At 37.4% G+C, this 70,856-nt stretch overlaps 9 protein-coding genes across 10 annotated transcripts in view; 7 read left to right on the top strand and 2 right to left on the bottom strand.

Moving 5' to 3' along the window:
- The window catches only part of LOC103952406 (phospholipase A1-Igamma1, chloroplastic-like), a 1,856-nt gene extending 878 nt beyond the window's left edge, over positions 1–978 (top strand). Inside the window, 2 exon segments of the mRNA XM_009363998.3 lie at positions 1–50; positions 53–978. The exon segment at positions 1–50 is cut by the window's left edge and continues 878 nt beyond it. Coding sequence (XP_009362273.2) covers positions 1–50; positions 53–840 — 838 coding nt within the window. The 3' untranslated portion in view covers positions 841–978.
- Positions 979–5,435: 4,457 nt separating this feature from the next.
- LOC103952405 (LOB domain-containing protein 36-like) lies at positions 5,436–6,230 on the bottom strand. The gene has a single exon (XM_009363997.3). It carries the CDS (start codon positions 6,225–6,227, stop codon positions 5,436–5,438), a length of 792 nt encoding a protein of 263 aa, XP_009362272.2. The 5' UTR covers positions 6,228–6,230.
- A 10,102-nt stretch (positions 6,231–16,332) lies between these two features.
- On the top strand, positions 16,333–19,881 carry LOC103952404 (BAG family molecular chaperone regulator 2). The gene is given in 5 exon segments (XM_009363996.3): positions 16,333–16,452; positions 16,454–16,562; positions 17,095–17,351; positions 18,727–18,873; positions 19,409–19,881. Coding segments are annotated over 5 exon segments (798 nt in total). The 3' UTR covers positions 19,574–19,881.
- An 843-nt stretch (positions 19,882–20,724) lies between these two features.
- LOC103952403 (pentatricopeptide repeat-containing protein At4g21065) lies at positions 20,725–22,846 on the top strand. The gene has a single exon (XM_009363994.3). It carries the CDS (start codon positions 20,819–20,821, stop codon positions 22,718–22,720), a length of 1,902 nt encoding a protein of 633 aa, XP_009362269.2. The 5' UTR covers positions 20,725–20,818; the 3' UTR covers positions 22,721–22,846.
- Positions 22,847–23,731: 885 nt separating this feature from the next.
- LOC103952402 (protein BREAST CANCER SUSCEPTIBILITY 1 homolog) lies at positions 23,732–29,205 on the top strand. 2 transcript variants are annotated; one of them, XM_018648729.2, is made up of 15 exons: positions 23,732–23,888; positions 24,257–24,310; positions 24,420–24,490; positions 24,596–24,709; positions 24,900–24,935; positions 25,138–25,610; positions 25,841–25,954; positions 26,070–27,098; positions 27,190–27,290; positions 27,438–27,624; positions 27,708–27,805; positions 27,899–28,025; positions 28,150–28,315; positions 28,448–28,566; positions 28,697–29,205. In XM_018648729.2, exons 1-15 carry the CDS (start codon positions 23,830–23,832, stop codon positions 29,051–29,053), a joined length of 3,105 nt encoding a protein of 1,034 aa, XP_018504245.2. In that variant the 5' UTR covers positions 23,732–23,829; the 3' UTR covers positions 29,054–29,205. The 2 variants fall into 2 exon arrangements, with proteins under 2 accessions (XP_018504245.2, XP_048438513.1); XM_048582556.1 differs by lacking the exon at positions 24,900–24,935.
- A 168-nt stretch (positions 29,206–29,373) lies between these two features.
- Positions 29,374–31,015, bottom strand: LOC103952449. Its single transcript, XM_009364033.3, is given in 4 exon segments — positions 29,374–30,095; positions 30,098–30,182; positions 30,184–30,467; positions 30,736–31,015. Coding segments are annotated over 4 exon segments (921 nt in total). The 5' UTR covers positions 30,830–31,015; the 3' UTR covers positions 29,374–29,637.
- A 2,193-nt stretch (positions 31,016–33,208) lies between these two features.
- LOC103952448 (putative F-box/LRR-repeat protein 23) lies at positions 33,209–34,398 on the top strand. The gene is made up of 3 exons (XM_048582622.1): positions 33,209–33,501; positions 33,609–33,652; positions 33,806–34,398. The coding sequence occupies exons 1-3, from the start codon at positions 33,209–33,211 to the stop codon at positions 34,396–34,398; spliced, it is 930 nt and encodes a 309-aa protein (XP_048438579.1).
- An 801-nt stretch (positions 34,399–35,199) lies between these two features.
- On the top strand, positions 35,200–36,885 carry LOC103952401 (F-box protein SKIP19). The gene is made up of 2 exons (XM_009363992.3): positions 35,200–35,698; positions 35,937–36,885. Exons 1-2 carry the CDS (start codon positions 35,313–35,315, stop codon positions 36,691–36,693), a joined length of 1,143 nt encoding a protein of 380 aa, XP_009362267.2. The 5' UTR covers positions 35,200–35,312; the 3' UTR covers positions 36,694–36,885.
- A 30,427-nt stretch (positions 36,886–67,312) lies between these two features.
- On the top strand, positions 67,313–69,485 carry LOC103952400 (F-box protein SKIP19-like). Its single transcript, XM_009363991.2, has 2 exons — positions 67,313–67,659; positions 68,692–69,485. Exons 1-2 carry the CDS (start codon positions 67,334–67,336, stop codon positions 69,338–69,340), a joined length of 975 nt encoding a protein of 324 aa, XP_009362266.2. The 5' UTR covers positions 67,313–67,333; the 3' UTR covers positions 69,341–69,485.
- Positions 69,486–70,856: the final 1,371 nt, after the last annotated feature.

The following is a 70,856-nucleotide window of genomic DNA, read 5'->3' as shown; positions in this document are numbered from 1 at the left end:
ATTGGAGCCAATTGGGAGTGGAGATGCCAAAGTGGAACATGGTTTCCATGGATTTACACTGCCAAGAGTGACACCACAAGGTACAACAGGTCTAGTGCATCAGAGCAAGTCATGAAAGAAGTGGCTAGGCTCGTGGAGTTGTACCAAGCAAGAGGTGAAGAAGTGAGCCTTACAATCACAGGGCATAGCTTGGGAGGTGCATTGGCTTTGCTCAATGCCTATGAAGCTGCCGAAAAACTCCCTGGCCTTCCGATAAGCGTAATTTCCTTTGGCGCCCCTAGGGTGGGAAACATTGCCTTCAAGGAAGAGCTACACCAAATGGGAGTCAAGACATTGAGGGTTGTGGTTAAACAAGACATGGTTCCGAAAATGCCAGGCCTTGTTTTGAATGAGAGTCTTCAGAAATTTGATGATATTACGGGACCATTGGATTGGGTTTACACACATGTTGGAGCTGAATTGAAGCTCGAAGTTGGTTCTTCGCCTTATCTCAAGCGTGGCGGGTTCAATCTGCCCGGGTTTCATAGCCTCGAGACATACCTCCATCTTGTGGATGGGTTTTTTAGTACAGAAACTACTTTTAGATCAAATGCTAGGAGGGATATTGCCTTGGTGAACAAGGGATGCGACATGTTGGTGGATGATCTTAAAATCCCGCAGTGTTGGTATCAATTGCCACACAAGGGGCTAGTAAGAAACGCTCATGGGAGATGGGTTAAACCAAAACGAGACCCCGAAGACATACCTTCACCTACAAGAGAAGCACAAGCTCATGCTCTTCAAGTAGAGATGATGCAACCATCATCAGATGATACACTTAAATCTTTATGTAGTGCTTAATTAACATGTAAATTTTGACAGTTGATTAAGAACTTGAATGTTTGGCCTACTTGTTTGCCTTGTTTTTCCGCCCAAATGCACAGGATTTCTCGGCCATATAGCACTAACTAATCATTTTCAATTTTTAGTTTTCAAAACAATGAACAAGACTAAAACAAAGTGGTTGTAAAAGAACCGGTAAGTGTTGCAGTGTCATATTATAAAGAATAACGTCATTGGAAATACTGATCATTTTATAACTAGACAATGTTTTGTTAGTTTAACATACACGCTTGACTCATTGTCTAACAACTTAAATTTTTGAAACCTTGTGTTTATCTCTAAGAGCATAATGACATGTTCACATAGGTCTCACATATATATTTTTATATACAGCTCATCATCTAATAGTTTTTAGACATTTCAGCCCACTCCAAACAACTCCCACATATTTAATTTCTCTAATTTTATAAACAAAACTCATATTATAAATCATGTTAATTACGTGTTTCAATAATAATAATGATTCAATTCAGATGTTATTGGCTGACTTTGATAAGATAAACAAAATAACATATCCCACGCCTTTAAGAATGTATGGTTCCGCCGTTTTTGTTGTCTAACAAAATCATAATTATTAGACAGTCTTGACGTGCTTATATCCCCATGAAATAATAAATAGCTAGTTGCATATGTGGTGTGATTTTTTTTTTTTTTTTTTTTTTTTGTGTGTGTGTGTGTGTGGCAGCCATGGTTGGGGCAAACTGGGAAACTGGGCGTACATGCATGGTGCTTGATAAAGATCGGTATCAAATCAATTTGTGTCAACCTTCCAATGAGTATATTTGTATGTAGGCAATATATTTGTTGGCTTCGAAAGTGTAGAATTTTTTGTTAAGAGTGAGAGATACAGGATTCAATTGGATTCTCCGTAGATTTGTATTCAAATAATATTGATGACATGCCATAACTTGAACGATTAGTAAAGTAGTCAAGATGTAGTTGATGTAGTTAACTGAGGTAAATGAACTGTTTCTAAATCTTAAAATTTATTTTATGAACGTAGAAGCTCGGAATTCATTGCTGCTATATCATATTGTCATTGACAGTGATATAACCATAGCCAGAGAAAAATAACCCAACTTAACAACCAAAATAACCAAACCAGCAATTAGTGGACGAGAAATTTGGCACACCATTGGACGTACAAGACATATCATTATTCTTAACCTGGAAACTTTATTAGAAGTGATGTAAAAATGGCCAAGCGTCTTGAAGGGCTTATGGGGATGGACAAAAGGTTTGAAATTGTTGTCCCGAGGAATTTCTCTTTGTTCTGTTTTAGGGTTTCGCCATTGGCAAGTAGCATCAAGGCTCCAACTCCAAGTGATGAAACCCGCGTAATTAACGAGGTGAACTGCAAGTTTCTGGAGGCCATCAATGCCTAAGGTCGTGTGTACATGACTCATGCTGTGGTGGCAGGTATACATGTGTTGCGTTGTGCAGTGCAAGTCTTGTGGAAGAAAAACACGTAGTCATGGGTTGGAAGGCGGTCCAAAAGCATGCAGATGCCATCCTCAGCATGTATTGCTAGACATGTCTAGGGGTGTTCTGTATTAGTAGAAATTCAACAGGGACTAAACCCTTTATCCTTCTAAACACAGCATGGATGAGCTGTATTTTCTCTTATACAGTAAGTGGAGTGCACGATGACTTTTTTAAAGTGATGAACTTAATGCAGAGCGGAATGTAACATGATAGGTGTTATCACAAGCGCCAAACCGAAAGTTTGACACCTCCAATCCTATTATCATCAAAGTTCATTTGCTAAGGGTTTAGGGTTCAGATCGAGCTTTTATCTGAAAGAGTTGATTAATACATGTAAAAGTGGAAACAAGAAAGTGTAAAGATATTCAGATACTCCATATATAACTAAACGAGAAATTAATACATGATGACGGTTTCTTATTTGGTAAATATAAGACGTCCAGAACGCACAGTACGACTGTCACATTCTAAGAACTACTACAACAATTGACTACTGCTTATTACCAATAATAACAAATGTCATTGTAAACAGTAAAACCCAAGCACTGCGACAAGTAATTAAACTGGGAAATGAAGGAGGATGTAATTCGGAAGAAAGTCTTTGCTGAAGAACGAACATAAGTTTACAATTCAATCACATCACCAAACCGAGTTGTTCTTTAAGCTCAAACCAATCCCTCATCAACTTATAGTGTTTGGCTACACTTGCACATCTTCGTTGAGTCTCATATATGGAGTTCTCTTTCAGTATATTTGTATCTTCATCTCTGCGCTAGAGCTGGACTTACAAATTAAACTGCAAAGAATGGAGGGAAAGAGAGGAAATGAGTCAAACAATAATCATTTAATTAACAACAATGTCTTGAAAAACTAAGTTGCGTTACAAGATCCACAGTTCTAAACCCTAATTAAACCTTTGTATGGCAAATTCAAACAGTTACGTACATGAGCCCCCTTACATATAGAATTTCTCCTTCAATACATATAGCACCCTTAGGAAACTACACTAGGACAAAAAATGAGCAAACTATAAGCAAGTACATCTAATAGCGTAGGTGTAAATTCCTATTGTAGTTTATTTTTTTGGTAAATAAATTTCCAATGTAGTTAGTATTTTACTTTGATAATATTAAGATTTAACACAAAATAAATTAGTATCGCCTAATTTATTTCTTGATAAGCAATTAATTTCATTTCGAGTTTCGTATGTGTATGTGTGTGTAGACATTGAAGTTGGTCATATGGCTTTAACACAAGGGAGTTTGTGATCTTCTCACATTGGAGGGTGTGGTTGTCTGAGCTAGTTCTGTCAAGAAGACTAGCCAGATCGATGTATCAAAGGTAAGAAGAGAGAGTGTCTATGTCAAGGGGCAGCTATAATGTCAAGAGAAAGTGATTGGTTTATGTGGGAGCCCTTCCATTACATACATGCCAAATGACAAGTCGAATTACAAGTTTTGATATAGAAAAAAAGACAAATTACAAAGTGCAAAAAATACTTAACTCAAGTGATTAAACGAAAATCAAACTTACATCAAACAAATTCAAAAATACACAATATTCAGCAAATAGACTTTAGATTACAGAAACAAACTTTCTCACCATAATAAACCAAGAACGAAAGACTCTTCTCTCAAAAAAAACGAAAAATGGAAAAGAAATTAAAGAGTTGATCTTGAAGAAATGAGACAAACTTATTAAGCTTACACTAGTGATCAAATGTGTTCATGAATCCCAAGAAAACCCTTGAAGAAGTTTTAGAACAAGTTTAAGTTGACCTTGAATAAATGAGACAAACTTATTAAGCGTACACTAGTGATCAAATGTGCTCATGAATCCCAAGCAAACCCTTGAAGAAGTTTTAGAACTAGTTTGGTATCCTTCTTGCATCTATTTCTTGTGTTTTTAAAATCAACGAGTATTAGTTGTGATATTTACACTCATCGTCTTTAAAACTATAAATTAGTTTCAAATTAAATACCTAACAATTAACTACTAATTAATTCAACTCCCACTTTTCAGAAAAATAAAGTAACAAGTCCATATTCCTAGTCACTTTTTCCCCACACGTATTTTGGCATGCAAATGATGCGTTACTCACGAAAGTATATGTATAACGCAATAGAGCAATGGTAATATATATTTCCAGTAAGAATTAATATATAATTCCAATTAAATTCTCCCGAAAAGAATCATACATAATCGAGAAAGATATAAGCATGTTGATATATGGTTGCTAGTTTAGTCGTGAAACATTAGTTTAAATTGCATTTCAAAGCATTATAACACTTGCAAGTTTAAGAAAAGAATAGTGGAAGCACTTTCTGAAGAACAAACTTAAACATAGACCCCAATCACTTAATATATACAAATTAATAAAACAAGTACAGAACCACCAAACAGAAAAATTAACCAGAATCTTACCTTGTTTATTTTGGCTTTGGAGCTGTTATATTAACACTCCAAAAATGTTATCACACGTATTTTGGCATGTAAATGATGCGTTACTCACGAAAGTATATGTATAATGCAATAGAGCAATGGATATATTTCCAGTAAGAATTAATATATAATTCCAATTAAATTCTCCCGAAAAGAATCATACATAATCGAGAAATGGTTGCTAGTTTAGTCGTGGAACATTAATTTAAATTGCATTTCAAAGCATTATAACATTTGCAAGTTTAAGAAAATAATAGTGGAAGCACTTTCTGAAGAACAAACTTAAACCTAAGACCCCAATCACTTAATACAAATTAATAAAACAAGTAGAGAACCACAAACGAGAAAAATTAACCAGAATTTTACCTTGTTTATTTTGGCTTTGGAGCTCTATATTGACAGTCCAAACATGTCATCATACAGTTCATTCTATACAAATTTCCTTTGTATTTTAAAAAAATTGAAGTACAAAATAAATTTTTGGAGACTCAAAAACAATTTGTTTTTATTTTCATTGGTACAGTTTTATTCTGTCAATATATAAATAATAAAGAAAGTGTTCTGCATAGTACATACCAAGGATGGGAAATTGTTTATTGAAGAAGGAAGGCATGCAAGGGAGAATCTCAACTCTCCTCGCCTTCTGATTTCTGCTGCGATTGCTCGGCCGCCGGTTGTGGCTGGAGCATCAGGTGAGCCTGAAGCTGATATTCAAGGGAATTCTGATGATGTGCAGTTGCTTGCTGTTGGATCTGGTTATAATGGTTGTTATCAAAATTTCCACCCAAACCCAATGAACCAGACACCACACCATTACTAGCAGCAGCTGCGGGAATCTGATTAAACCCATTTCCAGTAACTGAACTCGCTGCGGTGTCCATACCATTGATATTGAACCTCACAAGATCTTGCTGATGAGCCTCGAACAATTGTTGCTGATGCTGGTCGCGAATCACAAGCTGACCTCCACCGCAGCCCAGCTGGGGCGGAGGGCCAGTGGAAACCCCCAACATAGGCACAGACCCGTTCATGTCTGTTTGTTGGGGCGGAGGAAAAACGGGGATCATCATTGCCTGAGGGCCAATATAGGCAGACAGATCTTTCTTGGCGTTGTAGAGGTCCGTCTGGACTTGCTTGAGCCTGTTCTGGAGGATTGAGATGAAACCAACGCACCCATACACCGGGTCCCGAAGACGAGCCTCCGCCTCATAGGCCAATGATGTCACCGCATCTTCACGGTGTGCAACATTGAGTTCGTTCAGGATCTTGGCGACGTTGCTCGCACCGTAAACCTTGTGAACGTTTGCGAACTTTTGAGGTTGGTCGGGTGGGAAATAGGGGGCGAACACGCATTCTTGTGTGCATTTTCGCCGTAAAAACTTGCACGCAGCGCACGGTGAATGAGTGTTTGACGACATTGTTTTTAGGTTTTACTTGATTTGTCACAACAAACTGCAAAGAGGAATTAACAAGAACAGAATCTAATCGTCAGAGCACGATAAAATATATTATGTAAGTGAATTGGGATTAAGGAAACCAAAATAATTAATCAAAACGTAATTAACCCTAAATTTAATCCATTTCTTGATGATCAATTATTCTTTAACCCATGCTGAGGATAATTAGAGTTCAAGAGCCAAATTTTGAGAGTTTATTAGGAAAAAAAAAAACCCTAACCCTAACCCTAGCTAGACAATTAATGAAGAAACATCGAGGAAGAATGGTATATATATACCTAAATAGATAGATAGGCGAAGCGATATCTCTCCACAATTTCGAATCCCCTTTGTCGTCTTCGTCTATCGGTCTTTGGATGATGAGAAAAGAAATGCAAATTAATTCGAGGGGAGTGTTTAAGAGAGTGAAGAGGGGAAGAGAGAGAGTGGTTTTTTTTCTTCTCTCCGGAGCCCTGTGCTACTAATAAAAAAAAGAACTGGCAGAATCTAACGTAAGAATTAACTAACATTTGCATACACACTTTATGTGTATGAACACATATTTTTTTAAAATGAGAAGGGGAGAGAGAGAGAGAGAGAGACATTGTTGGGGGGGGGGAGGTTTTTGTTTTCGGTTTTTTTTTTTTTTTTTTTATATTAGAGGTATTTTAACATCACCGGTATGTGAGGTTTCAATAAAAAACAGTAAAATTTGGACTTGTGAAATTATATTATTGCCCATCATTTTTTTTTGTGATAGAAGAGTACTACTTTGTCTTTTCACCCTCTTTTGGTTAACAAAGAGGATTTTATTAATTAGTAAAGATTAAGCACATTATGTATGGTAATATTAAAAATAGAGAAAGTAATTAGGCAAAATAATATATAGAAACTTAATTATAACAAACCACAAGCTAGTGGCTCAGTGGCAAAGGGCGAATTACGAGGCTTCCTTAAAACTAAAAACTGGAGGTCTTGGGTTCAAAACCCGCTGCTGGTGTGGAAGCCAGACTTATGGTCAGGAGGAAATTGAAATGTCTCTGTGACAATTATAATTGACATATGACCTTGTGAAAGAATGACATATGACCTTTTGCAAGTTAGAGCTCAAGATGTTGATTCACCACTATTCTCATAGGGAGACTTTGGATGCAGTCCCTTGATAGGAGCATATTTATGCGACTTAGTTAGCTTGTTTTCTTGCATTTGCATAGTTAATTTCTATTTATTATAGTGATTTAAGCTATTTTCGTGTGTTTGTAGGATTAAATGGCAAAAGAGGCAAGAAAGTGCATTTTGGAGCTATTTGGAGCAGTTTTGGGCTTGGAATGGATAGCTTGCATATGGAGCAATGTGGATGGATGAATTTGAAGTCAAAAGAGGCTAGGAACATGCTACAAATCTGGAGAAACAAGTTCAAGACAAAGAAGATAAGGAAAGAGCAAGAAACATGGAACATTATCCAAACAATGCACCACCCTTTCTAGAATTCCTAGAAAGGTGGCGCATCTCCCTATTCTAGAAGCTCTAGAACCTGCAATCATTTTCCCTTCAGATTTTGGTGTACCCTAGTCCTTTTCCCACCTGAATTCTACCAAACCCTAGACCTAATTCTAAGGGTTTTCAGTTGTGCATCATATATATACATGTTTATGCCGCAGAAAAGCATCCATCCATCCATTCATTCACTCATTCATTCATTCATTCAGCCATCTCACACCATAATTCATACCACAAACACCTAAATCTCTCTAGTGCCGCAGCAAGGAAGGAAGGAGAAGAAGAGTGTCGTGCAATCTGCCATCCAAAAGGAGCCGTGCCTGCCATTGGAGTGTAGGGTGTTTCTGGGTTTTTTCTATCCTTAGTTTTAGTTCGATGTTTATTTTAATTTGGTTTTCAATTATGATGAACATGAGGAACTAATTTCTTTATAGTTTGAGGTGAATTCGAAGCCATGATTATATGTTTTATATGAATTGATTATGTCCAGTTATTGTTTCTTGAGTCTTGAATGTGATTTGCTTATCTGAGTTATCAAAACTTGTTTATGTATGTTGATTGAGGGTCGACACTTAATTTGCATGCATGAATTTGATGCTAGAGTATAAGGGAGTTTTACCTAATCGTTATGAACTTATATTCACAAGTAGTGGAAGTCACTAGTCATGATTGTGTTAAGTAAATCCTTGGCATGAGTATCATGATTTTCATAGTTACAAATGCCTCGTCAATGCTTATGGTTTTCAAAGAACTTAATGACCTTTGATATGTCTTTCTATAATGCTTTTCATAGTTAGGGAACTTGATAAGTTTGGTTGCGATGCATATTCCATCCAATTCAATGAGTTAAGAAAAATCTGAAGATTAATTTGTGCTTTTCACGGTTAATTTGGGGCATTGTCATTCATAGTCTAAAGGAATAATAACTGGAAATTGGTTTGTATGCATATGTCATGTGTGGAGAATGACCCTTTAACTAACCTTTCACCCTTTTCAATTTACCAAATTCGTTTTTATAAAGTTTTTTATGCAAAGTTTCTGTTTTAAGTTTTAAATTCGTCAAAAACAATCCCTCTTACATTGAGTCTTGTTATTTGAGTCAAAATCTGTTTTCTTTTAGTCTCTTGAGTCAAGTTAAGTCTTATTTTCGTAAGAATCACTTGTTAGGTCTAGAATTGAGTTTTTTTTTTATTGTTTGTTGCTGTTTTGAGTGTTTTGAGTCAGTTTTGAGTCTATAGAGTCTAGTTTAGTGTTTTTAAGTCTTATTTGTGTTGATTAGCATCCCTAGTTAATCTTCGGTCTAGAACGATTCCTACTTACATATATACTACAATTGTTAACACTAGGGTTTAATTTGTGTGTCAAGTTAATTTTCACATCATCCTTATCTATGACTGAAACCTTGTTGGTTTTCAATTTTTTATCGAAGTCCTTGAAATTAATGTGGTAATTTATTTCTATATTTCTTAAATTAAAAATTGAAATTTATAGTTGTTTATATTAATGAGATTTTAAATAAAAAACAATAATTTGTGGGATTAAAATATTAAAATATAAATATTGTGATGTGACATCCCACATCGCCCAGGGGGTGATCCTTATATGTACATTCCCATCCCTACCTAGCACGAGGCCTTTTGGGAGCTCACTGGCTTCGGGTTCCGTAGGAACTCCGAAGTTAAGCGAGAAGGGGGCGAGAGCATTCCCAAGATGGGTGACCCATCGGGAAGTTCTCATGTGAGTTCCCAAAAAACAAAACCGTGAGGGCGTGGTTGGGGCCCAAATCGGACAATATCGTGCTACGGTGGAGTCGGGCCCGGGAAGTGATCCCGTCCGGGCCGGGATATGACATGTGACATCCCACATCGCTCAGGGGATTGGATCCTGTAAGCCTTATATATATATATATATATATATATATTCTCATCTCTACCTAGCACGAGGTCTTTTGGGAGCTCATTGGCTTCGGGTTCCATCGGAACTCCGAAGTTAAGCGAGTATTGCGCGAGAGCAATCTCAGGATAGGTGACCCACTGGGAAGACGAGGTTTTTTGGGAGCTCACTGGCTTCGGGTTCCATCTAAACTCCGAAGTTAAGCGAGTAGCGCACGAGAGCAATCCCAAGATGGGTGATCCACTGGGAAGTTCTCATGTGAGTTCCCATAAACAAAACCGTGATGATGTGATCGGGGCCCAGGCGGAGATGTGACAAATATACTATTGCGTGTGTGTGTATATATATAAACATGGGTACATTCATCAAAATTAACCAATAAATTATTGTACCAAAACATGGGTACATTCTTCAAAACTACAAAAAAAAAAAGATATTAGGCTTAATAACATTAATGAACTTCTTTATTTAAATCTTTATTTAAACTTATATGGGTAAATTATTTTTTCTTTGATTTAAGTTTAAAAATGGATTAGAAAAAAATTGAATAGATTTTATATTAAAAAAAGGGTACATTTTACATATAACAAATTGGTATATTTAAGAATGAGCACATTTTAAGATTAAAAATTTGAAAAAAAATTACATGAATGGCTTAATTAAAAAATTGAAAACATTTTTTTTTAAAAGAAAATGGGTACAAACTTATTCTTTTTTTATTTATTTTGGAAATATTTTGAATTGAAATTAATAGTTAGGAGTTTAATAAAGGTGTGAGTATTAAAATTCTAAATAAATTATTAATTTTTATTTTAAAAAATTATGTAACTGACATGTAAATTCATTATAACATTAATGCTAGGAACTTTGATCAAAATCTAAAAACTAATAAGGTTTCAGTCAATGAACATTAGTAACTAGAGACTGGATACTAATTTTTCCATTCTCATAAATGGGTATTGAGAAGTTGATTCACTTATTAAGTAACGCCAGAGACACCAAATTTGTTCAATAAATTTCTTATTGAAGAAAATACAAAAAATAGGTGAAAGCATCAAATGGAAGTTAGAGATGCACATAATCAGATAACAAGGTGTTTGATTGTAAAATTAGGCCAAATAGCACTAATAGTACTCCTTGTAGCGTATGCCATGCTTGAGTTTCATTGTGCTCTTTACGTCTAATCACCTCAAAATAAAAAATCATTCTCTTCGACTGTCAATATGATTTAGATTTAGAGAGCTATCCATTCTAATTTAATAATCTGTATCTGTACTAAACGAGGCTTAAGAGAAGAAGATTGACACCATAAGGAGATTCACGAATATGAAATCAAACAAAGCAAGATGGCAAAAAATAGATTAAACAATAATGTTTTGGGTGTTACATTTTCTGTATTTTTTGTCATTATAGACAATGTGACATGCATGCGGTTCATGATAAACAGGATCCGAGGTTTATATGCTCCAGAATACTTTTCCTAGATTCATTTCATTTGATGAATTGACTGGTAGCTTTCACCGGAGGACTTTTCGAAGTGTTAGATCCGCAATGTGTTCAAAGTTGGATTCTTGGATTCTGGTGATGACAGAGTTGGAAGGAAACTAGTCATAATTAAGCATCTGGAAAGGAAAAGAAAAATAACCCGAAAACACGAACTTGCGAAGGGAAAGGTACAGAAGTAGCTAATAATGTGATTATCACCAAGAACATCCTTCTCAAAGGCCATTCTAATGTTTCTGTTACCTGTTTTTTTTTTTATGTCCGGAGACGAAATGATCTTCAAAACCATCGAGTCTCCTCTTCTGAATGAACTGTAAAGAGATAAAAAGAATAGGGATCACAAATGTAGGTCCAAAGTGTTGGGGCTTAAAAAGACTTCACTACTTTGGAGATGTTTATCTCACAGAGAAGAATGTAATACAGCGAAATTGATAGGCAAGAGAAAGAAATAATACTCAAAGTATTACACAAGATTTTTATTCACTCACAAACTTAGTACAAGAGGAAACACTCAAACACTCTTAGAAGCTTTGTTGCTTCTTCTCACTTCTCACTTGGCACTCTCACTTCTCACTACTTGCTCTCTTGGTTGTTACATCACATAGCTTAGCACCTCACCTATTCATAGGCAAGGTTTGCCAACTTTGGCATTGCTAGAACTTTCTAGCTAATGCTTAACAACCACACATTTTTACAAGATTCTAGATCTTTCTACAAAAAATCTTAGATATTTATGCATGCATTCCACCAACTTGAACTTTGCTAGAACTCTCTAGCATGTGCGTAGATCTTTCTTTGTGTATGGGCTGGATCAATTGTCTTGGGCCAAAATAAGATTACAATTCAACACAGAGGAGATGTGGAATTCAATAACCTTCTTTTTCTTTTCTTTTCATGTTACAAAAATAGAATCAGGGTAAATTCATCAAATTCGAAATGCCAAATTCGCACAGCCCAAATTCGAAAGACAAAAATGTTCATTACAAAAAGACTTACAGGTCTAAGACACAGACTCAAGTATCATGAATCTGCACAAAGATGGTTTCATGCGCAACAACTAGGAAAAAAAACCTTAGAAAAAGTAAGAAATCAAGCGAATACACTTACGTAGTTGTGTTGTCTTGCCTCTGTGTGAGTTTCGGTATCCATCAATCGTTTGTTTTCATGCACAATAACAGTATGTAGCAAAGGAACTAGGAAACACAAAAGTTATTAAATGCAAGTGAACTTCACTCTGAATCTCGAATATCAAGTATAGGGGAATTTTGTCTCAAACAAACTTAGACAGACACCTATTGTATATTTGTGTCTACAAATGTGAATCATTATATTCATATTTTTGAACAGAGATTGCTGGAAAGGAATTGGCACTTAGTTCTTATATGTTTAAGTGGTGACCTTCTCAGGCCTCTTCCAAGTGACCATTTCACGATCAAAAGGGTTGAATAAAGCTCTGATTGCTATATCACTGCGTTTAAACTTCACATTCTCCTCTTCAAACGTGAAGCTCTGAATAGTGAACCCATAAACAATAAGAGCAAACAGCAGATCCATATGAATGAAAAAACACAGACAACAGACTATGTAAACCCTTCAGCACGCAGAAAGTGCACCGCATACGGAGTCCAATACAAGCTCTACCGCAAAATGAATAAATATAAATTTGGAATATTTAATTATTTTCAAGTTTATATGTATACTTAAAACATCATGTTTCTTGTTTCTCTCTAAACCTTAGGGGGTGTAGTTAAACTTGGATTAATAAAAGACGTTTCAAAGCGAAGGGAACATTAACGAAGGGATAAGTTAATATCATCCAATACATCATTTTGAGAAAACTCAAATATATCGGTGCCAACGAGTATTCCAACAATCAATATTTGTGCGTCCAAAGCATCACGGGCAGATGTAGAAAACTACCATATCTGTGTGAAAAACAGATACCATGCATCAAGTAACAGCAACAAACACACAAGTAGCAAAAACAATCGAAAAATTGAAACTTCTCGTCGTCGAAGCTTCTTCTTACCACTTCCAAACCCTTGGCTTCAACATCCATTTGTTTAGTGACACTTACACATTAAAGTTCCAGCCAACTTCCTCTATCAAGTCACAAGACTTGAAAAAAAAGAATGTGAATTCAGCAGCTATCAAGCCTTTTAGCCTACGCCCAATGATCGAAAACACGAAACCAAAATGCATAAAACGTAAAATCGAACCTTCAAAACAAAACCGATGTCTCATGCGATTATATTACGGGCTTTATATTTACGTCTTGGCTACAAATCAGTAAGCCCATGAGATTATATTATTTTTCTCCCTTTCTCTCCATGGAGAGCAACGTACATGACGCACGTCAAATATATGATGAAGAATTAGTTTGCCTACAAACTCTAGATATCATAGAGTTCGTCTTCGTATATCATTAAGTTCAAATTCAATACACCTGAATTGTTCATTGGACGAGTAATAAACTTTTTGAGTGTTCCTTGATAAGTGTAGACATCAAATAGAGTATGAGTATGTGCCATGTCAGCTAAATATAGTTGAGAATTGTTAATAGTTAGCTGAGTTGTTAAAAGTTAGTTAGAGGTGAGTTGTCTAAGTGTAAAATGCTATATATAGCATATCTTGTAAACATTTACATTTTACGAAATGCAATTTGAAAAGTCACAGCCATTTCTTTCATTCCTCTCTCTCTCTCTCTCTCTCTCTCTCTCTCTCTGCAATTCTTCATACACAGTTCTTCATTTTCTTCATCTAATTCATAATAGTTAATATTCCTTAACAATGATATCACTAAAAATAAAACTTAGCTAGACGAGAAAATCTCTAGTGTATCTTGCTCTTCAAGCAATAACAAATTTACAATGAAAAATCTTATTACTAGGTGATATTAGAACTATAAAATCTTTGAGGATCGTTATTAACAATGTTATTATAACTTTTCCAATCTAAAAAAATTTTGGTGAAAAAATTAAGGAAGAGGAAAGGCTACCCATTTGAAGGTCAGAGCATATCACAAATCTTTTAGAGGAATTACTGAGGGGCTCTTAGCCTCTTATTTTGTTGATATAGATCGCTTAACATAAGGGGTTGCTGACAACAAAACTCAAATCTAAACCTTAGTTTAACAAATAAAACAATGTTTACCAACTTAACCAACTCTCAGTACCAGCTTATCCTAGTAAGAGTTGGTTTGTATGCTTATCATATTTCCCATTTTTCCAATTGAAGCCCAAGGAGGAAAATATCTAGGAACAATTATTCAACAAACCCAACTTGTTCAGACAACTCTTTGATGACGATTCGTACGATATGTCACTTCTTGTAACCCAAACTTGTCGTTCTCACCCAGAAATAGGTGATCCATCAACGTCAGCTAATTTTTTTGGGACCTGGTTTTTCTACCCTCTCAATTTTTATACACTCTTATCCTTTTTATTTATGCGATCACGGTTAAGTTACGTCAATATTTTATATTACTATTACTTTTTATCTTATTATTTCTATAAAAAAAAATCAATATAAAATATTGACATAATTTAACCGTGATCACATAAAATAAAAAATGATGAGAGTGTATAGAAATTGGAAGAACAGAGAAGCCGGGTCCTTTTTTTTGCAAATAAAACTACAACTATTTCATAAAATTATTACCATAAAGAAACACAAATTTGCGTTTAATCTACTACAAAGAATCATTTATCGTCGATCTTTCTCATGACTTTGTATGACCAGTTTGAAATGTTATGGTGTCGGTGGAATTATTTTCATAAAAAACATGATGACTGGTGAGATTTATTTTTTACTCTAAATTTCACCTCTTTCACTTATAATTGTACGCATCATTTGCATTGTGGGTATTTTAAATGTGGTGTGAGACACTCCAGACTTAACGAAATATAGTACTTACCCCCTCAACAATTAGTTTGAATTTCGATTCTTACTCATTCCTCAAAAAAATAAAATTACATTAAGATCACGTTTAATTACACTAAGATCATGTTTAAGTATTACAAATAATAAGCTATTTCATCATATAATCTACCTATGGATGCAAAAATTAAGGCTCAAGCAACGAGCCACTTCAATGCATCTTAAAAATACGGGAGTGGGGCTAAAATATACCAACATGAACGAGCCACTGCTAAGGAACATGGAGTGAGATACTGAGACTTGGAGCTCAAGCTTTTTATGCCTATAAAAGGCCTAGAATCCCACCCAAATGGGGAAGGGGAAAAGAGAAAAGAATGAGATCGTTCTATATTTTACAAGCATCTTGAACAAACATTGACTTAGCATTGGAGTGTTTTATTTCAGGCCTCCCTCTTTCCTCATTGATAGCAAATGAAAATAATGTCTAAAACTTTACAGCTTGTTAAAGATTACTTGTTGATGGAGAATTATAGTGACCGAATTTTTCCGCTCCAACACTACCACAATTGTATGGAGTTTTTAGCCATCGACTGACCACACTCCCTCACATAAAGTCACAAAGAAACATTAGGGTTCGTCAAGGGCTTAGTCACTTTTGTTTTAATCTCACTGATAAGTTGTTAACCCTTAATTGTCCCTTCATAATACAAATTAGTACAACTCTAAGCAACAATCTTTGGCATATTTGAAACTTAACCTTCATTCTCTACCTTTGGATCCAACGACCTCAACTCCATCCTACGGTTCTGATCCTCTCTCATCCACAATTTTTCCACCATCCGAAACTCACACCCGTCAGTTTCTAGGTCCCACATAACTTCAAGTGCAAACCTTTTCCTCCAAAGAAAACGAAACCAAGGTGGACCCATCACAGTGAAACCCAATTACTACTGTCCACGTGTCAACGGTAAACGATAAAACTGGACAACTTGTTTTCACTTATCGTGGATCGTTCCTTCGACTGTCGGCAAAGTTCTCTCACTGCTTAGCTGTCACTCCACACAACCCTGACGCGCCCCGACAGGTGTCACTTTCCCATTCGCAAAGCAATCTCCCCATGGGATCCGAATCCTTCCCGTCATGTGTTCGAACCAAAAACTACACTATATAAACCCCCACACATACGACACCCTGTTCGTGTCGGCAGAAAACAGCGCATTAATTCAAGCCGTCGAGAGATATTTTCCCGAGAAAACCCCGCGCCGTCTGAGATTTTCCCGGAAAATTTCAGCCGAATTCCCCTAACCAAAAAATGATGAAGCGGAGGTCCAATGCAAACGGCAGAGCGCGGGATAGCGCCAACAATACGACGCCGTCCTCGACGTCGGTCGACGAGGAAGTTGCGTGGGAAATGAGGCCCGGAGGAATGCTAGGTGCAGAAGAGGGGTGAGAAATCGGACGCTCCGACTCCGAATTTGCGTCTTCGGATTGCTTTCGGTGCTTTCCGTTACAAGATCTCGGCCAGTGCTCAGTCCACATTCGGTAAAAATGACATTGATTTACCGTTTCGTATTCTTTTATTTATTTATTTATTTTTGCTTTCTGTTTGGCTTCCAAGAAAATGGGGGTAAAAATAAGACTTATCATAGCATTTTCTCGCTATCCAAACACAATACTAATGATCACTAAAGCTTATGTTACTTTGATCGTATTCCAAGTTAATTACTCAATGTCATGCATTTAATTTGTCAACATATAATTGTGTGTGGTTGACTTGTAATGCAATGGATCGTTTTATGAATAATTTGGAGAACAAAGTTGATTACATGCATTGACGTTGGGGAGCATCGCTGTGATTGTATTCCAAGCTAATTGTCATGCTTTGAACTTTTAAGTATAAGATCGTCGAAGATTGACTTTAAAATACCGTTACAGTAACATCTCCAACTTTATAATTTGGAGGGGAAAAATATTAGATTACTCCACTTGCAATGTTGGTGGCGGAGGGTGGCGGATGAACTGTGAGGGTAAAGTGGTAAATTGACGTGGAATTTGACTGAACCAAACTCTACAGGGGAGTTGAAGAAGGTTCTTACGGCAGAGACGGGGTTACAGCCTGGCGAGCAGAGGCTGCTATTCAGAGGAAAAGAGCGAGAAAACGGCGAGTACTTGGACATGTGCGGAGTCAAAGACCGGTCAAAAGTCGTACTGGTGGAGGACCCAGCGAGCATCGAGAGGAGGGCCGTTGAGATGCGTAGGAATGCCAAGATCCAGGCCGCACATCGCGCCATACTGGACGTGTCCAGGGAGGTTGACAAGCTTGCGGAGCAGGTGAGCAAAAACCCAAACTTCCACTTGGTCACTTGATCACTGTTCACTTTTGTTTTTGTAATGTGTGTTTTTTGGTGGTACAAAAGTAGTGTGGAGTAAGGTCAGCCGTTAGATTGGAAGTGTGATGATTCGTCAAAAGTGGGTGAGACAGCTGGGTTTGGGTGTAGAATCTTGACCGTTAAGTTGGGGTTTAGTGGGTCCCCTAAGATTGATTAAAATGAACAGAGAGGTCATTTAAACAGAAGATAAATGTTAAGAAGACTTTCATTAAATAAGGTTTTTTATGGATTTTTTATAACCGTACAGTTTAACGTTAATTATCATGCCAATATTATAAAATATTGTGCTAAAAACATAAAACAGTAGAGTTCCACTTTTAAGAGAGTTTTCTTAGCATTTCTCTAAACAGAACTTGCTTTGTGGGGTGTCTCGGAGTAAAAACTTATATGCAACTAACACATTAATGTGGTGGTATTTTAAACAATTGATGGAATAACACGTGAGAATATTAAAAGTTATGAATACTCATGATAAACTTAAAATATCATCATATTAGTATGACAGACCTCACAGTTTCATATAAGTTTCTCTCCATTAAGCATAGATTTGAAAACACGATACAGTCATTAAGCGGTGATTTGGTGAATGCCCAGTTGAAATTTGTGAGTGAACCACTGGTTGGTTGGTGCGGTTGTTCAATCATGTAATTAAATTGGTAAATATGGTTTGGAAGTTTGTATTACATTACAAGCTTCAGATTGGTTTGGTGTTGAATCTTCTTACAAGTATAAAGTTTTGACTTTGATGTGCATCTCCCACTCTTAGTTATATAATTATAAATCAGTTGAACTGTCCATTGTATCGGGGTACGTCTGCCTGAACCTTACAGGTTACTCTTTTACCATAAATATCATGGTGTACATTCATATTGTACCAAACCCATAATAGGATTCCGTTTTGTGGCGTGTGAGACGACTGGTCGATTAGTTGTCTCAAACGGAATTAAGAAGTTTTTCTTAAATTGCGTCTCTCTAAGGATTCATATGATGGATTTTTTGTAGTGTTTCGAAGTATTGGATATTTCAGACTTATAATTGTTAGATCTTTAGTCAAAAACATAAAAATCAAAATTTGACAGTTGAATTTCGAAGTATTCTATACTCTGGAGCATCATAAAAATTTTGTAGTGCAACTTTAGGGAATCTCAATGTATTGACTTTTTAATGTAAAAATGTAGTTTTTCGTTAAAGTAAACAGTACCGAAAGTTTTTTGTTAAAGTTTCATTCTTCTTTTATCACCAACCATGCATGCATACGTTTAACTGTGGATAATTAACAAAATGAATATTACATATTCTATTTTCGCCTTCTACAGGTCTCTGCAATTGAAAAGTCCATCTCAAATGGAGTCAAAGTACCAGAACTTCAGATAACTACGCTAATTGAGATGCTCATGAGACTAGCAATCAAGCTGGACAACATTTCTGCAGAAGGAGATGCTTCTGCTCAGAAGAATCTGCAGGTAATAATATGCTAGTGATCGTAGTGATCGTTAATTCAAGGCTTTGGCTGCATATGTTGGTTAGGTCTAGGGCGGAGCAGTGTGCTGACGTGTTGCAGTAGTTTAAATACAAGGAAAATTAATGAAAAGAGTTTGAAAATTTTGAGTTTTAATGATAATGACAGAATAAAAGGTAAAGTGAATAGTTTCATGATTGACTTATTAATGTAAAAATATAATTTTTCGTTAAAGTGAACAGTACCTTGAATTTTTCGTTAAAAATCCCTTAAATATATATGGAAAGGGATCCCTGGATCCCTTCACGTAATCCTCTTCATTAAATAATTCGAGCCCTTAAAATTTGATACAATGGCTAAAGTTTAGAGTAGGTATTTGTTTGTAGCCATTGAATCAAATTTCAAATATTCGGATTGTTTGATGAGGATGATTAGATAGAAGGGATCTAGAGATGATCCGTTTCCAATATATATAGTCTTTGTCAATAAAAAAGGCTTTAACCAAAAAGGAGTTTTAATTCAGAAGTTGCTTTTTCCAGGGCAAGAGGGTGCAGAAATGTGTTGAAAGTCTGGATGTACTGAAGATATCAAATGCAAAGGTGAAGCCTGTTGTGGTGACAACCAAATGGGAGCCTGTTGTGACAACCAAGTGGGAGACTTTTGACCCTCCTGCAACCACAGCTCAATGGGAGTTCTTCGACTGAACTTCGACGATCACTGCGACTTTTTTTCTTCATCTTCTTCGCTCGTTCGTTTTATGTAATTAGCTCGAGATCGGGATGTGGCGAGCTACCTGTACTTATAGCTTCTTCTTCCATATGGACATCGCCAATAAGTAGTTGGTAATGAAAAGTCACATACAGTTTAGATAAATGTAGTTTTGTCGCAGCACTTTGATATTTCTACTTTGCCTGAATGTTGTGGACATGCAATTTTCTCCATGAAGGCGTGGTTTTTAGTCCAAATCAATATTCTATGAGTATGACCAAGAGAATATAATGTTCTTTTATGACGTGTGATTACAACTATTACGTAATGATCTCTTGTATTTTGTTTTCATTTGAAAGCATACTAGATCGGATTGTGAGAATGTAAAGAAATGTCTGATAGCAAAAGGTTTCGAGGAACATGAATGCAAAGATGGTACTTCCTGTATTTGACCCCACATTGGTCTCATTGGCCTCACCCGATACGAGAACTGTCTAATCAAATATTCCTGTCAAAGTTATTGCCCAATAACAACTTCATATTTAAATCTAAACTACTTATTAATATAACATTTTTTGTCAACCAAAACTCTAAAAAATATCATCAAATTGAATAAAAATATATATCATATCAAAATTAGAAATTAAATAAAAAATTAAGTAAATTTATTCTATTCTCCCTAATGCACACTCGATGGTGTGCACAACGGCCGTAGGTTTGCTATCTCCAATTCAGTGTCTCTTTTGTGCCTCTAATTAAGTTATAGTTGATGGTTTTACACATTTCAAATTTTGAGAAAAAAGATACAAAAAAGACACTGAATTGGGAACAATAGACCTGTGGCCCTTAAGGGACATGTCAAAAGAAATGTAAAGCGAGACGGAATATTTCTAACTGTAGTTAATGGCGTCAAGTTACTTTTAACGGCATATTCTAGCATGGCATATTCGAGCTTTATCGTTTTTAGCATGATTTGATATACGAGTACGTATAATATTTTCTGGAAAGTATACAGGTTTTACATAGAGGGGTTATTACTTGGTATTGAAATGGTTTGGAAAACTTTGTTTTTGCCCATTCACGTTTTTGTTTTTCGCCTCTCCAGGTTTTAAATAGCGAGGATGTGGGTGACGAAAGAGGAGAGATGTAGTTGGAAACAGCGAATCTGTGGCCTCTACTTCCGCACTTTATATTCACCGCAATGGGTACAAATGGAATGTTATACCTATCGTTGAAGCAAGATGAACCCTTTTTTCTCACACAAACATGATCTAATGCTCCCAAAGCATTCCACACTCATCCACCCATCTTTTGCACATAAATTCTCAACAACCTCGACTCACAACCCCAAAACCCACTTCTCTACCTTTGCACCCTCCTCGCAAACTTCCCCACAAAACCCAATTGGTCACCTTCTCCAAAAATGCATTGCTCTCCTGCAATGCTGTGCATCCTCCAATTCCAAACTGAAGCAAATCCATGGCTTCTCCATAAGGCATGGGGTACCACTCAGCAATCCAGACATGGGCAAACACCTCATCTTCTTCATAGTCTCTCTCTCGGCCCCAATTTCCTATGCACACCAAATATTTTCCCAAATAGAAAACCCCAATGTGTTCACATGGAATACCATGATCAGAGGCTATGCTGAGTGTCAGAACCCAGCTCCTGTCATCCAACTTTACCACCAGATGCATCAAAGTTCCGTGCAACCTGATACACACACTTACCCTTTTCTTTTGAAGGCCGTGGCTAAGTTGATGGATGTTGGAGAGGGTGAGAAGATACATTCTGTTGTCGTAAGAAATGGGTTTGAGTCATTGGTGTTTGTTAAGAATGCATTGCTTCATGTCTATGCCTGTTGTGGGCATGTTGAGAGTGCACACAAGATGTTTGAATCAATGTCTGAGAGGGACCTTGTGGCTTGGAATTCTGTGATTAATGGGTTTGCTTTAAACGGGAGGCCGAACGAGGCTCTGACGATTTTCAGGGATATGAATTTGGAAGGTGTTGAGCCGGATGGGTTCACCATGGTTAGCTTGTTATCTGCTTGTGCTGAGATTGGGACTTTGGCTTTGGGTAGGAGGATCCATGTGTATATGTTGAAGGTGGGATTGACTGGGAATTCACATGCTACGAATGCCCTGCTGGATCTCTATGCAAAGTGTGGAAGCATTAGAGAGGCGCAGAAGGTGTTTGAAGCGATGGACGAAAGGAGTGTGGTTTCTTGGACTGCATTAGTTGTTGGGTTGGCTGTTAATGGGTTTGGTATGGAAGCACTTGAGCTTTTCAAGGAGTTGAAAGGAGAGGGATTGGTGCCCACTGAGATCACTTTTGTCGGCGTATTGTATGCCTGCAGCCATTGTGGGATGGTTGATGAAGGCTTTGAGTACTTTCGAATGATGAGAGAGGAGTATGGAATTGCGCCGAGAATAGAACATTATGGTTGTATGGTTGATTTGTTAGGCAGGGCAGGCTTAGTGAAACGAGCATATGAATACATTATGAACATGCCCATGAAGCCGAATGCTGTTATTTGGAGGACCTTATTAGGAGCGTGCACGATACACGGGCAGTTGGCTCTTGGGGAGATTGCAAGAGCACGCATCCGCGAGTTAGAGCCTGGACACAGTGGGGATTATGTGCTCCTCTCCAATCTCTACGCATCTGAACACCGTTGGTCAGACGTCCAAAAGGTCAGGAGGACAATGCTTAGTGAAGGGGTGAGGAAAACTCCCGGATATAGTATTGTTGAGCTGAGGAATTGTATTTATGAGTTCACTATGGGTGGCAGATCTCATCCACAAAGTGAAGAGATATACGCAATGCTAGCAGAAATCACGCGATTGTTGAAACCGAAAGGGTACGTGCCACATACGGCAAATGTTCTTGCGGACATAGAGGAGGAGGAGAAAGAAAATGCCTTGTCGTATCATAGTGAAAAGATTGCAGTTGCCTTTATGCTCCTAAATACTGCACCAGGGATCCCGATTAGGATTTGGAAGAACTTGAGAGTTTGCGCAGATTGTCATCTTGCATTTAAACTCATATCGAAGGTTTATGATCGGGAGATAGTTGTGAGGGATCGTAGTCGGTTTCACCATTTCAGAGATGGTTCTTGTTCTTGTAGAGATTACTGGTAACTTTTGCAGCAAGTTGTTTCATATTTGCCAACCTCGAACGATAACGAGCATGTTTACGTGAGATTTGGCATAGTATGTGTCATAGTATAAGTGGACATGATATATTATTCATTGCCCATCCAATCAGTGGCGAATTCAAGATTCAAATCTTGAAGGGTCTCAATGTTAAAGGTTCTAGTTTTTAGATAGAAACAAATAGAGAAGCGTGCAAAAACAATTCAGTTTATTTATTGAGACATTTTGCTGAACACTTAGTTTGTTGTTGTCAGTCGAACCAAGTTGCGTACTTGTCAACACATATTGACATATGTCTAAACAATTTGATGAGTGCTATTGAGAGCGTTTGAAAAGTGTTGTCAACGCAACATGCGAGATACATTTCTTCAATCATCGTGTGAGCACAAAAAGGACCTGTACCAAATATTTGGAGGGTCCTCAAAAAATCTTCACATGTATATTTCTCAGACTCTAAGTGATCTTAAGACCACCTAAGTCCCAACATGCAACTGCCACTACATCTATTAATATTAGGACAAATGGTGTATAGCTTGCGTTTCAAGTACACTGATCAAATTAGTACAAAGTTTGTGCTAAATCTTTTGTTTGATACGCCCTTTAAATTTCTTTTGGCTAAAGAAAAAAGTTTACTAAATAATGTTGCAAATATTTATATAATTTTTTTTTTTTTTGTCTAGCATTGGAGAGATTTTTTAATGTGATCGGCACATAAGATGATACACCACATGCTATTATATAAATGGTGAGATATGTGTGTTAAAAAACTAATAATTTAAAAAATAAAATTTCTCACCATTTACATAAAATCACATGATGTACCATCTATATTCCGTCGTAATAAAAAATTTCTCCTGGCGCTTAAAGAAGTAAAAATATAAACATGGCATATAAATCCGTGAAGCCAAACGAGCCCTAACGTTGAAAATTTTGAAAACCCGCCAAAGGGCGTTAGCTTGGGATATTTTGGCGGCTTAAAATTCAAAACGCAAAGCTTCGAAACGAAGCTTCATCTTCCTCAGCATATAAAAAGAAGGTTAGATCTCCCGCTGCGTTCAATCAATCTCTCTGATCAAAGCAAATAGCAAAGGAAAATGGAGACTCCTCCGCCCCACCTCGAGAAAATGGGCAGAGAACTCAAGTGCCCCATCTGGTATCCTCTCTCTCTCTCTCTCTCTCTCTCTCTCTCTCTCTCTCTCTATATCCAAACACTCCGATTATTTGTATTAAGATTTGTTTGTTTTGATGGGAAAGTTGTAGGAAAATTATGGGGAAAAACCCAAATAAACGATACCCAGTTTGTGCACTTCGATTTCTGTTTATTTGTGTTTTACGAGAAATTTAAAGAACCCATTTGAATAAAGCTAAATTTTTGTATTGAAATGTAATAATATTTAAATGCATACTAATTTTCTCGGCAGCCAAACAGACCCTTTACATGATTTTGTCTAGAATTCGTTTAAAGATTTGAAATTTCTCTTCACTCCGCTAATGGGTTCGATTTTCCCATCTGTTTTGCAGTTTGAGTCTACTGAGTTCTGCGGTTTCACTCAATTGCAATCATCTCTTCTGCAAGTAATCTCCTCCTTCATTGCTATTCGCATATGGATGTTAGGTTTTATTTGGCTGTATAATACTTGGAATATGCCTAAACTTATTGCCAGTGTTTGCTTATTCTTTACAGCGCTTGCATTGTGAAGTCGATGAAATCGGGTTCCAATTGTCCTGTTTGTAAAATTCCATATCGGCGTAGGGGTATGAATCATGAATCATGATGTTTTTATTATTGTGCTGAACTGTTAAGAGAGTACGATTGTTTTATGTGCAATCCATCATTCTTATCAATAATTTTTGTTTTAGAGGTTCGCCCGGCTCCTCACATGGATAATTTGGTTAGTATTTACAAGAGCATGGAAGATGCTTCGGGAATTAATATATTTGTCACTCAGAATGCACCCTCAACTAAATCATCAGGTATCATTTATGTAAACGCGTATGCAATAGTTTCATTTGCAATTTGCATACACGTTTAGTGTAATCAAAGAATCAATACCATCATTTTATATACTGGGATTTCAGTTTTGTTCCATCTGTTCATAGTGCAATTGTTAGTTCATAAAATGTGTTCAAATGTTGTTCTAACTTTTATTTTTGTAAACGACAGAGGAGATACGATGCAGCACAACAGTACTGTTGAATTGTATGTCGACATGCACTTTTGATATATCAGTCCGGAATTATTTACGTTGTCAGTAGAGTACAAGATATTGACAACACTTGCAACACTTGATTATATCCTATCATGTTAAGATACACTTCTAGGTGTTTTACATTTTAGTTTTACATGTACTATAGTTTGACTAATGCACTTTTTTGTTTTCATTTGGTTTGCTTTATTACAGACGGAAAACAGCAAGCTGAAGATGATTTTAGCCATGGCGAGCATGATCTTCCCGAGTTTCAGGATAGAGCACAGAAACAGAAAACCATAAGAGGAAAAGGATCCAGGAATGCTAAGGCCAACCTGAAAAGTTCTGGTTCTATTTCAATCAAACCTTCATTTCCAAACAAGAAAAGGGTTCAGGTTCCACAGTGTCCTATTTCAGAAACCCCAACTCGCCATCAAAAGTTAGAAGGTGATTTAATGGCTGATCGAGCTAAGCAGAGTTCAAAAACACTAAAGGAGAAGCCTGTTCTAAATGAAAAGGGAGAACCGGTGCTGTCACCTTTCTTTTGGTTGAATGACAAAGATGTAGAAAGTTTGAGTCAGTTTTCTGTCGGTGATCAACTTACCGATCTTCCATCTCCAAATGTTCCCGCATTCAGTGATATCAAAGACTCAGATGATGAAAACTCTGTTAGATTGACCCAACCGGTGAGTGTATAACCTGTTTTATACCTTTGAAAGGATTTGTAATATTGCTTAATTGATATGGCAGTTATGCCAAATCATTGGGCTGGTTTATTTTTGTTTTTCATTTTAGACATGTGCTAGAGTTCTTTACTAAGCTGGCAAGTTTATATAATTTCACTCATCAGAGCAATTTAAAAAGTGCATTATTTATTTAGATGATGCCATAAAGTTTTTATGATAATCTCACGTAGGGGGAAGTGCACGGTACATCTTCTCATGCTGCAGATTTATTTGATAGTGAGATTTTTGAATGGACACAAATACCTTGCTCTCCTGAACTCTTCCCAAGTCCTCCTAAGATGCAGGTATCAGCTCATTTTCACCTCATATGTAATTCTCCCTTCTACAAATTCTAATATTGTTTAGTCCTCCAATATTGCACGAAAAATCACAGCTTTCACTAAAGGAACTGAAATGCAGGTTGGAGAGGATGACAACGATAGAGTTCAATTGAAGGAATTAAAAGAAGTTTCACAAAACAAGAAATCAGTTGAGCTTTCTGCTAAAAGTGCAAGGTCTAAAAGAAACAAAAAAAGTACTGGAAATATGGATTTTCTGCCAGATCTTCCAGCTGCTGGAACTAAAGCTGTTACTAATGAATCTGACAAGCGAGGTAGGAAGGCAAAGAATCTCACCAAAAGAAAGTGTGCTACAAGACATACAGATCCAGGAACAGATATTAATGCCACTTTGAAGGGATCTGAGGTATTTTATGAAGGACAAGCATGTGAGAATTACGGTAGTTCTTTGGCCAAGTCTCGCAAAAGAAGTAAGAAGGAACATTCATCTGTTGTTGTAACCAAGCCCACATCTGAAAATGTTCATGTCCTCTCTACCAGAGCTGATAGTCGAATTAATGGTGAAGAAAATGGGATAACTGCATCACCTACTTCATTGGGAAAGAATGCAGGCGGTGATGAACCGTCCAGTAAGAAAGCTGGAAAAATGTGTAGGGAGGTCAATGACAAGAACAAGATTGACCGCCCAGTGAGGTCAAAAAAACAAAAGATGGTCTCCATGCAAAAGACAATGCTTGAGGCATCAGAAATACAGAAGCAAGCAAATAAGGATACTCCTACTGAGTTGTCTCTTATAAATCTTCCTACAGATGATAACCAGAAAGCCTCCGAATCCTGGACTAATTCCAGAAAACTTGCTAGAAAAGCCAAGTTGGGTGATCAAGAGCTGAAAAGGAACAAAAAGGTGAAAGTTTCTTCTGATGACAACTCAAGGGACGATACTTCTGTTGGGATTGGAGAAGGTCATGGGCATGTTAATGAAAATGGAAATCAACCTGCTGAGAAGAGCAAGGGAAATTGTAATGTTACAACTAATCAGTCACCAGTGCAGAAGCTTCCTTCATTGACAAAGAATGTGGTCTTGAAGAGATGTGAAGCCATTCCTAGTAAAATACAATGTGCTTTCTGTCTTTCATCAGAAGAATCAGAGGTATTTCTCACTTCCTTCCCTTTATATGCATATAAAGTTTACCTATACAATTCAAGGCTGACAATCATTACTGTCAAAACCTTAATTACAGGCTTCTGGAGAGATAGGTCACTACTATAATGGCAAGCCTGTCGCTGCGGATCACAATGGAGGACTCAAGGTTATACATGCACACAGGATCTGCGCTGAATGGTACAAATACACACACTCACAAACATATTCTAGCCAAGACGTGGTTATGTTTATGAGTAGATTTCTGTTTAAAGACTGAAATTAATTTATTTATACAAGCATTTCTTTGGATACTCACAACTTATAAATGCTCAAAAATATGTGCAGGGCTCCCAATGTCTACTTTGAAGAAGATACTGCTATTAATCTTGAAGCTGAATTAACTAGGAGTCGTAAAATTAAATGTTCTTGCTGCGCAATTAAAGGAGCAGCTCTTGGGTGCTATGAGAAGAGTTGTTGTAGGAGCTTTCATGTAACCTGTGCAAAGTTGATGCCTCAATGTCGATGGGATACTGTATGTATAACAAAAGAAGTGCTATTTTCATTCACTGTTTTCATTTTCCATGCTGTATTCTAATTCCAAGTGTGTTGAATCAGGACAATTTTGTTATGTTATGCCCTCTTCATGCCTCCTTGAAGTTGCCAAATGAAAGTCCTGAATCTCAAGCAACGAGGAAGAAAAGCAATCCTAAAAAGTATGTACTTTTCCTCGAATATCTAAAGCTTAGCACATGCAAACTCAGATTTTTTAAGATTCTCATTTATGCATTTTTCTTTCTCTATTATAGACAACCTAATGTTGAATGTCCTAAAGTTGCTGCTAAACAACACAGCAATAACCCTCCAGATCAGAAGTTTTGTGGACCGTCCAAGAAATTGGTTCTTTGTTGTTCATCCCTCACAAATGCAGAGAGGGTAAAAGAGCTTCTTAGAGCGTTTTTTTTTTTTTTTGTTTTTTGTTCATTTTTTTTCTTTCTCATCCTTTGGAAATTGAAATGTTCTAAATAGTTTCACTAATCCTTGCTGGTTTGAACTGCAGGAGTCTGTCTCTGGATTTGAAAGATTATCTGGACTTACGGTTTTGAAGAATTGGGATTCTAATGTTACACATGTTATTGCGTCGACAGATGAAAATGGAGCATGCAGAAGGACCCTCAAAGTTTTGATGGGTATCTTGGAGGGGAAGTGGATCCTGAATGTGGAGTGTGAGTATTACTGTTCCTGTTTGAAATGTTCTCCCTCAAGCACTTGGACTTTACAATTGTAAGGAGTATAGAAGCCTGAAATGAGCTATTTATATCTGATATATGTGCGTATTTGTCTGTCTGTTTGTGCAGGGATTAATGCTTGCACAGAGGCCATGAAACTAGTTGATGAGGAGCCTTATGAAATCAACATCGACATTTATGGAATCAGGGATGGTCCTCGACTTGGTAGACTAAGGCCGCAGAACAAGGTTAGCTTTTCCTCGAGTTCAACTATCATAACGAAAAGATTAGATTTTCATGAATTCACCATATGCATTTGACCTTGTTGGGTACATAAGCAGGTTACAAGCTTTTTTTAACGAACTGTTTTATATGCAGCAACCAAAGCTTTTTGATGGATTCAAGTTTTACTTCATGGGAGACTTTAAGCCTTCATACAAGGGGTATCTACAAGACCTTGTAATAGCTGCTGGAGGAACGATTCTGCAAAGAAAGCCTGTTCCAGAGGGCCCAAAAGCCTTGTCAGCCGGTTCCCCCAAATGTCAAACCTACATAATTTACAGCCTTGAGCTACCCGATCAATGTCATCGTAGCAAGAAGAGTACCATTTTCAGCACTAGGCAGGCTGATGCAAAGGCTTTGGCCAGTTCCGCTGGAGCCATGGCAGTGAGCAATTCATGGGTTTTAAACTCCATTGCTGCCTGCAAGTTACAAAATCTTTCTGATTTCGAATAGTATACATACTGCAGAAGTCCTGTAAATGTTTAGAACTTCTCCAGAATCCAGTTCTTATTTCAATTTAGTTACTTTGTGGTTCTGTTAAACTGTAAACATAAATGATTATGTAATACTTCGTTGCTTCCAATCAATTTTGGCTTTCAATCCTTCAATGTACAACTCCAAGTTTTGGGAATTGCTTGAATCAAATCTGTGCTGAGCAGTTAAATTATGTGATGCAGCTGCTGATTTGTTACTGAAATTCTGCTGTACAGAAGAATGTGAGAAAAATCAACTATGGATATCCAGGATGAACAACGAAACAAGAAGAAAAATCAGAATTTATAACTCTTTCGGCCATTGTAGGTGCAACCTAGAAACCTGAACTAATCCATTGCAAAACAAATATGCAACATCACTAAATCTCTTCTACTTCTGACAAATTACAACTACTTCCCTCATTTATTATATAAACTCGAAGAATTTTAGTTGTTTTCATGTCTTGGCAATTGAAAGAGAGACTGACAAAACTGCAAAAGTGGAGAGACCAGGCTTTTCTGGTTTCTAGTCACCCTTGTTCTAATGCAACAGGACGAGGCAAATTAAGTAGTGTCGATCTCAGTGTTGTGTTTTACACTTTCACCTTTCTTCGACTCATGCTTTGAAATCTTCATACTGAAGCACTCAAAAAGATGTTCCAATGCTGAAATCTCCTCTTCGATATCTGCTGCTTGCTTTGTGGCAATCTTTTCCTTGAGGACATATATTCGGTCTAGGCCTTCTTGAACTTCCACCCTCATCTCCTCCATCGCGGAATGCATACCATTGTTTTCCTTTTGTGCATCTTTGATCTTTCTTTTTAAGGATCTACAACCATCAAGGGACTTAAGGAGTTGCTTTGAAAGCTCCTTGTTTCGCTCCTGGAGTGCTGCATTCCCACGAATCTCTACCCCATCTGCACACCTCTTCTCCTTGTGCTCTGCTGCGCAAACTTTTACTTTTGCCAACAGCATCTCGTTTTGTGCTCGAAGATCATTGATATGTTCCTCCATCCCACTCATTCGTGAACCTTTCTCGCACACTCCAATGCAATAATCTCCTTCTCCTTTCCCAAGCCTGAACACATTATTTCTAGGCTCTTTCTTGCATGCCAAGCTCGCGCTAAGCTGTCTTCTCAACCTTTCTTTCTCATCAATTATTGGCTCCGGAGGCCTTTTGTCCCTCGGAACATTTGGCCTAAGATCTGTATTGCATCGCCGGAGCTCTGCTCTCCGCCCAACCGTTTGAGATTTCTGAATCCGGGTTTTAACATCATCGATTATTGTCATCATTCCCGCCACCCTTTGCGTCTTCCGGTCATCATTGTCTTTTGTGCTGGCCTCGTTATGCTCTTGGATTAGCTTTAATAATAACTTCACATTGGTGGCAATGCCTAAACAAAGAACAAAAAATTTACACAAAAACCAGTACATATTGCAGCGCAATTTATTCTTTTTTCCAAAAGCTTAATTGTGATTTTCTCACAAAAGAATAATATCGGAAAAGTTGTTGTCTTAATTCAGAAATTAGAAAAACACACAATACATGTCATTTTGCAATGACTTTAATATTCATGACTACAAACAAGCATTGAAAAATTGAGATTTCTTCAGCAACAATCTTCTACATATATATGTAATGCGAATGTATGTATAGATTACCATCAAAACTATGATCTTCTGGGCGGTCTTTAGGGGTTGTGGAAGAAGCTGGCAACGGTACTGCAGGAGATGGAAATGCTCGTACCCGGTTCATATTCACCCCGAAAAAAACCCGATCAAAAACGATCTTTTGATCTTCAGGGGGAAATGGTGGATCGATATCTTAAAGATCAAACAGAAGAATTTAGTATTTTTTTGATTAAGATTATGCTCCAATAATTTACTAACAACATAAAATATTTCGAGAGATCCAAAAAAGAGAGACTGCCTTTGCACTCTCTCTCTCCTCTCTCTAGCTGTTGGAAATAAAATCTTTCTTCTTCTGTTTGTTTGATGTTCGTCAAAAGCTATATGTAAATATAAAGAATTGTTGGTTCTTGGTTGTAAATCATGCGGAATTATTGGTGACGGTTTGACATTTTCTTTGGCTATTGGATGCTTTTACTTATTACACAAAATGGGTGGAGTCGTTCCCACTTCCCATGCAGTCAAGTTAGTTAGTTTTCCTTTTTTATTGTTTGCACCTGCCTAAACCAGAAAACAAAAAACAAAGGAAAAAAGAAAGAAAGAAAGAAAATAACACATGTTGCTGGTTTGAAATAGAACTCAAACATTGTTCGGAAAAAAACACAGATTTTGGACTCAAGAAACTAATTAAATGTCACTAGCATTATGATCTTTAGTGATATTTTCTTTCATTTGTGAAGTTTAAATTGCATGAATAACAAGTTTGTTACCAAATTATGGCGGATGAATTTTGTGGTTTAGCCACAATATTTTGATATTGTTGTATTAATTAAAAAACAATTAAACGGGAGTAAGGGGTTTCTTGGCAAACAAACAATAATATATCATACACAATTAAGAAGTAAAATAAGTATAATCAAATTGGCTTGAACAGTCCCTTTTCTTCTAATATGCAACTCATAGTTTGTCTGTTTTCTAACCTAAGCGGAGTATATGAAGTGTATATATATAATAAAAATATAAGAAAAAGAGTCCACCCAAAAGCATATTACCATATCTCTACCCTTCTACCAATAATGTAATCATTCTCCGAATCACAACCCGTCAAAGAGAGTGATTTTATTGTTTCTTGATATTCAAGTAATTAACTCGGTCAACGAGTTATTTTATTGAGAAAATCTTGAGATGTCGTTTTGGTTAAGATTAGGAGGCCTTATCTTGTGCAAAATCAAGAGACCTTGTTTCGGTTTAACAAGAATTCAATACCATTTAGGACTATGATGTAATCTTGTTGACTTGGCTTAATCCCTTATAATCAGTTAATAGGCCAGATTTTAGGGATCTTATCAGTATATTAAGAAGCCCTTGCACTCACAGTTCTAAAACCCTATTTGCTAGCAAGGGACTCACTGCTACTTGAGTGTAGAAGACAGCTGTCTTGCAAACCCTAGTTACCATGGCAGGATCTTCTTCAGGTAAGTCATCAAGTCATCAACCTAAAACTACGTTGCATGCTGCTCCTGTGTTGTGACTCTTAACATGCTGAGTTTATAAACCCAACAATAATTTGAAAGGAGGGTAGTTTTGCAAGAAAAGTGGGAAAGAGACCTGAAACTTACGTAGTGAATGCTTTACACATCGTAAGAATGTACTGATGTGTGTTCTATTTCTCTGGTTCTTCCTTTTCTTCTTCGTGAAATGTTTTCTATTTCGATCATGGAAAGGTTGACTACATAGATTGAGTTTTCGATTGAACTGGCTTACTTGGTTACAATACAGATGAAGAATGATATGTCTCCGAATGATTCCGTTGATGACTATGAATTTGCTGCTGCTGCAGCTGAAGATATCGCATTTATGATTCCGACTGATCGTATTGCCAGCCTAAATGACTACCGGATTATGATGATGCTTATGAACTCCAAGATGAAATCTACGATGTCTTTTATTTGAATTAGACATCTTCTAGCAGCTGAAATTTGGATTCTGGTGGTCTTCAATTTGGAAAGAAAAGAAAATTAAAATACTTAATTTACCTATCCAAACAGACCTCTTCAAGGCGGAAAATACTAGGGAGACCAGTATGGCATAATTTGGTGTGGAACATTTTTTTTCCTTTGATTAAATTGAAATTCCTAGTAAAGTTTTATCAAGATCTAAATAAATACATCCTAAACCCTATGCTCCTATATACCTATTCATCTACCATTCTAATAAATATCCTACTCTTTTAAAAAATAACATTATTTTGTAGATATGAGCATAATTACATTTAACAAATTATTTTCCTTCTGCATCTAAATTCACTCTTTGAAATTAATTAAATTAGAATACTCACTACCAAAAAAAAATATTGTTTTTTCTTCTTTTGCTATATATTTACTGTTTGATACCAACTAGAAATACTGTAGATCCACTGTCCTGCTCAATATCAATCACCGCCCCAACTTCACATTTCTCGTTGGTGTAAATCACCAAACACAAATCAGCAGCTAAAGCCGCCTATATGGCCAAGAGAAACTGGACGGAACTCCCAGACGACATCACGGCGGTGATAATTTCACGGCTGCCAGTCATCGACGTCTTAACGAGCGCTCAGATTGTGTGCATGAAGTGGCATAAAATCTGCAATGAGCCTCTGGCGTGGCGCACCATCGCCATGCATGGTCACAATCCCGCTACGTTTGACAAAATGTTTAAGATGTGCCGGCATGCCGTGGATCGTAGCTCTGGTAATTTGGTCAATATCAGTCTCGGATACTTCTGTAACGATGATCTCCTCGAGTATATCACTAACAGGTCCTTACATATTTCGATTTATATTTTGTTCATTAAATTAATTATATTTTTTTTGTTTTTGTTTTTTTTAATTTCTTAGTGGGTAATGTGAGGGAAACTAAATTCAGAGACAAACTTCACAAACTACATGATGTATCACCAATAGGAATGAGCACGTTTATAATGTTTAGGTAAACCGATCATCAACTTCCATGTCTTTCTAAAATTTTGTCTCAAATTTAATCTCTTTATAATTGATTTTCAAATAAAAATACTACTAAATTAAACGGTTTTTATCACTGATTTTCTTAATGTTATCTTATAGAATTTGTTCGATATGTATTTCTTTGTGTAATGGCTAACATACAACTTCATCGTAATCCTTCTAATAGTTCAAAGAAAATAAGGCGCATCCTACTTACGGGTTGCCGTAGCATATCAGATAAAGGGTTGAGTAGAGTGGCCTCAGAACTTCCTTTGTTAGAGGAGTTTGACATTTCCTTTTGCGAAGGGATCTCACATAAATCCTTCCAAGCAGTTGGCCGCTCATGCCCTCTCTTGAAATCATTCAAGTTGAACAAATGCGGGCTGGCGAAGCAGTTGGCCGCTCGTACCCCTGACGAGATTCGTCGCTTCTTTTTTGAGTATGCAGACGAAGATGCACTTGCTATAGCAGGAGCAATGCACGGATTACAGCACCTCCAACTTGTTGGGAATCCACTTTCTGTTATGGGATTGCAGAAAATTCTTTATGGTTGCCCTCATCTTAAGTCACTTAAACTGCGCTGGTGTTCAAATATTAATGTAGCGACCCAAGTTTTAGAAGAAGATGTGCTGCACAAATTAAGAAGTTTAGAATATTCCCAATTTACTGATGACAAGGATTTGTTCTCAAGAAGTTTGACGGACTTTGTTTGACTCTCAAATGATCAAATTCAAGTGTATTCGATATAGGTTTTTACTCTATGTTTAGATGAGGAAATTTTTAAGATTATTAAGGACAATCAGAATTATGAAATTTAATTTTCTAGAATTTGTGAAGTTTCTTGTTTGGCTATTGTAAAACTATAATGAATTTATGTAAAGAAAATGCAAATTACAAAGCTTAGCAAGCATTAGGGTACTTTTGTCCATTACCGTTTATATGTTTATTTGTAATTCTTAAAAACAACGAGAAATTCTTGTGTTCATCCAAAGGATCACGCATCAACAAGAAAACATACACAACCAAGCAAGACCACCCCTTCACCAACCTGAAAACAACGGGGTCCCTTAGTCCTCTCTGGCATAAAGGTTCCTTAAAAACAAGGGTAATTTTGTCTATTACAATTTATACATTCATTGTTTAAATTAATGAGAAATTCTTATGTTGGTTCGGAAAATCACATTACATACACACATATACAACCAAACAAACGGATGTATTAAAATCCACAAAAACCCTCTTTCGCCAACCCAACCAAACAAACAAACGTATGTATCAAAATCTAAAAACCTCTTTCACCAACCCAACCCGATGATAAAGAGGTCCACTTAATTGTGTGTGAGGACGTGATCTATTCGACACAAAGTCCTCCAAAACAAGAAGGTTCAGAAAAGTCAACGATCACGATCAAAATAAAAAAGTCAACGGTTAAACCCGAAAAGCTACCGGCCCAATGTAGGCCCAGAACCAACCAGGCCCATAGTTTTCTTCGTATTTGATCAGTTATCACTCGTTTCCCACTCTCCTTAACCCCGAGACTGAAAACCCTAGCCTTCCATTTTCCCGAGAAAATCCCAATTTCGAAACTTTCCCGGAAAATCCCCGAATCCAATCAAGCAAAGCCTCCATGGGGAAGAAAAGAAACAAGAAGGTCCAAGCCCCCCGATTCCAACCCCCTCGTTACAAGTGGGTACCCAAATCGAGACCCGCCACAGTCGAAACCCGAAACTGGTTAGAACTTCCACGAGACGTCACCGTTTCAATCCTGTCCCGACTCGGGGCCGTCGGGATTCTACGGAGCGCACAGTATGTGTGCATGGCTTGGCGCCAGATCTGCAAGGACCCTCTCATGTGGCGCTCCATCGACATGCGCAACGACGGCGATTTGGATGATGTGAGGTTCGACTTGGATTTGATGTGCCGCCGCGCAGTGGATCGTAGCGCCGGCAATCTCGTCGATCTCAACGTCGAATACTTCGGCTCAAATTGCCTCCTCAACTTTATCACCGATCGGTATTGAATTTTCGCTTTTGTTAAATTTTTGGTTTTTGAAATGTTTTGGTACTGTGATTTCATTAATTTGCTAAAATTGAATCAATAGATCCCCGAATAGACGTTTACTGAATCGTTTGTGTATTATGTATATTGGAAATTTATGAAATTGGCTCTAATCAAGGTGTTAATTTGATTTTGGTTGTGTGTATTCTGTTTTTGTGGAATGTATAATTGTTCATCTGTAATATTTCCATAGGTGCCGTGGAATCAAACGTCTCCGATTTACATATTGCTACGGTATAACAGATGAGGGGTTGAGTGAAATGACTTCAAAACTTCCTCTGTTAGAGGAGCTTGAGATTTCTTTGTGTGATAATCTGTCGTCTAAATCTGTGGAAGCGGTTGGGCGCTCATGCCCCCGTTTGAAGTCATTGAAACTGAACAGAGAATGGTTCAGTTTCCCGGATGATATGTTTGATTACTATAATGATGAAGATGATGATTACTTTGATGAAGGTGATTATTACTATCCTGTGATTGATGATCAGAATGGTAGCTCTGCGATTGCTCCTTCCCGGAAAGATGCCGAAGCACTTGCTATAGCAGGAACGATGCATGGTTTACGCCACCTCCAACTGTTTGGGAATCAACTCACTAGTGACGGCTTGAAGGCAATTCTTGATTCTTGTCCTCATCTGGAGTCACTTGATGTGCGCAATTGTTTCAATCTTAATCTGAACGGAGATGTGGAAAAAAGATGTGCTGAGCGAGTTAAAAACGTGCGGCTTCCCTTTGATTCAACCAAGGACTACGAATTTTCTGCTACAGCCTATGGAGATGGAACCCCTTTTGGATATTTTGATGAATCTGAGCTCTTTGGCTGTGGGGATTATCTTGATGACGAGGACAACTTCAATGATGATTATGACTATGATGAGGCTAGTTACTTCTCAGATGATAGTGATTGGTACGATGATTTTACTAACATTCGGATTTCTGATATGTTGATCTGAATTGGAGATCATACAGAGGTATTGAATTTGGAGGGTAACAACTTCGTTTGTCCAATGGATCCTGAATTTCGCCGTGAACTCAATTTTCGGTTTGGTAGCAACATGGACCTTGTTGCCTGTTCTGTGTATGGAAAGAGAGCTCAAAGTTATTTGTATTGTTGTTTTGCTACTAATTTGAAAGCTTTCTTGAGATCTCCTTTTTGTATATATTTCTTTCGTTCCCCTGCATCTCAGTTTTGCATAATTTGGTTCCACATTGTAATTTGGGATTTCAAATTTTACAAGAACGCGTTTGACCTGTGGACTGAACTGAAACGAGTCAAGGATAAGTCCATGCAAGGGGCAAAACCAAGCCCATCCCAAAGATGGGCTTTAAGCGCATGCGATTTTATGGAGAAGCACCTCATATGTGTTTCTTTTGTGGTAGGTTGCGTTGTCATACTTTGTAATTTATTTACACATCTAACACTCTAGGTGACTGCAAGATTTCCGGCCAAAATTTTCGGTCGGTCCAGTTACAAAAGTTACTCTCCGCAACCTTTTCTACTTACGTATGTATTCGTTTTGGGAGTTCGTCAACAAATCAACGTACAAATTCTAAATTGGGGAGTGCTAGCTACCTTTTTCACTTGAGTTCCGTCCAAATTCGATTTTCTAGCTACCTCGTTTGAATTGGAGACCGTCTAGCAGCAGAACTAACCCGAAGCATATTTGAAAATCCCCTTACATTGTTTGGGTGATGTGTGAAAGTCATAAAGATATAGTTACTAGGTTTCTCTGTAAAGTTGGCTTGAACTGAAACATGTAAAGGAAGAGTCCATGGCCTGATGTAGGGCGAAGAACCAGTCACCATCAAGCTTGTAGCTCAAGGAGTTGTCACGGTTCATGAATCTTCTTTTAACTACCTACTCAAGTGCGCTTCATGTCTACAGAGATTTTTCAAAGTGCCTGGAATACGGATTGGTACACCAAGTGTAATAATAAGAGTAGATGAAAACTCGAAAAATAAAATCTCTAACTAATTATATTATGATGCAAGGCACCTTCTTAACTTTTTAAGTCAAGATAAGTTGTTCTGATTGTTCAACTTTGTATTTTGAGAACTTTCATAAAAAGGGATTGGGCTATGTTTATTTAATAAAAATCATGCTATAACTTTATGTAATTAAAAAGACTTAAATTTTAATGAAAAACCCTTAAATTTTAATAAAAAAGATAAAAGAATTTAAATTTTAATGAAAAAGATATAATTTCAATATTAAAAAGAAATTAAAAAAAAAAAAAAATCTGACGCACGGATCCAGGCGTCCCCACACAAACTGTTTATGAAACTTTTTACAATATTTATGAAACTTAACGGTACTAAACTATTTATAAAACGTATTACACTGTTTATGAAGCTTACTACACTACGACACTGTTTATGAAATTTAACAGTGCTACACTGTTTATGAAACTTAACGATACTACACTGTTTATGAAACTTTATAGTACTACATTCTTCTCTCTCCTCTTCTTGAATTTTCTTGGCACATTCTCACCTTCCAAACACATTTTCTTCTTCTAATTTTCTTCGATACTCATCAAATTTTCTCTGTATCTCTTCAATTTCTTAACTTTCTACACCAATTACTTAACTTGCTACACCACGTGTTATTATGTAAGTGGTGGAATATTTTATTTTTTAACACAAGAATCTCACCACCTGTATAGAGACGTGGTGTATCACTCCGTGTTTCGGGCACATAGAAAAACCTCTCGTCATCTTGACTGCTATTGGGAAACAACACCACAAAAATGAAGCTGGGAAAATATAATTCAATTTGAAGTCTTTCTCTTATTCTAAGCAAAAAAATAAAAATAAAATAATAATGGCTTAATTTTAGCTGACAATGGGGAGAAAACAGAGTGGAAATGGGGGGTGGGGTGGGGTGTATGTGCTCCAACGCATGTGGTGTTTTTTATGTTTTTATTTATTTTTTATTTTTTATTTTTGTCCCTTATCATTAAATAAAGTTAATGGATGAATTTTTTTTTTATTTAAATGAAAAGATTTGAAGCCCATTTCATTAGTATTTCCCCTTATATCATTCAAAGACAACTTCTTTGAACCCCTCCTCTTCAATAATGTCTCGCTAGAACTAGGGAAGGAACCATCCAGGAAGCATGATGGCCTAATTATGTTTTGCAGAATTAAATTCCGAAACTAATTGGCAAATGAGAAGTAGAGACTTCACTTAACAACTAATTAGCAATATATGGAGTAGCTAATTCGTTATGAACTCATGCAAGGTCTGTTTACACTCCAATGTGAGACTACTATGTACTCTCAACACTTTCCCTTAAGTGTGACTTCATTTAAGTCTAACACGAGGACAATGCATGCTTTGATACCATAAAGAAAGTTGAAGCTCTATCCTAAAACTAATTGACAATTAATATGAGAATAACCCAAGCCCTTATAATCTCAGAAATAACTCACACAATTGTATTCATATCAAGTTTCCCTTTATCACTTCGCTACGAAAAACTGTATGTGAAAAGCCAAAAATGATATAAAAAATTAAGCACTCGGAACACTTTAGGCATTGTTTTAGGTCATCCAAGCGGTTGTTCACTCGCTTAAGCGTCAATACTTATTCTTCACGCCACTTTTAGTGAGCCAAAACACAAATTTGTCTTTTGGAGCGCTGCGACATCCCACCCATGTACTTTGGCCCTTCATTTGAAGTATTTATATTTTGGCCTTCTGTTACACCAACTACTTTTTTATACAAGCACAATTAGTGTTGTCTACATTATAAGCACAAAGCAAAAATTTCAAAAGACAACCCCGCACGATAAGTTGAAACAAACAAAGTATTTATGGTTCTGAACTGAAAAATAAAATATAACACACACACACACACACATATATATATGTTAAGCAAGGAATCTTAGATTAATTAGTCATTATCGTGTATTGATATTTACTTTCCTGTTTAGTTGTTAATTAGCCTTATTTGTAGGCAATAGAATAGGATCATATTGTGGTAGTCTTTGAATAAAGATGTAATTCTCGTTTGATGAATATACACGGAAATTCATTCCTAAGTCTATGCTTCTTATGATGGTACCAGAGTGAATGATATCTGGGAAAATAAAAAGCAAAGAAACAAACACAAACCCTAGCAAACATAGCCATGGGCGACACACCAGACAAGTCAACCTCTTTAGGCATGACTTCGCATCAAAAGTGGGAAAATCCCAATCACCCACTTACCTCCACCACTCGGATCAACCTGGTGCAATACTTGTGCCACAGCCTCTCGTGGAAGATAACTACGGTACATGGGCTCAATCCATGATCATGGCCTTGATGGTCAAAAACAAATTAGGGCTTGTTGATGGAGCGATCAAGAAGCCAAGTGAAGAACACTTTGAAGAGTTACAACAATGGAATCGATGCAATAACCTGGTAAAAACGTGGTTGCTCGGTTCCATGTCAAAGGAAATCTCTGGGAACGTCATACACTGCAAGGATGCACGGTAGATGTGGCTTGACCTACAAGAAAGGTTTTCTCATGTGAACATTGTCCAATTGTTTCACATAGAAAACAAGATTCACGACTGCATACAAGGGAATATGACGGTGAGTTCGTATTTCACCAAACTGAAAAGTCTTTGGGATGAATGAGACGTGCTTTGTTCTATCCCGACTTGTGGCTGTGACACGAAGAAGGAGATCACCTCCTACATTGAAACCCAAAAGACGATGAAGTTTTTCATGGGTTTAAACGAATCTTACTCTACTGTTCGTAGCAACACTCTCCTTCTTGAGCCTTTGCGCCATGAGAGGCAAGCTGAAGTCTCAAATGGAAAGAGCACTGCCTAACCAGAAACTGCTGTGTTTGCTGTGAAGGGTGCAGGTCGAGAGACGAAATTTGAAGAATGTAGTCTACAATGTGGAAAGTGTAACAAGACTAACCATATCACAAAGATCTGCTGTGCCTATCTCAAATGCACTTTCTGCGGGTGGAAAAACCATTCATATGAGTATTGTCGCAAAAGAAAAGTCAGTCGCAGAAATCGAACTAAGTCATTCTTCCAAGGGAAATCAAGTTGCCGTGACCAACAAGGAGGTGATGTCCAATTTTCCATTCTCTCAAGAAGATTGCAAACAAATCCTCCAAATGTTGAATAAGAACAAATCATCCTTTGTCAATCACGTTGGTAATCATGAAGACCTTTCAGGTCAATCTTTTTCATTGATACATCATGTCAAGAAAAATGTTTGGATCTTGGATAGTGGTGCTACAGATCACATAGTTTGTAGCCCTGACTTCCTTACGTCCTCAATACCTATTAAAAATCACACCATTGAGTTACCAAATGGATCCCTTGCCACGATCACTCATGTTGGCCAAATTATTTTTCTTCTGACTTCATACTTGACAACGTCCTTTGTGTTCTACTTTTTAAGTTGAATTTAATCTCTATTAGCAAATTAACCTATGATTCCCTCTCCATTACGATTTTCTTAAACCATTTTTGTGTCATACATAACCTACGCTCAGGGAAGATGATTGGGACGGGAATTGAACGGGAGGGACTCTACTACCTCGATCCACCAAAGAAAGGAACATGCAATGTAGTCCAAACCATTCCTTCCAGCCTTTGGTATCAACACCTAGGACACCCATCCCATAAGTCACCATGTTATTTCCTTTTGTCTCCAATAAAACTTGTGACACAAGTCAATGTTTAATTTGCCCTTTGGCTAAACAAACAAGGTTGCCTTTTTCTTTGAGTTCCATGTCTACCACATCATGTTTTTAATTGATACATGTTGACATTTGGGGTGGTTACCAAGTGTCTTCTCTTTCCAGTGCCAAGTACTTCCTTACCATTGTTGATGATCATACTAGGTGCACATAGATCTATTTGATGAAACACAAGTCTGACACCAAGGGGCTTCTCACCCAATTTATTCATATGGTCGAAACACAATTCACCACTAAAGTCAAAATGATTCGTAGTGATAATGGTCCCGAGTTTAAACTTGACATGTTTTATGCCTCACAAGGCATCATCCATCAAACTAGTTGTGTCAACACACCACAACAAAATGGTGTCATTGAACGCAAGCATAGCCATTTGCTTAATGTTGCTCGAGCATTGCTCTTCCAAGCTCATTTACTTAAACAATTTTGGGGGGACGCCATCCTTGCTTTGACATACCTTATTAATCGCACACCAAAGCCCATCATTCACGGGCAAACACCATATGAAAAGTTGTTTCACAAACCACCCGAATACTCACACTTACAGGTCTTTGGTTGTCTTTGTTTTGCATCCACTCATGCACAAAAACCTTCCAAGTTTGATCCCCGTGTGCGTCGTTGTATTTTCCTCGGGTATCCTTATGGTAAAAAAGGTTATAAATTATTTGATCTTCATCTTCAAAAAGTGTTTGTCTCCAGGAATGTCATTTTCTTTGAAGAACAATTCCCTTATCAACACTTAGACAATTCCGCTGCCTCTACCACTCCACCTCACCCTTCTGCCTTCTTGCTTAACTTTGACTTAGATCCTTCCCTTGCACCATCTCAACCTCTCTCTTCCTCCAATGATCCCATTTCACCTTCAGATGCTCTTCCTACCTCATCTATCATACCTTAGTTGATCCCACCACCCCAACTCATATGCCTTTACCTCCATATCCCATGGAACCCTCGCCTACACCTACCCCACCCCCACCCCGCCGTGGTACTCGACCCATAAAACCCTCATCATTTTTGTAAGAATTTCATGTTGAGGCATCTCTCATGTCAAGGCCTGCTTCCGTATCTTCAACGAACATGGTTCAGTCAGGTACCTCTCATCCCTCTCTACTCACTTATCCTATCATCATCTTTCACCCACATATAAAGCTTATACTGCTAATCTCATCCTCTTTAAGGAACCTACTAGCTTTTCCCAGGCTATCCAAGATCCACATTGGCGCGGTGCCAAGCAACATGAGCTTTGCTGCCCTCCATGCAAATAACACATGGATGATTATGCTTCTCCCTCCTCATAAACGCCCTATTAGCTGTAAGTGGGTTTATAAGGTGAAGCTTAAACCCGATGGGACGATCAACAGGTACAAGGCACGTCTTGTTGCAAATGGGTACAGTCAAATCGAGGAGATTGATTACTGATAAGCTTATATTTATATATATTTTATATCAAATTCACTTGTCTTTTCTTAGTTAGTTCCTTATATTTTTGAGCTATTTACTTTGTTTTTGTGTTTTGTACGATTTGTCAAGCAAAGAAAAGAAAAATAGCACAAGTGGAATTTTAAGTAACAAATTCGTCAAAACTGCCTGTGCAGGTCAGCTGACTTTGGAAGCAAGTTGCGGACAACTCAGAATGAATTAGAGAATGAACCTGCTTGGAAAACTACGGATGTTTATTTTCTGGAACATTTCACGGATTGTTAATATCATTTTTCTAAAAGAAGTTATGGCCGTTTTAACACTAAAAGGTTCCCAAGAGGCTGAGCAGTTTGTAACTGACAAGAAAGCATTGAAAGTAATAAATCCAATAAATCTAGCAGCCAAAACTGATGCAATCAAGAACAAACCAGCTGACACCTATTCAAATATCAAAGGAAATGGAATTAAAGATGAGGATTAAGAGGGAGTTATTGGCATAAAGGCTACCCAAGGAGTTACAATTGTTTCACCATTTCCTCTCACTTATTGTCATCACTAAATGGCTATTAGTGGGTGAGTTAAGGAGAAGAAAATGATGCAGCAAGAATTGGTTTAAAAGCAGCGTTGGGGAAGGAAGGAAAGGGGAGGAGCCTTAGTCGATTTCTTTCAGTTTTATTTTCTCAAACTCATGTCTATCTTTTGTTTTAACTTAAGGATTGTGTAACTAAATTTTTAGTAGTTAGGGGCTGTTTGAAGCCCCGAATATGATAGCAAGTTTGTTATGACATTTCGTTTGAATTACTTTTATAATGGATGAAAATTGGTTCACTACTTGTCTCATTGATGAATTCTTTATGTGTTTTCTACGGATGCATACTTAGTAAGCATATCTAGGATTCTAATGCTATGAATATGTGTGTGCCTGCCCTTGTCGAATGAGGACCTACATATGTTCTAGAGTAGTACTTATTAATTGCGATTAACATGTGAACAAATTTCTAGGATAAGTAAGACAACGCTAGTACTTACGATGCCTTGTAATGATTCAAACTCTTTTCGTTCTTAATGATTTCTACTTGTTAAATCTATGAACACGCCATTCTAGATTGCATGTTAGGGACTAAGTTAAGTTGAAAACGCCATTCTCTTAACATACTACATAAGAAAGAGTAATAGGTTAAGTTCTAACAGTGAGCCAACTTGAGCATCTTCATCCGGAAATAGAAGGAATTTCAACGAAAAATAACATGTTTGCATGATTATTTGGTGGTGGATACCAATTCCCCTAACTCGTTTTTCTTAATTTGTGAACTTCTTAAAATCTGTTTTTGTTCTATTTAATTTAAATAGCAAATCAACTCCAAAAATCCTAAAAATTGTGTGAGTGTAGCTCTATGTGTCTAGTATCTGCATATAAAATTTCGTAGACTTTAGATAAGTTTAAGGCAGTCTAATAATTATTTTTCAGTGGCTGGTCAGTAGGGACAACAGCCCAGTTTTTGTGACATTTTAAGTAGTTAGATAAAACAATCTTCAGCAGGAAAGACCCTTATTTTCATATGCTACAATTGACAAATCTCAGTGTTAATAAGGAAAATCAATAGGACATTTGTGTGCTACTTTGTGGTGTGCTTTTAATCTTATCAATTACCGTGACACTTTTGCTCCCATGGCTAAGTTGACCACAGTCCGTGTCCTCCTCAGTGTTGCAGCCTTGCAAGGCTAGCACCATCATCAACTACGTGAACAATGCTTTTTTAAATGGTGACTTGGAAGAGGACGTTTACATGACTTTGCCTCCTAGTTTTGGACGAAAGGGGGAGACTCGAGTGTGCAAGTTGCACAAATCTCTGTACGGTTTAAAGCAAGCTTCACGGCAATGGTTCATCAAATTATCCAATGCTCTCAATGCTGCTGGGTTTCAACAATCTTTGTCCGATTACTCATTGTTCAGTCCGAAGTTGTCAAGGTACATTCACTGCTTTATTGGTCTATGTTGACGACGTAATATTGACAGGGAACGATTTACATGAGATTGAAAAGACTAAACAATTTCTCTCTCACCATTTTAAACTGAAAGACTTAGGGGTGCTCAAGTATTTCTTGGGGATAGAATTGCACGATCAAAGCATGGCATCACTCTTATGTCAATGCAAATATGCACTGGAGATATTGGTTGATGTTGGTTTTCTAGGCGTGAAACCTTCCCAGTTTCCCTTAGACCAAAATTTGGCACTCACGCAAATGGAAGGACAATTATTGGATGATCCCTCCTCGTATAGAAGACTTATGGGTAGATTGATATATTTGACAATCACAAGACCAGACTTGGCCTATGCCGTGCATGTGTTGAGTCAGTTCATGGAGAAGCCTCGGTAACCACATCTTGATGCTGCACACAAAGTACTTAAATACATTAAACAGGCATCTGGGCAAGGTATTTTCTTTCCTTACACATGATCATTACAGTTACGAGCATTTTGTGATGCTGATTAGGCCAAATGCAGATATACTAGACGATTGATAATGGGTTATTGTGTTTTACTTGTCCAAGCACCAATTTCCTAGAAAACTAAGAACCAAACCACTGTATCTTGCTCTAGCGCAGAAGCCGAATACTGTTCTATGGCCACTACGTGTTGCGAGATTACATGGCTGAGAAATATCTTAAAGGATATGGAAGTAAATCATCAACAACCGATTTCATTGTTTTGCGACAATCAAGCCGCCATACACATTGCTTTGAATCCTGTTTTTCATGAACAAAGAAAGCACATAGAGATTGATTGTCACCTAGTGCGAGAGAAGATTCAAAAAGGAATGATACGTACGGCCTACATACGGATGGGTGATCAACTAGCTGACATATTCACCAAACCATTGAGTTCGACACAAGTTTGAAACATTGCTCAGCAAGTTGGATGTCATTAACATACACTTCAACTTGAGGGGGAGTGTTAAGTAAGGAATCTTAGATTAATTAGTCAATATCGTGTATTGATATTTACTTTCCTGTTTAGTTGTTAATTAGCCTTATTTGTAGGCAATAGAATAGGATAGTATCGTGGTAGTCTTTGTATAAAGATGTAATTCTTGTTTGATGAATATACACGGAAATTCATTCCTCAGTCTATGCTTCTTTATATATATATATATATATATATATATATATATATATATATCACAAACAAACATATAGGAACTTACTAATTAAGTTCGTACATTATTGGAAATTAATTCGATGATTGCTTGAGACTTTGGACCTCTAAATCTTAGTTCTCTCTTCTTCTAGATTCGAGAGGTTCTCTCTAAAAGAAAAGTTGCCACTCATGTGTAACCCTTCATCAGCCGAATTCACTGCCTACCGTTGTCGATTGTGCAATATCTTCAATCCAAAAGTTTGTGAAGAGGTCTTCATCTAACCCTAAACAACAAAATGGTCTTTCATCAACATTGTCTGTATCCTGTAACATGGTCTTCCATGAATCAGTTGCATTTTCTGTAATAGCCTGCTACAGTTCTCTTCAGTTTGAAAAATTGCAACTCTAGCCCTCCGTGGTTGAGGTCTTATGACGATGGTGGCTTTTGTTAGTTCTTTGGATTTATCCTTCATATATTCCAACTCCTTTCGTTGCTTGCTATTCCAATAATTTTTTACCTTGCCTGCTGTTCTTCCTGGGAGTCTTCAAGCAAATATTGACCACCTTTACATGCACAAAGAAAATGATACTAAAAAACTAAGCACTCGGAACACTTTTGGCATTGTTTTAGGTCATCCAAGCGGTTGTTCACTCACCTAAGCGTCAATACTTATTCTTCACGCCACTTTTGGTGAGCCAAAACACGAATCTGTCTTTTGGAGCCCTGCGACGTCCCACCCAAATGCTCTGGCCCTTCATTTAAAGTATATATATTTTGGCATTCTGTTACACCTAGGGCTAGTTCGATATTGGATTCCGAACCAAAATTTGTATCCCGAATCTCAAACCGAAATTTTTTGGGACGGAAATTTGAAGACCAATCTCAAACTAAATTTTTGTCAATCCTGAAATATTTCGGGACAAATCGGGATTAAATTTCATAAACCCTAACCTAATGGTAAACATAAATATAGAAATTAAATTAGGGCTGGATTCATGAACATCCAATCCAAAACATGAACAAATTTCACAAACCCTAATCTAGAATTCAAACCCTAAATTAATTCCAAAATTTCATGATCTGGGGGAGAATCAGGTGCACAGTGCACTGGATGAAAAGGACTCTTAAACTTTGAGTGTCTGATAAAGAGAATCGCGTGAGAGAGAATTGCGAGAGAGAGAGAGAGAGAGAGCGGTGGCTCTGTGTGGTGAAGGAAGGCTCCACAGTCAAAGACAGTAGTAATAGTATGGTGCGGTGGTGGGCCGATGATTGGCTGGAATTGAGCTTCAAATTCGAGACATTGAGGAGAGGGCTCGATGGCTGAGGGAGGGAGGTTGGTTTCAATTGAAAGGAAAGCTATGAACGAACGATGGAAAGAGAAGGCTAGGAGAACCCTAACAATGAATGGACGACACGGATCAATTTGAAACAAGTCAATGGTTGAAATTAACTCTAACTATAATTAAAAAAATAATATATATATAATATATGTATAAATATATATAATAATTAATGATATATATTTTCGGTTCGGTATGAGATTCCCGAAATATTGAGAAGACAATCCCAAATCTCATACTGAAATTTCAAGATCGGTTCGGAATAGCATCCTGAAAATTTCGGGAATTTCAGTTTGGGACATTTTTGGTTTGGGATCGGGATTTTTTCAGTTCGGTTCGGGATTTTCAGGATTTTTTCCACCCCTAGTTACATCAACTACTTTTTTATATAACCACAATTAGTGTAGCATGCATTATAAGTACAAAGCAGAAATTTTGAAAGACAACCCCGCATGATAAGTTGAAACAAACAAAATATTTATGGTTCTGAACTGAAAAATGAAATATATATGTGTATATATCTATATATCACAAACAAACATATAGGAACTTACTTATTAAGTACGTACATTGTCTGCAAAGAACAACTAATTCGATGATTGCTTGAGACTTTGGACCTCTAAATCTTAGTTCTCTCTTCTTCTAGATTCCAAAGGCTCTCTCTAAAAGAAAAGTTGCCACTCATGTGTAACCCTTCATCAGCAGAATTCATGCCTACCGTTGTCGATTGTGCAATATCTTCAACCCAAAAGTTTGTGAAGAGGTCTTCCTCTAACCCTAAACTAGAAAATGGTGTTCCATCAACATTGTCTGTATCATGCAACATGGTCTTCCATGAATCAATAGCACTTTCGGTAGGTGGTGATGATGTCCGTAATAACATGCTACAGTTCTCTTCAGATTGGAAAATTGCAACGCTAGCCCTCCGTGGTTGAGGTCTTATGACGAATGTGGCTTTTGTTCTTTCTTTGGATTTATCCTTCATATATTCCACCTCCTTTCGTTGCTTGCTATTCCAATAATTTTTTACCTTGCCTGCTGTTCTTCCTGGGAGTCTTCCAGCAATTATTGACCACCTTACATGCACAAACAAAATGAATAAATAATATGTTAAAACTACAAGGGCATTTGTTCAATACTACAAGGGCTTTGTAACTCAAGAATAAAATTGTAAGGAGTTGTTATCACGGTTTCAGAATTCTTCTCACTCGATCGATCAAGTGCGCCTTGTGTCTTCAACGGGCCATCTCATTGATTGAGTCCACAATGAAATTTTGGAGTGCCAATGCCTTTGTATTTATAGTTTTGATCAATGTGTTTTTTCTTTATCTATTTCTCATGATTTGTATGGCTTGAGGAACGGGATAATTTTTAGTCAAGATAAGTTGTTCTTATATCGTTTAATAGAAGTATCGTGTCTTTTGTATAAAAATAAAGGGCAAGTTAAGGAGACCAAATTTTTTAAACCAAATTATGTGGTTGTAAATGATTGGATTATTCATAAGTATCGATTAATGTGCTTGTTTTTAATTGGTGACACATAATTTGATTTAAAAATTAGTTTAAAAATTTGGTCTCCCTATCATTATCCTAATATATTCCTGGGCTAGTTTTGAAGAATGGATTGAACAGAGATAACTGAATTTGATATATGGTGGGATTGGCGCAAATTATAATTGAATCATGTGATTCTAACGAATAAGAATTTTACTAGGAAGAATTAGTATCAATCCTCTATTTACTAATATTCATTGATTGAGACCTTATTGTTTTTCAGATTTTGATCGAAGTCCCTATCATTAATATATTAATAAGTCATTTTCATAATTTTCAAAATAAAAATTAGTAGTTGATTTTGGGTTTTAATACTCACACTTTTATTAAACTCCTAATTAATTTTCAATTAAAAAACATTACTAAAATAAAAAATAAAATTAGTTTGTACTTATTAATTTTTTATAAAAGTTTTAAATTTTTTAATCTTAAATATACCCATTCATATAATATTTCAATTTTTTTAATCTTAAAATATACTCATGTACACATTCTTAAATATATCAATTTGTTATATGTAAAATGATACTTTTTTTAATATAAAATGTACCCATTTAATATACAAAATGACACACCCAGACCCGAAATGTCCACTAGGAACTCGAATCGAGGCGTGCTGGCCGACATCTGGAAGGTGACGAAACCAACATGCCTCGATTCGAGGTCCTAGTGGACATTCCAGGTCGGGGTGTGTCAGTTTGGTATCAAAGCCAATCCCTGGCCGAGTGTGCCAACGAGGACGTCGAGCGCCTAAAGGGGGTGGATTGTAACATCCCACATAGCCAGGGGAGTGGATCTTGCAAGCCTTATACATATATATATATATTCCCATCTCTACCTAGCATGAGGCCTTTTGTGAGCTCACTGGCTTCGAGTTCCATCGAAACTTTGAAGTTAAGTAAGTTCGCGCGAAAGCAATCCCAGGATGGGTGACCCACTGGGAAGTTCTCGTGTGAGTTCCCGGAAACAAAACCGTGAGGGCGTGGTCGGTGCCCAAAGCAGACAATATCGTGTTACGGTGGAGTCAAGTCCAGGATGTGGTGGGGGCCCGAGCCGAGATGTGACACAAAATTCATTCAATTTTTTTCTAATCCATTTTTAAACTTATATGGGTACATTCTTATATGTAACATTTCAATTTTTTAATCTTTTTCTTTTTCTTTTGAACAAATCAATTTTTTAATCTTAGATGTACCCATTCTTAAATATAACAATTTTTTATGTGTAAAATGTACCATTTTTTAAAATATAAATGTACCCAATATTTTAATACAAAATCCATTCAATTTTTTTCTAATCTATTTTTTAAACTTATTTGGGTTTGGGCATGTACTTTCTTTTTCGTTGATTTGATAATGTATTCATATCAAGTTCAATCTAAAAATTTTACTAATTTTATTAAGCCTAGTATCTATTATTTTCATTTTGAAGAATGTGCCCATGTTTATATATGTAGGCCTTTCAAGAGAAGACATACCTCATTTTTGAAAAAAATGGGGATTAGTTGTGGGACCCACTCCACATCGAACTTCAATGATCTGAACCGTCTATTTGGTAAGTCTTGAGTCATAGATCATCCTTACAAAAATTCAATTCAACCCAAAACCGTTTGCCTATTTAATTATCACGATGAAATTTCAATGTTTCTTAAGGAACAAAGTGTTTGTCAATTTCTTTAAACTAGTTAGATGCCTCAAATATTTCCGATTTGGCTAATACTTTGTAAGGATGATCTATGAGATGCAACTTGAAAAATAGACAGTTCGGATCGTTAAAGTTCGATACGGTGTAGGCTCAACAACTAATCCCCATTTTTGTGAAAAAAAAAATGGGGATCCCCTTCCCTTAAAGGCTTGCTATATGTATAACATATTGGAGAGTATAATTTATATTTTAATATTTTCATTCACACAAATCATGGGTTTTATTTAAAACCTCATTAATATAAACAACTACAAATTTCAATTTTTAATTTAAAAATTATAATAATCTACATTGAAATACATTATTACATTAATTTCAATAAAAACTAAAAACCAACAAGGTTTCAGTCAAAGAACATTAAACGCTCTATTCCGGTGGAGTATCTAGACAAGCCAAGCATAGGGCCGGAGCCAGCAGCCGAAGTGTCACAGGTTAGTACAACTCCAAATTGGCAAAGTTCTATTATAGACTACCTGGTCAATGACACATTCCCTACGGAAAGGTTGGAGTCTAGAAAGCTCCAAATAAAGGTTGCACGCTACTACATGTGGAATGACATTTTCGTCCAAAGATCCTACATTGGACCACATCTCCACTGCCTAGCGCCTCTTGACGATCTAAAGGTTCTAAGCTCAATCCACGAAGGGGCTCAATCTATAAAGGGGTTTGTGGAAATCACTCTGGAGGCTAATCCTTAGCACAAAAGGTTCTAAACACAGGCACCAAGACACTAAGGAGTTAGTACAAAAGTACAACCGCTGCCAATGCTACAAGCCGGTACCAGCACTGCCTGTCAGCAAATCACACCCGCAGACGAGTCCTTGGCGGTTTATGCAGTGTGCAATCAACTTGGTAGGGCTAATGCCGCCCGCTACTAGGGGCAAAGGTATGATGGTCGTGACAACCAATTACTTCACCAAATGGGTAGAAGCAGAACCCATGACTACTACGACACAGACGGACATAAAGCGTTTCATATGAAGGAACATCATTTTTCGATTTGGCATCCCTTAATCCATCGTCACAAACAACGGCCATCAATTTGTAGGCAAAGATTTGGCGAAGTTCTTCCAAAAGTATGGCATCAAGCAGCACATGTCACGCCCATATATCCTTAAGGCAATGGGCAGGCCGAAGCGTCTCATAAGACGATCCTTGACTGCCTCAAGGAGTCCCTCTCTGACAAGAAGGGAAAATGGCCAGATGAACTCCCTGGATATCTAAGGGCATATCACACCACCAAACGACGAGCCATCGGTGAGACTCATTTCTCTTTGACATTTGGTTCAGAAGCGATCATTCATCCTAATGTCATCGTGCCAAGTATCAGCACTTAACTGCCAAGCATCAAGTAGAACAGTAAGGAGATGACCACAAGCTTAAATCTGGCATAGGAGAAACGTGAGCAGACCATCACAGCTTACCAGCATCAACTCTTCTCCAGCTACAACAAAAGGGCCAAGATCTGGTAGTTCCAACCCGGAGATCTAGTCCCAAGGAAAACCTTCATCACTACCAGTAGCAAGGGCTCCAAAAAGATGAATCTTATATGGGAAAGTTCGTACAAGATCAGCAGAGTATGCGGTAAAGGAAATTACACCTTTGCCACCATGAACGACAAAGAGATCGAAAAGTAGTAGAACAACTACAATATGAAGAAGTATCATATGTAACCTCCCGCTACATCAAAGCCCAAAGACTCAAGCAGCTCGACAGGACACCACTTCACAAACTGAGGATTATCCAGTTATTATACAGTTCCTACCTTATAGATAAGTTCTCGTTCATTTCACTTGTTTTTCAATGAGGAATTTAGAAGTAATATGCAACTTGGATCGGTTGCATGCTAACGACAACTGATCACTCTTGCACTTCAAAAGAATATCGCGCCCTTCTTAGGGACTCATCGCAGGAATTGCGTTCCCCGAGGACCAACCATGTTTTCCAGTGCTACAGGGTAAACCAATTCCCCGACACCCACATGGGTCTACTTCTCTAATGCAAGAAGACAAACTAATTGCTCTCCAGTGCGAAAGGATAAACCAATTCCCCGACACCTACATGGGTATGCTCTTCAATGCGGGAAGATAAATTTACACTCTGAATATCCAGACGAGGATAAGTCGAGCTATCTTGGTATAACTAGGTGCACGATGGCTTGCGCCGGGAGTCCTAGAAATCACCACAATGGCCTCTTTTAAGGCTTAGCTAGCTAAAGGATTTTCGGTCTCTTGGCCTAATTCACGGAGAACCGGGCCTCAGAAACAGATGGGGCACATTACGTAGTACGCCCTACAAACGACTGCCCTGGAACCTGCTACTAAGTGCACTAAGGTAGCCTACGGTTTCCAGAAGACTGCTTACGGCTTGCCCTTCGAGCAGTAAAGGCACGCTAGACATATACAACCATACATTCTTGTGAAAGGTTAAACAAGCTAACGTGCATATACGAAGCTTTATTCATTGTCAACATGCTACGTAGTCAATAAGTTTCACCTCTGCTAAGCGTGAAACGACCTACACCAAGTCCTAAAGTGTTGTGACACCTAGCTACGCAACCTACAAAATTGGAGAAATCCAAGGTTAATAGCCTAGTGGTCACGTGGACTTGTCTGCTTCTATAAGTACGGCGTGTTGATCCTATGGCTAACAAATTTGCAAAGTTCTACACCAACATCTACTACTGCATTAGCTACGCGGGCCTGTCTACTTATAGAAAAGTAGCATGCCTACCACTGGTCTATAAAGTCTAAAGGTTAGGGCATGAACAAAAGAAGCGAAGATGGAGAAAAGCGAAGGAAGCAAGTTTATTAAATTTTCTAGCAAAATTAATAAACAACTAACAATGACCAAAGGACTTTAAGCAAAGCAAAAAGCAATGAGGGAAACAAAAAAAATCCTAAAGACTACCTAGAAGACTACTATTCAGCAGCTTGGACACTCCACGACTACTTGGTCGCTACACCTTCAGCAGTAGCGACATTCTCAACAGAGACATTATCCGACACTTCACACCTGGCTACTCCAACCTGAGCACCAACATCTCCGACTACTTCATCAATAAAGGCCTCAAAAGTAAAGGCAAGTAAGTCTTTCAGAGAAATAGAGAACGTTTCGAAGTCTCTCCCAGCAAACTCAAAGTCAAACGGCCTACCAAAGAGATGATTTACATAACCCAGCTTGTAGAAATCGTCCTGACTCTGAACAAGCGGAGCCTTGAGCCCAACCTTCTCACATTTTAGCTACCCGATCTCCTCGAGCAGACTAACACAGACGTGATGTAGCTCATTCACTTATTTCTTCAAACTTTCGTTGATCTTCAGTGCATCTTGGAGTTCCAACACTTGGGGTTCAAGCCTATCAATGACCTTTTTAAGTGGATCACTTAGTTATAAGCAGCAATCAACTCTTTATCCTTTGCATAAGCAGCAGAATGAAGCTAAAAAACGGCACGCTCAAGATCTGGAATTTGAGGTATGTGACATCCGCTCTCATTCTCTGCATTTTCATACTTAACTTAGATCGCGTCAAGCCTAGTCTTCAAGTCAATGATATCTTGGCGAGCGGTCTCAAGTTACAGAAAAATGAGGGCAGAAATATTAGACCCCTTCAAAGTGACGAGCTTAGATTCTAACCTCTTGATTTTTTGGCTGAAGAATAAGCTTCAGCTGCCATAACCCTTGCCACCTCATTGGCAGCCTTGGTATCATTTTGGTCAAGGAGTATAGACTTGGTTGTCAGAATAGTAATCTTCTGCATCATGGCAAGTAAGGCAGTTTTCTTATACTCGGTCGTATGCTTTGCAAAGGAACTTGGGCAAACAACCCATTTAATGTCATCGACAAACTTGGCACAAGCGCCTATGTCTTCAAATAGATTTGGTTTCAAAAGCTGCAAATCTCAGCAGCCTCTCCAGAAGCAGGCTTAGTGGATTTTTCACAGCTGCCAACACAAGTAGTCTCATCATTTCTAGCAGGCGAATCAGTCTCAGCAGTAGAAGGAGTGGGCCTTGGTGCCACTTTAGCAGTAAAGTCCACCTTATCGCTCTTCATAATAGCAAGCCTCTCCAAAGGTGAACCAGACTTAACTCCCAATGGACATCTTGGTACAGACTTTGGCACTGGGGGCATGATAAGTCATTTACGCTGAGCAATCCTATCAGCAGTTATACTAACCATTCTCGACATGGCAGGTGCCATAAGCTCAGATTTAGCAGCCTCATTTTTCTTCCCATTGGAAGAAGTCATGTCAATCACAGACTTCTCGGTAGCACGCAAACCCTCACGAGCAGCGGATAAAGTCTTCAGTTTTTTCTCAACCGACATCTTTTGAGCAGGCGGGGAAGATCTCTTCTTTCCACCTTCATTCATAGTAGGCTCAACGACAGTGATCAGACGAACCAATGCATTCGCCTTGATCCTCTTTTAATTCTCTTTCGGGAGCAGCCCACCTTTCTCTCAGCGAAGAGAACTAAGCAGCCAACGACATTCATGGTACTCAGTATGGGAGCTTAACCCATATTGGTTTTTCCCTCATTTTTTTTTTCTCTCAGACCAGCAGGCAGGATGCATACATGCCCAACATTCTAGCAACACATAAGGCCTGCGACCTCCTCATCTCTCTCAATCGCAAGTCTGGCCCTCGTCAGGTCCAAGAGCCCAAAGGACATGAGCCATGCGGTTCGCCTAGCACTACACCCCAGAGCCTCAATCTGCGGCCCAGCCGCGCAAGCTACCCTTGGCTCTAGCTAAGCCGAGCAACCCAAGCAGTGGTCCCTACCATAACACCTCATCAGCCTATGCCAAGCCGACTCCTGGCCCTTGCCAGCCGACGTACCGCACCACCCCGACGGCTGCCCTGCGACAACATTATCCAAGAATAAAACAAGGAAAATTAAATTTTCTTACCTCAATGCGGCACGAAAAAGACGAAGAAAGCAACGAAAGATGGTCCTTTGCACGGGCAAGATGTAGAAGATTGCAAGAGGAGGGGAACAAATATCTTCTAAGCTTTCTCTCTCTTGTAGGGTAGAATAAATCACTCTCCAAAGTTGATTTAATAACCCACTTAAGGTGGACTTAAATAGGCTTTGAGAGAAATTTATTTCCCTTTCCTAGAAGGATCTAATTTCCTATTAAAGAGGGAATTAACATCAAAATAGGAAACAATCCTACATTTCCTAAAGCAAGAAGATCTCTACACCTACTGCCATTTCCTACAAGCAGCCTAACAAGTGTGGGGGCATTTGAGGAACCAAAAATAATCAAGAGGCGACACGTGGATTTTTAGGTAATAAAATGACAAAATTATCCTCGAGGCACACCAGAACTCTTATGCGCGAGCAGTGGACAATCATCACTCAATCAAGTCAAAAGTGCCCAAATAGGTATGTATTTACAACATATTTCATCCATCCCCATCATATCCTCTTCACAAGGTAACCCCCAAATCCTTCCTCTTTTATTATAATAATTAGCTAATTAATTAAATTATTATTCCATTAATTAGATAATTAACCACAAATCAAGAACCTAACCCACAAAACCATCCAAGTTGCTTGTCCATCTCCTCCCAAGGTGGCCGGCCACATCCCTATATAAGCCCTCTCATTCTCTCCAAAATTCAATTCCAATTCTCTTGCTAGATTCTCTAAATTCTCCATATACTTTTCCCTCAAAATTCTTTGGCATAGGAGGTTCTTTGGCCAAAGGCCCCCCTCCCAAAAAAAAAAAAAAAAAATCATTGTGGGCATGTGAGGTTCTTGGCCTTGACCTAAGGTGTTGTTTTTGTTTTATAGTTGCAATTTTGACCAATAATGAGAAGGAATAAATTTGCATCCACATACTGTGTGTTAGTCGATCAACAAATCTTATTTACTGGCTGATGTGCCTTGGCTGGCTTCTGTTCTTTTCCCAGCTTCTTATGAAGTTATTTTGTTTTGATACATATTCTACAAGCTACGTAATATCTTTATGATAACTAGCTCATGCATGCATGCAAATGGCTTTTGCTTGGAATATAAAATGACTTGCCGGTTTCATTTTTGTTTGCCAAATAAAGGGACTTGGAGTTCTTCAAAAAAAAAAATAAATAAATAAATAAATAAAGGGACTTGCCTGTTTCCCAAAAGTGTATGAAGTCTATGGATTAGATCTATTTCATCCTCTGTAAAATGTCCGCTTTTGAGATTCGGCTTCAAATAGTTCAACCACCTCTGTCTGCAGCTTTTCCTGCATCTGTTCAGACCTGTACAATTACACAAAGACTGTATTTATGACATGTTTCTAGGTCACCAAACTGAAGAACAACTAATTTTCTAGTCAAAGCATGCCAATTAACTTGTCTCTTTACCTGTTTCGCGAGGAACCTGGTGCCACTGTCCATCTCCATGCTTTTCAACGTACTGCCTCAGAATATCATCTTCCTGTCGAGTCCAGGCACCCTTCCTCATTCTTCCCAACAAATTACTATCCTCCATATGTATATATACGAGATTAGAGATCATAAGGCCACCGACGGCGACTTGCATGAATGCGCTCCACATAAATGAATGAAAGCGACCCAGTACGACTGAAACAATTTGATAGAGTTCTTTTTTACTGGAAACGATACCGTTATATTTCACTGATTCTTACGAAACAAATTAAATATAGGATTCTTTAGATTTAAACCCTTACAACTCTTAGACTCTAGATCAAAACCCATATTTATTATAACTTCTAAATAAAACCCAAATTTTAAAGATGATGTCATGTTAGATAAAAGATGTCCATGAATTTGTGTTTATTTACAAAATCATGCCACCAAATTCTTTTTGCCAGACATTTAATTTGTTTAGTATATTTTTTATATTGTGTGAACTCCTCCAATCCAAAATCTAATTAGATCAAATATATACGGACATATATTCTACGTTTATGTATACTAATACCATAAAAAGAAGTAGGTAAATTAATTTTGTTACAAATTTAAAAAGTAGGCATATTAATTTTCATGTAATTATACAGTAGGTAAATTATTTTCATAAAATCAAACAATAATAGATATTGTTTTCAAAAAATTAATTTTCATAGTAGGTAAATTTTTTCATGTACTTATACAATAGGTAAATTTTTTCATAAAATTAAACAATAGATATTGTTTTCAAAAAATTAATTTTCATAGTAAGTAAACTATTTTCATGTAATTATACTGTAGGTATAAAATTAAACAATTGATATTGTTTTCATAAAATTAATATTCATAGTAGGTAAATTATTTTCATAAAATTAAACAATAGATATTGTTGAAAATAAACACTAAATTAGGTATATTCAAATTGAAATTTATTGTAGAAATTAAAAAAAAAATCCAAATTAATTCCTCTATCTAGACCCATATTTCATGGCTACAAGGCCTTGCCAAATTCAATGCACGTGATCAATTAAAACAAAATTACAAGAACTTTCCATACTAGCTTAGAAGGGGTATATTAGGGATCCAAAAAATATAAAAACGGACATACAAACTTAATTTGGTAAGTTGCTTAGTTGGATCCTAATCATTGGGTTTTATTCGAATAAATAATTTTATGATGGGCTAGAGGCTAGAAAAAATGAGTTTGGAGGGGGAAAGTTAAATTTTCAATTTTATTACCACATGCGCTATTTTTTTATTACTTTATTACCACGATGGTCATTAATCCAATCTTTTGTGGTCGACATTTCAGCTTGTCCGTCGATAGTAAATGTTTCGATCTGATTCGATTTACGGTCGCATCTGCAAATGGTTTCCCGTGGGTCGACACCCCCAGTTGGCCAAATTAAAAATATCGGGGTTCCCATTGGCTTAAAATATATTAAAAACCACAACTGCTAGGGTTTGGCATGTACCTCTCTATCCATACAATATTACCCAATTTACTTCTTTTCCATTTCCTTTTCTCTAAATTTATTTTTAAGGTGAACTGTTGATTTAATCGTTAAATTATTACTTTAGTGAAAATTAGGTTTCTAAACTATTTTTTTAGAAAAATCAGTTCTCAATCTAATAAAATTTGTCAATTACATCTAATATTAGATTCGACTTTATTCTATTCAATTTCTCATTGATTTAAATCACGTGATTTGCATGAAATGCACTTTAGATAGTTGATTGATAGTTTTTCATAGTATAAGAACTTATTTTCTTAGAAGAAATAGTGTATGAAATTAACTTCAAAGGGTAACCATGAGCTAGTGGTCCAGTGGTAAAGGACGGATTACAAGGCTTCCTTAAAACTAAAAACCGGAGGTCTCGGGTTTGAAACCCGCTGCTAGTGTGGAAGTTAGACATGTGGCCAGGGGGAGGTTGAAATGTCTTTCTAAGTCTTTTCAGCCCCCGGAAAGGGTGGATAACCGTGGCTTGTCACCAATTGTCCCCCTTTAAAAAAAAAATAAATAAATAAATAAAACTTCGAAGGGTAAGTTAGACTTTAGATTCGCAACCTATATGCAACATTAAGAGCTTATATGCAAGAAAATGGTGGCAGTATCCTTTAAAATGTGACATTTGACTTAATTTGACAAAAAAATTAGATAAAATTTCTTTGAATATAATATTAGTGATGTAATTAGCAATTTTTAATGAATTTAGGGACTTATTTACCGAAAAAATATTTCAGGAACCTAATTTTCATTGAAGTGATAATTTAGGGATAAATCTACCGTTCACCCTTATTTTTATTCCTGATTTCAAGGACTATGTCATGCGAATTCTCCATTTTTTCCACCTTTGTCAAATTAAGACTCTTAGCCACTTTTGTTCGCCTCTCATTTTACTATTAGAGAAATGTTAAGAGGATTTTCTCAAAGTGTGACTCCTCGTAGACTTTCTGTTTTCTCATATTTTTTTATACAATATTTTATAATATTATCACATTAATTAACGTTAAACTATGAAGTGACAGAAAGTCTTAAATAAATCTCACTTTAAAAAAACCCACCCATCGTTTCTCTTACTATTTTCACTTTATTAGCCAATGGGACCATGATACCTGACTTCTGAACCGATGTCTCTAGCTACAATTTGGATTCGATTACCAAATATAGTGAGACAAATAATACTTAAGCAGTGGGCACTGGCTGTCTATTTTCGTGTCATCGTACGTTTGTATTCAATTGAAGATTTGAAAGATTTTAATGAAGTTATAAATTTATGGATTTTTATAGAGTTTAACTAATTTGTAAAGATTCTATGTAAAATTTTGATTCAATTCTCTTGAAATTTCATGGGAAGATGTGAAATTTGTGGATGTTTAAAATACATTACAAAATCTCTCAAATTCCCTCTAATTCCTCAACTCTTCCAAATTCTCTAAATTCTAATTCTAATTTAATAACCTGAAATGTTATAACTTCTTTAAAATTCTAATTGAATACAGATGAATTTCTAAAGATTTTAATAAATTATCTTAAAATCTTGATTGAATATACATTGAATTTCAGATAATTATTTAAAATTCTGATTAAATACTCCTAGATTCATTAAAAAAATTAAAATCCCTTAAAATTCTAATTGAATATACCTCCTAATTAAATTGCTAACCAATCAGTTAAACATGTTTCCTTCAAATCGGTCCAAATCAGTCACATATTATCTTGTATATATTCGACAAAACTTTGACTTCGCAATTCGCGATCATTCTTGTCGTTTGTTTTTCTGTCAATATCATCAAATCAAATCACGACCGGAACTTTTAGCAGTGGAAAAAAATGAGGGGTAAAAATGCAAAAATGCAAAGAACAAGTTGAATTGAAAGGTACACATCATATAAGATCTTCGAAATCTTCGCTGTTGTCAATACAATAGCAACACATTTTGTAATACAGTGGGTTATAATGATATGTGATGGACACATGGACGAATTCAGCATCTGTATATCGAAGGCTGCTGCTACCACTCAACTCCTTTTGCGAAGAAAAATTACTCTAACTGAAAAAATAAATTTTCCTCTCACGTTCTATACTATTTCTACCATCTCACACTTCTTAGTCATGTAACTTTTTATTTAGCTAATGATTTATAATTTTAGCGTTTTAAACCCCAGCTATTCAAAATCGTATAGTTGAACAATAGTTGATAACATTGTATCGAAATTCAATATATTTCATCATTCAAAGTTGCCTCCACAAAAGTGTTTCTATCTCTGTTGATGGATGGACGCAACTAAACCACTTACAATAATAACTCGAGAATTTCAATTGAGAAATATCTTTCATTTATTTCATTTTGTTTTGTTCACTCAATCAATTTCTTTACTAGTCTGAAATCAACCTACACTGCATGAGAAGTAGCCATTTGTATATAAAGTCGTCAGTTTTCGAATAGGAAAATGTTAGGAAGACCATGGTTTTAGACCGTATGATGTGGCGATTGATTCTTCCCTTTCACTTTAAATAATAACTCGAGAATTTCAATTGAGAAATATCTTTCAATTATTTCATTCTGTTTTGTTCACTCTATCAATTTCTTTACCAGTCTGAAAATCAACTTACACTAAGAAGTAGGTGTATACAAAGTCGGTAGTTCTGAATAGGAAAATGTTAGGAAGACTATTTTTTTAAATGATATTTTATAGGAACAATGTTAGATCCCACATTGTCCAGGGGAGTGATCCTTATATGTATATTCTCATCCCTACCTAGTACGAGGCCTTTTGGGAGCTCATTGGCTTCAAGTTCCATCAGAAATCCGTTAAGTGAGTAGCACGCGAGAGCAATCCCACGATGGGTGACCCACTAGGAAGTTCTTGTGTGAGTTCCCAGAAACAAAACTGTGAGGGCGTGGTCGGGACCCAAAGTGGACAATATCGGTGGTGGATTGGGCCCAGGATGTGGTTGGGGCCCAAGCTAGGATGTGACAATTTGGTATCAGAGCCTAACTCTGGCCATGTGTGTGCCGACGAGGACGTCGAGCCCCTAAGGGGGGTGGATTGTTAGATCCCACATCGCCCAAGGGAGTGATCCTTATATGTATATTCTCATCCCTACCTAGCACGAGGCATTTTGGGAGCTCACTGCTTCGAGTTCCATCGGAACTCCGAAGTTTAATGAGTAGCGCGCAAGAGCAATCCCATGATGGGTGACCCACTGGGAAGATCTCATGTGAGTTCCCAGAAACAAAACCGTGAAGGCGTGGTCGAGGCCCAAAGCGAACAATATCGTACTACGATGGTGGAGCGAGCACGATATGTGGTAGACCCTGGGCCGGGATGTGTTAGATCCCACATCGCCCAGGGAAGTGATCATTATATGTATATTCTCATCCCTACCTAGCACAAGGCCTTTTGGGAACTCACTGGCTTCAGGTTCCACTGGAACTCCGAAGTTAAGCGAGTAGCGAGCGATAACACTCCTATGATGGGTGACCCACTGGGAAGTTCTCGTTTGAGTTACCAGAAACAAAATCGTTAGAACGTGGTTGGGGCCCAAAGCGGACAATATCGTGCTACAACGAAGTCAAGACCAGGATGTGGTGAGGGTCCGGGCCCGGATGTGACAATTTGGTATCAGAGCTTATCCCTGGCCGCGTGTGTGCCGACGAGGACGTCGTGCCCCTAAGGGGGTAGATTGTTACATCGCCCAGGGGAATGATCCTTATATGTATATTCTCATCCATACCTACCACGAGGCCTTTTGGGAGCTCACTGGCTTCGGGTTCCATGGGAACTCCGAAGTTAAGCGAGTAGCGCGCGAAAGCACTCCCATAATGGATGACCCACTGGAAAGTTCTCGTGTGAGTTCCTAGAAACAAAACCGTGAGGGCGTGGTCAGGGCCTAAAGCGGACAATATCGTGCTACGATGGTGGAGCGGGCCCAGGATGTGGTGGACCCCGGGCCGGGATGTGACAAACATAGTGTGACAGTTGATACTTTTTTTTTTAATGATTTAAATAAGAAGTATAACCATCAACTACTAAATCATGCGATTCACAAAATATGATTTAAGAAAATGTATTCTTTAACATCACTCTTTCTAAAAGCATCTCCAAATGAAATGCTAAAATGTACACATCAGCTATAACAGTAAAAAAATATCACACTAATATTCTCCAACTGAAGTGACAAATCCTATGTGGCGATGACATCATTGGCAGCAAAAGAGGTTGCTGTTAAATTTGACAGCAACTTCAAATGTTCTTTTATTAATTATTAAATGTATTTTTTAATTTTAATTAATTTAATCATTTATTATAATTAATGTTGAGTTGACCGATGCAATTATCTTACTTTTTTCTTCTTTTTAATTAAAGAAAGTGAATAGATTACTGATTAAACTTTAAATGTCCTTTATTAAATTTTAATTAGTTTAATAATTTATTTTATAAAATAATAAAATAATAATTTAGTTTGACATATCGGTTGGAGAACAAAACTTTAAAAAAATGTCAAAATGCCACATAAGCTGTCAAAATTTAAATTTTATGTTCAAAATTTGACATCTCCTTTAGAGATGGTCTAATAAGACAATAAAATGGGCAATTTTCAAGTAAGACACGGAAAAATATCGACTTTTGAACGGTATAACACATAACCATTCCCCAGACCCATCGCCATCGGCCAGCTCCATACCCCAACCCTACCCAACCAGGCAACCCCCCGACCTCAACCTCCCACACTTCAACTTGATGATGCCAAGATGAACACTGTATTTCTTTTAGCTGTTAGGGTTTTATGAAACTATTTAAATAAAAATTTATATCATATTTGTGGAGTGTTTACAATAAATTATGGGGTATTAATGTGTTGATCTTAAAAATTACAACGTCTACGTGGCGCACAGACCTAGTAATTATTGAGCTAACTACGTACTTGTGAATGCTGGCATATGCCAACTCGCAACCGAGTTCGGTCGAGCAAATAGAATAGATGTGGCTGAAACAATATTCCCTGTTAATTACGACCCACAATCAAATAGTTTTCATGTCTATCGACTCTTTCAACAACGAGAAGACCAGCAAGAGAATTCCGCAGATTGCTATTGATGTTGTAGCTGAAACATACCGCACTTTTGCTTAAATTAACTTGTTGTCTAGAGGCATGCTCATAATACTTTAGGATCTCCTTAATCGTATTACAATCTGTCGTCTTAGCCCTTGAAAACAAGATGCAATCATCGGCGAACAACAAGTGAGTAACAGAAGGAGCTTCTTGGCAAATAGAAACCCCTCTGGAGCTAGCCCTCCTCTTCCCGCTTCGCAATTAGAGCCGAGAGGCCTTCGTCACATAAGAGGAATCAGTAAGGAGAGAGCGGGGATAACCATTGAAAGGGAAAGCGTATGAGACCGTAGAAACGATAATCCATTGTTGCTCAAATCCCATTTTCTCCATGACGTTTCACAAGTTACCCCATTCGATGCAATCGTACACCTTGCTCATGTCAAGTTTGAGGGCCAAGATCTCTTTTTACTCTTCCCCTAAATAAGGACGAAAGCACTTTGATGTTGAGAAAAGTTTAGGCATAATGAGCTTGAATAAGGACGAAAGCACTTTGACAATACAATACATGCTTAGCCCACACCATCATCCTCTTAGTGTGGATAATATTGTTGGTTAAAAAAAAAAAAAAAAAAATTAAGGTGCTGTTAGTGGGGTTTTCAAACTATGTTTTAGCATCAAGTGTAGAATCCCGCCATAGGTTGAAACACACACACAAAAAAAAAAAAAACACCCCGACATTCCATCAGTATATTAAGTTTTTCCTTTAGGGTTTTGTAATATTGTGGGTTCTGTGTTTTTAATCAACGTATGTTTTTCACTGGCTTGTGTGCCTTGGCTCCTGTTCTCTTCCAGGATTCTTTTGAAGTCCGTTTGGTTTCGATATATTCTTTAGAATTGCATGCATTTAGCCACCCCACTACTCAAAATTCTCCGAAAATGGAAGTCTCAAACAATTTGCTGTAAAGAACGATTTCTTGCATGATAATCTAGCTGAGGAGGTTCATATGGAGTTTCATCCTTGCTTCGGTGATACTACTAGGAAAGGAAATGTGTGCAGATTGAAGGCCTTGTATGTGTTGGATTTATTCCACTGTAAATCAATCTTAAATGGTCTACAACATAAAATAGGAATATAATATTAGAGATTAATGTAGATATTGGGACTTGTTCTCCTAAAGATATCAATCTTATATTAGGTGTTTTGTAATACAAGTAAGATTGATGGACTCGTTGATTATATGTGATTATGATACCTAATTGATAGGCTAAAAATTAAAATGGGATTTGAGATTCCTTTATGAACGGAACCTTAATGCCTTAGCCAGTATAAATACTAAGGTCCCTACCAACCCTAGATACACAACAAACGCTTTCCATAAAGTAGTTGTATCCGGCTAGGTGCTTTGTGGAAGACTTTGGTGTTGCTGCAACCTACATCTTCTTCGCTTGGTCTCCAATGGCTATCGCTTCATGACCAGGTCAGCCAACTCCTTGTTTTGTGTTTTAATTATATAACCACATAAAATTTACATGTGGTATCAGAGCCATAGGTTATATGATTAAAACCTCTTAAGAAAAGTTGATTTTAGAGACTGAAAGCAAACAACTTAATCAGTATTGATATTTGGATTATAAACATTGAAAGTCTACTAATCACACGTGCCGCTGTTGTTGTTCTTAAATTTTTGTGAGCATTAATATATTAATGAATTACATGTAAGTTATATAATTTCTATAATAAAAATTAGTAATTGATTTAGAGTTTTAATACTCACATCCTTATTAAACTCCTAATTAATTTTCAATTCAAACATTTCCAAAATATAAAAAATAAAATTATAATAAGTTTAGTACCCATTAAATTAAATTTTTAATTTTTTAATCTTATATGTACCCACCGCTACCGGCCAGCTCATCCCCAACCCCACCCAACCAGGCAATTTCCCGGCCTCAACCCCACATACTTCAACTTGATGATGCCAAGATGAACAGTGTTTCTTTTAGCTGTTAGGGTTTATGAAACTATTTAAACAAAAATTTATATTGTATTACGGTTATATTTTCATCCTGTTGTCAATCAAAGAGAGTTTTGCCTTACTTTTGTTTGTGGAGTGTTTACAATAAATTATAGGGTATAAATGTGTTGACCTTAAAAATTACAACGCTTACGTGACGCACAGATTTAGTAACTATTGAGCTAGCTACGTACTTGTGAATGCGGGCATATGCCAGCTCGCAACCGAGTTCAGCCGAACGAGTATAATAGATGTGATTGAAACAATTTCCCCTGTTACGACCCACAATGGTTCGGTGTACCAATTTTTTTTATGTCTATGTACTCTTTCAACAACGAGAAGACCAACAAGAGAATTCCTGCATATTGCCATTGATGTTGCGGCTGAAACATACCGTACTTTTGCTTAAATTGACTTCTTGTCCAGAGGCATGCTCATAATACTTTAGGATCTCCTTAATCGTATTACAATTTGTCGTCCTAGCCCTTGAAAACAAGAAGCAGTCATCCGCGAACAACAAGTGATTAACAGAAGGAGCTCCTTAGCAAATAGAAACACCTTGGAGCTGGCCCTCCTCTTCCCGCCTCACAATTAGAGCCGAAAGGCCTTTGACACAAAAGAGGAATAGGTTAGGGGTGCAACTTGGGTTGGGTTAATCCGAATCCATCCATGTCTAATACAATTTTAAATCCGAACAAGTGATTTTTTTTTTTTAGTTATAACCCGTTCGAACCCAACCTAATTTCAACCCGTTCATTGATTGGGTTGAGTTGGGTTGATCATTTACTTGTCCATCCCCAACCCCCCCCAATCCGACTAACCAAACCCAATCTAACCAGATTGTAACCCATATCAATTAATACTCAACTACACCCAGGTAAGCCAAGTCGAAAAACCAACGCCCTTTCTAATATTTTTTTTAATAAATTACCCTTATAATTACTTAAGCTTTTAGGGAATAAGAGGTTTTGATTAGTCAACCCATATTCATAATCTATAATTCCTAAAGCTTTATAGTAGATTGATTTATGAAATTAAAGTTAACTAGCTTTTGATGCTACTTGGCTTAATTTTTTTTTTTTTTTTTTTTGAAATTCTTGGAAACTAAGTTGTTACAAGATTAAACTTTAAAAAGTTGGACAACCCGAACCAAACCCAATCAAACCCGAACCCAAGAATGAAACCCAACTCAAACCCGAGCTCGAATTGTAAAAGTTGGGTTAGGATTAGGTTGACATTCCAACCCGTCCGAGTTGCACCCCTATACCTACGAACAAATGACAAGTGTTTTTTCTTGTGTGGATCCTATTTCAATGGGAACGTGATGAGTCAATCCGCCTACACGTCTTCCCTTTACTGTTATATCAGGAGTTGCTCCAGTACCCCATTTGATGCAATTGTACGCCTTGCTCATGTCGAGTTTAAGAGCCAAGAATCTCTCTCTACTTCTTCTCCTAAATAAAGACTGAGTAATTTCAAACGCCAATACGGTGTTGTTAGAAATTTGGCTCTCGGGACGAAAGCACTTTGATGTTGATAAGTTAATTTAGGCATAATGAGCTTGATGCGATTGGAGATGGTCTTTGAGGCAAGTGGGGTTGGTTAAATCTAAACCTGGGCTTGAGTTGGGTTGTTCGACCGAACCCAACGTGACCCAACCACCCGAGTTAACCCTTGAGCCTAGGTATATATAGCGCGGGTTCTAAATAAAACCGGAACAGAAATCAAGCAGCTCCCCACTCTCAATGGCCTCCTCCGCTCGACCCCCTCCAGACCGGGGCCGAAACTGGACGGAACTGCCGGAGGACGTCACGGCTTCAATACTCTCTCGGCTCGGAGCCATCGAAATCCTGACGAGCGCTCAGATGGTGTGCGCGACGTGGAACAACATTTGCAAGGACCCGCTGATGTGGTGCACCATCGACCTGCGCGATCTTGATCACCAGAAACACATTCATTACGACTTGGAGAAGATGTGCCGCCACGCCGTTGACCGCAGCTCTGGAAATCTGGTCTGTATCAGTGTCGAAGATTTCAGCTCCGATGAGCTTCTCACGTACATCACCAACTGGTATTCAAATGTCAATTTAGTTGTTCTATGTTTGCTTTTCGGGTTTTGTTCTTTCAACATTAGTTTAGTTGTTTCACATTTGGGAGTTGTAATTCAAGGTTGGTCAAGTCATTGTCTTTTGGTAATGTGACCAATTTTGTTTGAGCCTAATGACTCCTTCATCTCAAGAACTGCGTTGGAGGGCGAGTCCCAATGTGCTTGTGTAGTTTAACTAACCCTTATGAGAAGAAGTCTAGGAGGAAACGTGGCCGATGCCCTTTTCGTCCTTACGACCTAGTTGTGTTCTTACGAACACCCTTCACCTTGTCCAGGGTTTGTGCTGCAAACTTGTTTTCTTGGGTTACTGACTAGACCATTCGCTGCAATGCATGTATGAAAATTCCTGGGATGATGATTTTCCTAGACATTTAGTGATGTGTTTTGCGTATAATTTCCAAGAAAAGAGTTGGTATTTAGTATTTGGTTTAGTTTTCTTGGTTAGTATACTGTCACATATTTAATTATGGCTTTTTAGCCAAAATGGTTTTAGGATTAAAATAACTTTTCATTTTGGTTTGTTATTAAAAATCGATAGAAATGATCCTTAAATTTGTCCACCGTCATTCATTTTGACCGTTCTGTGAAAAAATCTCCGTTAAGTTGAGCTATTTTTGTTCAATCAACCCCTCCACTTGCTTTTCCATTTAACGGAGATTTTTTACGGAATGACCAAAATGATTGAAGACCTAGGGACCACTCTTATCCATTTTCAATGTCAGGACTAAAGTGATGAGTTATACCTAATTTTAGAGACCATTTTGGCTACAAAAGCCTTTTAAGTGATGCCTTCTTTTCGTATATTTATTGAGCATCTGTTCTCTCTGATATGATTCACAACACACACACAAGGGCAGACACAATATACATATATGTATGCTAGAAATTCCATATTTTCATGCCAATGAATTATTATGTAATTTATGTTGATTAGAATTTCTTTCCTATGTGTCTTTCTGTAGTTGCCTAACATATTAATCTATCACCTTTCAATAGTTCAAGTGGAATCAAACGTCTCCGACTTGTCCGTTGCGATGGCATAACGAATGAGGGACTGGCTAAAGTGGCTTCTAAACTTCCACTCTTGGAGGACCTTGAAATTTCGTATTGTGCATTCTCACATGAACCTCTAGAAGTTGTAGGGTCTTCTTGCCCTCTTTTGAAATCATTCAAATTTAACAACCGGTGGTACAGATGGTCAGATGAAGAGTGTGACGACGATGCACTTGCTATAGCAGGAACGATGCATGATTTACGCCACCTCCAGCTTTTTGGGAATAAGCTGACGAACGATGGCTTGCTGGCCATTCTTGACCATTGTCCTCAGCTCGAGTTGCTTGATCTTCGGCAGTGCTTCAATCTTAAGCTGGGAGGAAAGTTGAGAAGAAGATGTGCTGAACAAGTGAAAAAATTGTGGTTTCCTGATGATTCCACCCTTGACTATGAATTTGATTCTGCAATTGATTACCATGAAGACAACCCATTTGGGTATTCGGATATAGATTTGATGTCTGATGATGATAAGGATTATGACTTCGGTAACCGAAAAGTAGAAGATGATGAGGAGTATGACTTCAACTATGGGAGTGGTTCTGATGACTGCCGTGAGGTTGAGGATAATGATGTTTATCCATGGATTGTCTGACTTTTGATGCATTGAAGACCTTGTATCTGATGAAATCGGTGCATCCAGTGCTCTCAAAGCAAAAAGCTTTTATACATCTACGGGATTTGGAATTTCTTTGCAGAATGCCCAGTTCTGTACAGAATACGCAGTTTTTTATGCGTTACCTCCCAATGCACGACTGTTTCTGTTGGAAATTCAAATAAAAACAAGCTGTAAAAGGTTGCTTCTAGCTGTTAGTTTCTTTACAGGTTGTATCCACACATGCTGCAACTACAAAGACTAAAGTTTCCTCCATGTGCTAGCTGAAATGGTGATGAAAGACAGCAAGTGTGCTGCCATGTGATGTGCTAGCAGGAAGACAGCAGTGTGCTGCTGTGTATTAGCCGAAAGAGTGTTGATTGCAAGCTGGAAAGATAGCTGCATATGTGTGCTAGACTGTCCAAAGTTCTTGCATGTGTTTTAAAGGGTGTAAAGAAGTTAAACACCCCATTCATTGCATGTGTTGTTGCATTGTTTATCAATTTCTGTTTTGTATAAATAGGCCATCTTGCTAAGCTTAAATCATCTCATCCAAATCCCATTTCCATTCTCATTTTCAGCTTGTAAGCTTTAAGAGTTGTAAACTCTTCTAATATTTCAAAGTGTTTGTTATCACCAAGCTTGCTACTTCTTTCATATATCAAAGTCCAAGTGTTTTACCAAAGCTTGTTGCTTCCCTCCTTTCTCTATTTCTTTGTCCAATTTTATTGAGAGTGAAAGTGAGAGGTGTGATAGAGTTTGTAAACTTATCACCCACATATTTTGGTATTGAGTTAGTAAACTCTTGTGAATACCAACAGTTTCTGCCATTTTACTAGCAGGTCTAATTACGCTTCATTTTAATTTGTACTTGGTCTTTGATAGCCTGGTTCCCATCAGACTATGATTTTTCTCTGCACATTTCTTACTTGTTTAAAACAGGTTATGTTAGTTATGGAGACTGAAGTTATGCTTTATATACGATGGATTTGACTGTTTCTGTACTTTTATTTATTGTCGATTCGCGTTATTCGTTTGAGAATGCATGCCATGGTAGCGTATTGGGGTGTAGGTAATGAGAATGGCGATACAATTACATTTATTAAATTAAAAGAAAAATGAAAAAACAGAAGTGTCACCCGTAAATGTCTAAAATATTATGTAAAGGGAAGAAAAAAAACATTAGAGCTAACATCATGGTCGAGATTGGAGAGCAAAACTCCTCTTGAGTAACTGAAGCGTCCGTTGGGATTATTAATGTTATTCACTTCCTTTGCATGCTCCAACACTTCATCCCAAAGAGATCCCTCGCCGCCATTGTTGTTGTTGCCATGATGATCATCCACCACAAGCTGATGATTACTCTCAGAACTTAAGGTTGATATAGACAGTATGTCTTCAGATTTTGATATCAGTTGGTTCGAGACACATTGTGCGTTAGCATCTTCCAAATCTTTGGTCGAAAAGATTCCGTTGTCGCCATTGTTGTTACCATGTTCACCATCTACTGCATGAC

This window comes from the organism of the source record quoted next, unplaced genomic scaffold (genome assembly GCF_019419815.1).
Source record: "Pyrus x bretschneideri cultivar Hongxiangsu unplaced genomic scaffold, Pyrus_bretschneideri_v1 Contig19, whole genome shotgun sequence".
Lineage (NCBI taxonomy): Eukaryota > Viridiplantae > Streptophyta > Magnoliopsida > Rosales > Rosaceae > Pyrus > Pyrus x bretschneideri.
Note: the sequence above shows the minus strand (reverse complement) of the source record. Positions and strands in the feature narration are given on the sequence as shown.

What these genes read in the sequence shown, in the direction of transcription:
- LOC103952405 (XM_009363997.3), bottom strand. Translation starts at nt 6,227, where the DNA reads ATGTCGTCAAACACTCATTCACCGTGCGCTGCGTGCAAGTTTTTACGG.
- LOC103952403 (XM_009363994.3), top strand. Translation starts at nt 20,819, where the DNA reads ATGAACCCTTTTTTCTCACACAAACATGATCTAATGCTCCCAAAGCAT.
- LOC103952402 (XM_018648729.2), top strand. Translation starts at nt 23,830, where the DNA reads ATGGAGACTCCTCCGCCCCACCTCGAGAAAATGGGCAGAGAACTCAAG. An exon ending in AATTCCATATCGGCGTAGGG is followed by an intron (nt 24,491 to 24,595) that starts GTATGAATCATG and finishes TTTTTGTTTTAG; the next exon opens with AGGTTCGCCCGGCTCCTCAC. An exon ending in CTCAATGTCGATGGGATACT is followed by an intron (nt 27,625 to 27,707) that starts GTATGTATAACA and finishes GTGTTGAATCAG; the next exon opens with GACAATTTTGTTATGTTATG.
- LOC103952448 (XM_048582622.1), top strand. Translation starts at nt 33,209, where the DNA reads ATGGCCAAGAGAAACTGGACGGAACTCCCAGACGACATCACGGCGGTG. An exon ending in CTCGAGTATATCACTAACAG is followed by an intron (nt 33,502 to 33,608) that starts GTCCTTACATAT and finishes AACTAAATTCAG; the next exon opens with AGACAAACTTCACAAACTAC. An exon ending in TGTATCACCAATAGGAATGA is followed by an intron (nt 33,653 to 33,805) that starts GCACGTTTATAA and finishes GTTATCTTATAG; the next exon opens with AATTTGTTCGATATGTATTT.
- LOC103952401 (XM_009363992.3), top strand. Translation starts at nt 35,313, where the DNA reads ATGGGGAAGAAAAGAAACAAGAAGGTCCAAGCCCCCCGATTCCAACCC. An exon ending in CTCAACTTTATCACCGATCG is followed by an intron (nt 35,699 to 35,936) that starts GTATTGAATTTT and finishes ATATTTCCATAG; the next exon opens with GTGCCGTGGAATCAAACGTC.
- LOC103952400 (XM_009363991.2), top strand. Translation starts at nt 67,334, where the DNA reads ATGGCCTCCTCCGCTCGACCCCCTCCAGACCGGGGCCGAAACTGGACG. An exon ending in CTCACGTACATCACCAACTG is followed by an intron (nt 67,660 to 68,691) that starts GTATTCAAATGT and finishes ACCTTTCAATAG; the next exon opens with TTCAAGTGGAATCAAACGTC.